This window comes from Rattus rattus, chromosome 6 (assembly GCF_011064425.1).
Source record: "Rattus rattus isolate New Zealand chromosome 6, Rrattus_CSIRO_v1, whole genome shotgun sequence".
Lineage (NCBI taxonomy): Eukaryota > Metazoa > Chordata > Mammalia > Rodentia > Muridae > Rattus > Rattus rattus.
Genome location: NC_046159.1, coordinates 18922617 through 18994705, shown reverse-complemented (window position 1 = coordinate 18994705; position 72089 = coordinate 18922617). Strand labels below are relative to the sequence as shown.

General features: G+C 43.2%; 2 protein-coding genes and 1 long non-coding RNA gene across 3 annotated transcripts; 2 read left to right on the top strand and 1 right to left on the bottom strand.

Moving 5' to 3' along the window:
• The first annotated feature begins 20121 nt into the window (after positions 1-20121).
• On the top strand, positions 20122-27976 carry LOC116903201 (C-type lectin domain family 2 member D2-like). The gene is made up of 5 exons (XM_032905578.1): positions 20122-20284; positions 24798-24926; positions 25837-26015; positions 26714-26820; positions 27847-27976. Exons 1-5 carry the CDS (start codon positions 20122-20124, stop codon positions 27974-27976), a joined length of 708 nt encoding a protein of 235 aa, XP_032761469.1.
• Positions 27977-34151: 6175 nt separating this feature from the next.
• LOC116903207 lies at positions 34152-63768 on the bottom strand. The gene is made up of 3 exons (XR_004388260.1): positions 63576-63768; positions 36166-36261; positions 34152-35794 (listed from the first exon to the last, which is right to left on the bottom strand). It is a non-coding gene; the product is annotated as an uncharacterized LOC116903207 (long non-coding RNA).
• On the top strand, positions 61138-69772 carry LOC116903202 (C-type lectin domain family 2 member D2). The gene is made up of 6 exons (XM_032905579.1): positions 61138-61235; positions 61356-61420; positions 66309-66434; positions 67325-67503; positions 68080-68186; positions 69283-69772. Exons 1-6 carry the CDS (start codon positions 61138-61140, stop codon positions 69407-69409), a joined length of 702 nt encoding a protein of 233 aa, XP_032761470.1. The 3' UTR covers positions 69410-69772.
• Positions 69773-72089: the final 2317 nt, after the last annotated feature.

The following is a 72089-nucleotide window of genomic DNA, read 5'->3' as shown; positions in this document are numbered from 1 at the left end:
GGCGGCGGGCGTGAAGCCGGAGAGTGTGTGTAAGACCAGTGGAGACGGTGGAATGGTCGGAGTGCTGCCACTACGATTCTTTTGCTAAATACCCGTTAGCTTGCGTCACTAAGAGGATGCTTCAATAGAACAATTTGCAAGCGTTTCCTTGCCGGTTCTGGTGGCGCAGGCCGGTAGGATTTGCTGAAGGAGGCAGAGGCAGGAGGATCTGGAGTTCGAGGCCAGCCTGGTCTACACTTTTTTTCTCCTAGTTTCAACAAAAACACACAAATCTGGGGCTACACTACACCTCCAAGCGCCCCAAGGCCGTTTCTTATGCTTCTTCCGCCTGGAATCTGATCGAGTACCCGCACCCCAACCCGTACGAGCTTCTCCAGCCCCACGGGCTCCGCTCCACACTGCAACTCACACTTATCCATGCACAGGCCCGACCCTCACGCCTGTAGTCCACAACCCTCTCTCCCGGACAGGCTTTCTCTCCTCTCTACAATCCGCCTGCTCGGCCCTCTCGCGCCCCTTTGGTTTATTTTCTCCAGTCCTGCACCATAATGAGTCGTTAGCCACTGTTCAGAGCAAAATGTTTGCTGCAAATAGTTCGGTTCTTTTCTCCTGGAATGTTCGGTTTTATGCCCAGGAAAAACGAATCAGAGTTGTTTGGAATTGGGAAGAAGAATGTACTCGGCGGAGGGGTGGTTGCGCAACGCCTAGTTAGTTACTTCACAGAAAGAATGCGAGGCGGCGTCGGGCTGGAGAGATGGCTCAGCCGTTAAAGGCTAGGCTCACAACCAAAAATATAAGAGTTCGGTTCCCAGCACCCACGGCTGTCTCTCCAGCCACCTTTTTTGTCCCACACCGCACGCTCTCACACATATAAAGACCATGTTAAACAAAAACAAAAACAGAATCTATTCCTCACCGGTGAGACTTTAATTCAGATTTAATTCTCAGCGCCGAGCCTTACCAATTTAGCTGCCCTGAAATTCTCTGAAACGCCCTGAATTTCAATTAACTGAATTGAAAGTCAATTTCAGTTATACACACAGATGCTCAAAGACTCAGAGATCTCAGAGAACTCTGGCTGCTTTACACCCTCGCTCTTTTGCCTGATGTTCTTGACATGAACTTCAGGGCTCGCAGTGTGGGCTCAGCGAACACCCAGACAAAGAGATCTGCCCGCCCACACCTCTGCTGCTCCACACCCTCCCTGCACAGGACCTTCGGATTTCTGCTCTGGCTTCTGCCCTAGTCCCTTAGTGTAATGACCTCTTTCACCTGGTGCATTTTCTCCCTTTCCCCATTGCTGCTGAGGCCACACCGGAATCTCTATTTCTTTGTCCCCCTTTCCCTCCTCATCATGTTCTTTCCCTTCTTTTGAAAATATTGGTTGTCATTTCCTGAACCTTCCTTGTCTTAGTTTGCTTTCTATAGGTCTGAGAAAACACCAGGACCAAATACAAGTTGGGTCCATCACTGAGGGAACTGAGGGCAGGAACTCCAGGCAGGAACCGGGAGGCCCTGACAGAACACTGCTTTCAACCTTGCTGCCCAAAACTTTCTTCTCAGTGTGCTTTCTTATTCTTTCCATGGTCGCCGGGCCTGGGATAAAACCTCACCCAGTGTGCTAGTCACAGCCCACGCCGTCATCTAACATCTTTCAAAAAAGGACCCTGGCAGGCAGGCCTACAGCACATTTTAATGGGGACATTTTCTCAATTGATGTTCCTTGCCCCCTCCAGTCCCCAGCTAACCATCTTGCGTCAAGGTGACCAAAACCAAAACCAACCAACCAAACAACCAAACAACTAAACAACCAAACAAAAAACTGACCTGCAAAATTAACCCCTTGCCAACTTGACCTACAAAGCCATAATTTTTCCTTTCTTGTTTGTCTCCAAGATGTAATGTTAATATTAATACCACAATAGAAAACATAGTATATCTTTAGAAGTCCCACAGTCTTAATTTCTTTCAGCGTTTTAATTGTCTACTGTCTCTTTAAAAGTCTAACGCCTCGGAACTGTTGGCTTCTATAAAATCCTGAACCCCTCTAAAGCACCAGGACACAGGTTTTCCCCAACACCTTTATTGTTTTCTGGGCTCTTTTGCTGAGGACTCTCACTATTCAGCTGGGAGGGCAAACCTTCCCGCCTATGGAGGTCATTGTGTTTGTGGACTGGCTGACCCAGGTCCCCTCTGTTGTTGACGATTAGCCAGGTGGTCAATGTTGCCCCCTAGTGGTCAGACCTCCCCATGACTTTGCTAAAGTTTGTCCCGTAGTGAGCAGGCAGCCAGCAGGACCCCAGCATAGCATAGCAGGGGCTTCTTCTGAGGGCTGATAGGGGCCAGAGCTGTTAGTGGTTCATGCAACCCAGCAGTTTCAAGATCTTCCTCCTTGTGGATGGCAACCTAGAGACCAAAGCTAAAGTTTCTTCCTTCCTAAGGGTAAAGAATGCCGTGCACTCTGCACACGCCCTTCCAGTGTGTAAGCCGGCCTGATGCTTCTACTACATGGCTGTAGTGGATCCTGTTGAATCAACATGAATGAATGCAGGTCCAAGACCCTACATGCATATCCAGGGGGTCTTTTATGCCTCAGGATAGTTTAGAACGCATTCCAACCTAACACTGTGAACTTGCTTAGAATATGATGAGATTGTGGTGTGCGTGTGTGCGTGTGTGTGTGTGTGTGCGTGTGTGTGTGTGTGTGTGTGTGTGTGTGTGACTTTTTTGGTAAAATTGTGTAGCCTGAAGCTTGAACTTTGAGAACTACATTGTCCTGTCGCAGTGCCAAAAATATTGCATAGACCTGGATATGCCTGATTTGCACCCTTGATTCTCACGCATTCAGACTCAGGGGTGAGAGGTGGAGGTAGTGGGACCTGGTAGGAGGTCCTTTCTTGCTCCCCTCTTGGCTCCAGTTCCCCATGTGTTCTTCCCCTCTCACATGCTTCTTTCCCTAGGATGCTGCCTGCTTGAGTCCTCACCAGAGGCCACAACACCAATCCACTTTTTATTTTTTGCTCTTTGGATTCTTCTTCAAAACCGCGAACAAAACAAACCTCTTTCAACCAAAGTAGAAGATGGGCTATTTGTGAAGAGAATAAGGGGAGAAGGGGCAGAAAAGGGCAGGTGATGAGCTGGTCAGTATCATCAGAGCTGGTCAGTGTCATCAGAGCTGGTCAGTGTCATCAGAGCTGGTCAGTGTCATCAGAGCTGGTCAGTGTCATCAGAACATGTTATGTGCATGCATAACCACATCACTAGGAAACTCACTATTTACTGTAATGAACAAATTCTTATTCAGACTTGAAAGAAGTGAGAATCAGATATGATCTATATGTATGTACATATGTATATGTATGTACACAACCTGGCCTCAATTATTTTATTAGATCACAGGAAATTGCTTCAAACAGAAGTGGTGTTAGTGGGTAAAAACTATTTTCCATTTATTTCTCACAATTTATTTTTTTTTGTTTCCATGTTTTAAACATAATTTTCATTGATTATTGGGAATTTCCCACAAGGCACCCTGATCATCCCTACTTACCAGCCCTCCCTCTCACCATTGTGGCCTGCCCTCTCCTATTTTATTTTTGTCTATGTAGTCACTGGAGTACAGTCAAACTCCTGTTGGCCAGTCCCTTAAAAAGGAGTGAGTCCTTCTCCTCCCCTGCCCTCTTCTCTCCTGTGCCATTCATTTGTGGAGAGCTACATTTCAGTGTCCTTATCACAATCTTTAAAAGTTCTCTCGATGGTTTCCTGTTTAGACTGTTACCTTTTGGGGGATGCAGGTGGAGGTTAGGTGTTGTCACTGAAACTTTCTATGTCCCTCTTTGTCAACTGTGAGTCTGCAGTCCTCAGGACCTCTAAAGAGGAAGCTTCCTTGTCCTTTACAGTCAGGGGAAGCATGGATCACGAACCTCCACATGGTATCTGCTGGAAGCACGGATGATGACATCCACCCGGCCTCTGGTGCCAGCATGTTCCACAGACTCAGCATGGTCTCCAGTGGCAGTAAGGGTCATGGGCACCAACATAGTCCTCCCAGACAGCCCAGCCCACAGACATCAACATGGCCTTCAGTGGTAACAAAGGCCACAGGGGCCGTGGACACAGCAGCAGGACCATGGACCCAGACACGGCCCCTGGTGGCAGCCCGGACCATAGACATCAACATGGCCTTAGGTGGCAGCAGTACCGGACATTGAAATGGTTCAGCCTCTCCACAGCCTAAGCACAACTCGGTTCCTCCCCCATCCCCACCCCTCTACTCAAAATTCATTCATCGAAAAGGTATGGAGCCTACAGCACTTCGTTCAGGATATATACTTATATTTAAATATATGTAAATATATACATATTCATACATCTGTAAACTCACATGTATTTATATATGTATGCACAATTACACATTAAGTGGGGAAAAACTTAATCCCAAACAAAACACTGAATTCAGCACAAATGAGAAAGAGTAGAGAGTGGCTTAGCTACCAAAGATGCTGCTGGCTTTGCAAGTCCGACTGCCCGAGTTTGATCCCTGTAATTCTTGTTGAAATCCCCATTTCCTAAACACATTCCACATCGTCCTCTGCTATATGGTCCATTTTTGATATTTGCATTTGGCTTTTTTTCCAGTTAAGGAAATTATTACAAAATTTAGTAATTGATTATAAGAACCATTGTTTTCTATGACAGCCTGCAGGTCAGAAGTGTACAAGGACATCTAAAGCTGGTGCTGGGATAGTTCTCCTGCGGTCTGGACTCCTAGAAGGAGGTGTCTCGATCTGAAGGAGGCTGATGAAAGGAGCAATGGGCAAGACGCCCTGGAGTCCACTCCTGTTTTTTCTTGCTGCTGAGTGGTTTTCCCACTCTGACTGTGTCCCTGGAGTGTTAGAGTCAGTGTGAAGCATCCCAGTGGTAGTGTCCCGAACAGATTGTGGGTGAATTTGTTTTTGTTAGATGTGAGTGAGGCGTGAGTAAAGTCCCGTGTATGTGCATGTTTGCCCCGGGCTGGTGTTGTGAATGTTTTGTTGAGAGGCGTAATTATGTAGTGTAGTGTCTGTGCGAGTGTGGTGTGAGCATGAGAGCAGCCTAGATTGTAGTTGTTGTGGGAGGAGCGTTTGGGTGTTGTCGTGTGTTTCCAGGAGAGGTCAGTAGGGGGCGTAGAGTTGTTTAGTTGAATTTCTTCCAGACCAGTAGGGACTACGTAGCCAAGTACGTCATGAGTGGTAAGCTTCAATTACAAATTTAGAGAGGAATCACTTGCCGGTCCTGGTGGCGCAGGCCGGTAGGATGTGCTGAAGAGGCAGAGGCAGGTGGATCTGAGTTCGAGGACAGCTTGGTCTACACATTTTTTCCGCCTACAAACATTTCGTACGCGACTCTAGAGTTACATTCCTTGGTAGAGACCGAGCCATACATTTTTATTTTGAATGCATAGCTGAAGTATAATTGCATCTCTCAGATATACCTTCAGTTTTCTTCTTGTAAGATGTTAGGAGGACGCTTCCCACATTCCCTGCAAAATACTTAGGCTGACCACAAGTGACCTGTATGTTCACAAGGGAAAGCCGTGGTTTCCTTTAGGTCGCGGTACACAGTATTGTAAACTCATGCAGTGGTACGGACAGTAAAGCCTTTGTGTCTGGCTTTGAGTGAAGCGTTTCAGCAAAGTCTTTGCTATGTTTAGGTCAATAAGTAGAACTTGAGAAATTGTTATAAGCCTGTATAAACCTTGAAGAACTGTTTTCTCTCTGCAAAGACTGCACTTGGAGCTCTGATAGAGCTTGCAGCTGCTCTAATCTTGGTCATAAGACTCCTGGCAAACCAGGAATTCTTACTTTTGATTATGGCTGGGTAGAGTCAAAAGGGACTGAGATATGTGTGGGTTGTCTGTTATTGTGAGCAGCAAAGGGCAAGATATCTTTATAAAAGAGGATTAAGAGAAAAAAAATTGCTGGAGTCTGCTTTTGCTTTAACCACTCTGTGTGTGTGTGTGTGTGTGTGTGTGTGTGTGTGTGTGTGTGTTTGTGTGATTTCTCCCCCTTTTCTTTTCTGTAATTGCTGCTGCCATAGGAAGAAGCCGGTGTTAGTCACTCTCTTAACGGACTCCATCAGCTGCTCTCAGGGCTGACCCCAATCGCTGAGGTCACACCTCACTGCCTGCCTTGATTTACCCTGTGGTGTCAAAGCTGGCCTTTGAGAACAAACTCAAATAAATACCCTGGCTGTTGACTGCAATGTCCAGAATGAAACAGCAGAGGGAGACAAAGGCACCGAAAGCTCCAGATTGCCTAATAAGAATTATAAATTGAGCATTATATATATCATATATAATATATATTTCATATATTTTTTCAATATATATATGTGTGTGTTTGATATTTTATATATATTTTATATTGGATACTTAAAAATGAGAGACACAATAAATCTTTTGGGCTTTATTGAATGGTATTATGAACAGTTTGACAGGGATAGATTTAGAGGAAATAGACACCTAGCTACTTACCACTACTACAATACTTATTCTCTTGATTTACTATGTTTTCCCAAAATCCAGGGCCCCAGATAAAAAAATTACATGCATTAGAAAAGGGATTAGAGAGACCACTAGAACTAAGGGTTCAGAATTTCGTAAATCAAGGTTAGCAACAGAAGGAGGAGAATAAAAGTTGGAGAAAGGAGCGGGGAGAGGTGCTGGAAAACAGGTGCAGAATTTCATAGATCAGACTGAACAGCAAAGAGAGAGAGAGAAAGTATGGGAGCAGAGTCTGGAGGACAATTTACTGAAGCAGTGCATCCCAATAAGGCAGAGGCATTAATATCAGAAGCACAGCATTAAAATGATGGAAGCAGGGTCTAGGACAGAAGTTACAGCAATTTACAGAGCAGCATGAATAACAGAAAGAAATTTAAGACTTGGCAACATGGCCTAGAGGAGACACTAGAGTTAAAGGCACAGGAAATTAAAGATCACGATCAGCAAACGAAAGACAGAAAATGGAGCTGGAAAAGATGGTAGAGCAAATGTGCAACGGCTCACACACCAGACTGAGTAGCAGAGAGAACATAATGAGGATTGGAAGCAAGACTTGGAGAATGACCTTTTAAAATTAATGAAAGAAAATAAAATAGACAGCAGAATATCAGAACTACAATGTAAAGAATTAATTTAAAATATGGATGTAGAACCTTGAACAGAGAATACAGGAGCTCAAGCCACAGGAAGGAGGACAGAAGGAGAGATCTGAAGCATGGGGACAGACCTTAAGGGAGGAATTTAAAACTTCAATTAAGGAAAATACTCAGGGAGAGGCAGAAGATAAAATTAGAGAAAGCCAACCAAAGGGTATTAGAAAACAGTCTTTGTTTTTTCAGATAGTACACAACAAAGACCTCCAGACGACGATCATCCAAAGGGTTATCAGGTATTTGAATGGCACCCCATGGATGTTAGAACTGAGATCATTTAAGGAGAGTGTCACTAATTTTGGGACACATTCATCCATTTTGCGTGGAAGGATATGGCACACGCAATATTAGACCCTGGGTGACATCTCTAATGGTTCTATGGTGAAGAGAAGAGGTGAAGAAGTCACACAGCACAATGAGGGCCAGGAGTAGAGAGAGCCAAAGAGAAGCTGCTTGGTGAAGGTCACTGTGCTGGGATAGAGGTGCAGGCTGCATATGATGAAAAGACCTTGGTGTTCTGTCCCTTGGGAGCCTGAAATGCCCAGTGGAAAGACTTGAACCATTTCCTCAAGTCAAGCAAAGTCCACAGGAAACCTTTCCTGACTTCCTGCAAAGGGTGACCTCAGCTGTGGGAAGGAGTGTGTCAGAGCCATCAACAAGAAAGGCAGTGATCAGGTCTTTAGCCTTTGAAAATGTGAATGTGGAATGCAAGGATGTGATCAGACCACGGAGGGCGAGGTCAGCATCTTAGATGAGTGGATGAGAACACAGCAGATGTGACACCTTGTTGCCTGATAGGATCTTAAGAGGAGAAGTTGACACTCGAGGCTTTGGGATCACCAAAAATGTCAAATGTCTTGATTTGATGAGCAGGGTTGTTACAGAAGAAAGTTCAGAGAAAAGGAAATTAATCCCCAAAGGGAGCCAATGCTTTGTGGAATATGTAAACTATGTGGCAAACAGTGACATTTAGCTGGGGAGTGTAGAGTAAATCCATGCACAGAAATGGGGCAACCCCTTACAAAAAAGAAAAAAACTCTCAGGGGAGCCTATTGCAGGCTCTCAGGCAGGAAGAGCTCTCCTCCTTAGGACAATTAAACATTACTGCTCTAAAAACAGATGTTGTGAGACCAGAAAATGATGCTGAGGCAAATTCTATAGACAATTAAAAAACCTAAACGGCGGTCAACCCGATTATTTTGGCAAATTTTTACAGAGAATCAAATTCCAGGGTAGGAAGACTACTAATAATATCGAGATCGAAGCAATGCTCATCACTGGAGGAGATGTGACGATTATCTCTCCAAATCTTGGCCTTCAAGGTGGTCACTTGAAGAAGTAGACATCCAATTTCAAGGAGTTGGGACTTTATCTGAAATAAAGGAGATGGTGTTGTCTCTGTCTGAAGGAGGCTGATGGGAGGAGTTGAGTCGTGTTCCTGCCCTGAGTCCCAGCCTGGGGTGTTGGGAGTCATTGTGAAGAGTCCCAGTGCTCGTGTCCTGAGCAGGTTGTGGTGAATTTGTTTTGTGAGTGAGCTGTGATTAAAGTCCCCTGGATGTGGATGTTTCCCGGGCTGCAGTGGTGTTGTGAATGTTTTGGTGAGAGGCGTAAATGTGGAGTGGAGTGTATCTGCGGTGGTGATGTGAGCATAAGGGCAGGATGGATTGTTGTCCTGGGATGTGCCTGTCAGTGTTGTTGTGTGATTCCAGGAGAGGCCAGTAGAGGGTGTTGAGTTATTTGATTGATTTTTTTTGACAGAGGTAGCAAATATGTAGGGTAGTACATCATATGGAAGAGGCTTCAATTACAAAACGAGGAAGATTGGTTCCCGCTGGTTCTGGTGGCCCAGGCCGGTAGGATGTGCTGAAGAGGCAGAGGTACTTGGATCGGAGTTGGAGGCCAGCTTGGTCTACACATATTTTTCCGCTCCAAATCATTTTTTTATGCTGCTCCAGCGTTCCGTTCTTTGGTAGAGACCAAGCTGTATGTTTTTATTTTGTATGTGCAGCTGAGCTTTTTTTTTTTTTTTTTTTCGGAGCTGGGGACCGAACCCAGCGCCTTGCCCTTGCTGGCAAGCGCTCTACCACTGAGCTAAAACCCCGACCCAAGTCAGCACTTGGTGCTCTGATAGAGCTTGCAGCTGCTCTAATCTTGGTCATAAGACTCCTGGCAAACCAGGAATTCTTACTTTTGATTATGTCTGGCCATAGTCAAAAGGGACTGAGATCTGTGTGGGTTGTCTGCTATTGTGAGCAGGAAAGGGCAGGATCACTTTCTAAAAGTCGGTTAAGAAAAAAAAAAGGTAAATTGCTGGAGCCTGCTTTTACTTTAACCACTGTGTGTGTGTGTGTGTGTGTGTGTGTGTGTGTGATTTCTCCCCCTTTTCCCCCGATTGCTGGCTGCCCTAGGCAGAAGCCCTTGTTGGTCAGTATCTGAACAGACTCCATCAGCAGCTCTCAGTGCTGACCCCAATCGCTGAGGTCACACCTCACTGCCTGCCTTGATTTACCCTGTGGTGTCAAAGCTGGCCTTGGCAACAAACTCAAGTAAATTCCCTGGCTGTGGTGGTTCTCCCAAACCACAGAGGGGGGCTGGACTTTACCAGTGCTGAAAGAGGAGGACTGAATGCTGCTCTGAGGTGAATCAACCCCGCCCAGGAAGGCCAATGCCAGATGACTGTTGGAATGAATCAAACCCTGAGAAAAGGGGAACAATACTTTCTGGAGGGACAGTGCCTGCTTGAGGACTGTGGATCAGGCCTAGGACAGCCAATCATTACAGTTGTGCTAACTCACTGTTTGGTCCCTGCTCTTCAGTGCTCTCACCAACTTCCTCCTACAGAGACTGCAGGCTTCACCACCCAGAGCACCATTTCATGTGGTCCACCCACTCTACCCCCCCTAAATGAGGACTGAGACCCACCTCACCCTCCCCAAATGAGGACTGCTTTCTGCCTTTTTCTTTTCACCCTACTGGAGTTGGGATCCTTTGGGGAAGAAGACTGGGTAGTGAAAACAACTTATTCTGCTTCCAATCCAACCACAAACACAGCTGTATTTTTCTTGTGTAGACACACACACACACACACACACACATACATACACACATACACAGACAGACACACAGAGATAGATATATACACACACAGACATACATACACACACAGACACACAATACACACATAGACAGTCAGACACACATAGACACACACATACACACACATACACAGACAGATGCACACAGACACAGACACACACACACAGACCCACACACACACATACAGACACACACACAGATACACACATGCACAGACCGACAGACAGACACATATACAGACACATACAGACCCATACACATACAGACACACAAACACACAGACACACACACATAGATACACACATACACAGACATACACAGACACACACACACAGACATACCCACATACAGACACACACACAGATACACAGAGATACACACATACACACACACACATAGATAGATACACAGACACACACACAGAGATACACATATATACACAGACACACACACACATAGATATACACACAGAAACACATATACACAGACAGGCACACACAGACACACACACATACAGACACATAGAAGACAGATATACACATACACAGACAGAGACACACAGACACACATGTCTCCACCCCATCTATAGGTGCTCAACATTCATGCCATGGACAGGTTGGGCCCCTCTCTACCAATACAGCAGTCTCAGCCTCTTGATATCTACTCTGTCTCCTCTCTCTCTTCTCTGCCTGGCTTCTCCTACAGTGGCTGTGTGCTCTTCTGTCCAGGTCCCAGAGTCACCCTTGATTGTGAGCAGAAGCACGACTCTCATTTCAAAGGGTATAAGAGTGATCATGCCCAGAAACACAGATTTAGATCACCCCAAACAGAACCTAGGAAGCCATACCTGAAGACACTTTCTGAGCACATTGGTGGAGATGTGGGAGACATGGTCACAGCAAACTGGGGAGCCTTTGGTACAGGCTCAGTTGTTCCCTGGTGATGCTCTTAGCTCTTGGATGGGTGGAAGCTATCTGTCTGTTAATATATTTCAGAGAGAGCTCGTCTTCTGAGGACAGTGACAAGATCAGGGACAGAGAAGAGCAATTACCAGTTATTCAGAGGACTAGAGATGGAGGGCTGGAGAGATGGCCCCGTTCCCGCTGGATCTGATGCTCTCTTTGGACCTTCATGAGAACTGGGCATGTGCAAGATGCACAACATGTATACAGCGAAACACTAGTGTGCATCAAATAAATGTCCTACCTTCCTCCCTCCCTCCTTCCTTCCTTCCTTCCTTCCTTCCTTCCTTCCTTCCTTCCTTCCTTCTTCCTTCCTTCCTTCCGCCCTCCCTGCCTCCCTTCCCCCCCTCTCTCCCTTTTTCTTTCTTTGGACTAAAGATGGCCACAGCTTTTCACACCATCTGTGGTCACTAAAAAGCTCATCAGTCAGCCTTGCAGAACGATGTGTGGGAGTTGCTGCTTCTTTGAGAAGCTTTCATTTTTACAGGGCTTGAAAACGGGAGGCAGTTATGTTTCACCTTTGTGTGTGTGTGTGTGTGTGTGTGTGTGTGTGTGTGTGTGTGTGTGTGTGTAGCTGTTATCCACAGGACATCAGTTTTCACTAGATTTGTCTGTAATCAATATATTCTTTTGGATAATTTAATCGTAAGACTTTCAGTGACTTTAATCCCATGAAATTCTGAGACATTATAACCTCAGTTGTTTACACAGCCTTATAGATTTTGTTCTCACTGATAAAACACCTAGAGAAGTTGGGTCCTCACCCCCGGGGACAGGGACCCTAGCAGTGCTGAGACCACTTCTTTACTACTCTTCCCTTAAAGAGTGTAGTAAAAATACCTTTGAGTTGAAAATGTCACCATTTCCCATCCACAGTCTAAGAGGTTCCAGGTGCCTTTCCCGGGTCCTGTCAAGCTGAGGTCATACCAGGGAAAGCCCTAACATTCCGGAACAGAGACCGGGTCTTTGTTCCTGGGACCGTTTGGATTTGGAGATGGCTTTCCAAGGTAAAAGTACTCTCTACTGTTAGACCCCAGGTTATGACTTGGGACACTGCATCATAGGCCTTGGTGCCTCTTCTAGACTTGGAGATGACTAACACTGAGTGTAAACCTGATCCTCAGTTACCCTTGGGATGTCTGGTACACAATATATCTAAATAGGTGCTGTTCCAGCCATATGTCCAAAGGGCCCAGTCTTTCCTTGTTCTGTGACTTGGCCATTATACCCCTTGGACAGAGGGCCACCACAATGTCTTCATAAAAACATCCTTCGTGATCTTAAAAGTTTCTGCAGGCCCTTGGACAAATGACCTGAACTCTCCAATATACAGGACTTTAGGGAACTGTACTCTCTCCTAACTCCCACTCTCCCTTCACCACACTGAGCACAGGGCTCCAGGTGTCTCCTGGCCCCTCCCTTCCTCACCTCGAAGCCCTACTCACCTTCTGTCCACTGTGGCCCCAGGATTGGGGGTGGCAGTGGCAGAGGCAGTGCCAGCAACACCAGCATTGATTGCATGGTGATGGTGAATGACTCTGCTTGCTTATTTAAGAAAGCCTGCCAAGCTGACAGGAGGAAAGTATACACACGGGGTGAACAGCACATGACTGGTTGCCATCTTGACTTTGGGATTAAAGAGGATCAAATTATAACCTCACCACCATCTTTCTTAAGAGCAACAACATGTGACACGAGCAGGGTAGCCCGTCTCAGAAAGATACTTTGAAATTTATATAGAGCCTTTTTTTTTTGTTCTAGTCTTATAAAAGCTATTATAACTAAGAGATAGAAGTTTATAGCCACTAACACTATAAATGATCATATCTTTTAATGTGTTCAGAATTATTCATAAAGTCGTGTTGAGAACTGATACAGGTAACGGTTAAAGCTTTATTTAGCCTCCTGTTTTGTGTTTGCTAGATGCTAGATGCTAGACAGTTTAGAGCAGATACGTAGAAACAGACATAGATTGTCTAACCCAGAGATTCTTAGCAGTTTCTAGCCCTCAAACTTGTCAGAGCCCTACTGAAAATGGCATTTAAAATCTTAAACTTGAGATGTTTCAAATGACAGAGACTCCCAAATCCTAGCAATGGCACCTGAAGGTCTCCAAGAAGATACATACACAACAAGAAAGGGTTCAACCCGGATTGTGGATGATATCCACTGGGAAAGACTGTGTCATTTCCTTGCCTGCTCCTGAGCCCCGGCCTGAATGAAGGGCAAACAGGGACACTGGGCATGCCTGGTATTGCCTAAGTTAAAGCAAGATCAGACTCCTAAGTTCCTCCTCCACAGGAAGGCCTCTCAGATTCGCCTGGCCTAGCAGTTAAAGATAGATCTTGTCCTGAGACCTGTGTCCCAAGGAAGCCATCGACATCACAGGGTCCTAGGGTGTTGACTGTCTGGGTAATGGGTGAGTCTGTCATTTTAAATGACACATATGCCATTTAGGTTACAATATATCCTTCTCAAGTCTCTGAGGGTTTTGATCCTGGTGATCAACAAGGGTGTCTCATGGTAAGTACTTGGATTGGAAGAGTTTGTGTTAGGTCTGAGAATATGAATGCTGTCAAAAAAGTAAGGGTCTAAGAGAGTGTCTAACGGTGTAGGAAGATGTTCTGAGCTGGGTAAATGAAAATTATGAAGGATTTATCTTTTTGTAAACTTAAGATTCTTGTAAGCTTCAGGGAATCTTCTTGAATCCACCTCACCAGTCAAAAGGACTCAAGGTCAGTACTGTCAACTCACAGCCTGTTTCCCTCCCCACCTGCCTGTTCCTCAGAGTGGGATCTATCTAGAGCAAATGCACACATAGACAAATGGGGCAACACTTTACCAAAAGGAAGAAACTGTCCCGCAGCCTATTGCAGGCCCCAAGCAGGAAGAGCTCTCTTCCTTAGGACAATTAAACACCACTGCTCTAAATTCACACGTTGTGGTACCAGATAACCGATGTTGAGGCAAATTCTATAGACAAATCAAAGAACTTAAATGGGGGCCAAAACTGAGTACTTTGGAAAACTTCTATAGAGAAGGCCCAAGCTGAGAACACTAGTGAACAATACTGAGAGTGAAGGAATGACCAACACTGGAAGAGATGTCACCATCATCTCTCCAAAATCTTTGCCTGAAAGGTGTCCACTTTAAGAAGTAGACATCTGATTGCAAGGAGCTGGGACACTATCTAAAATAAAGCAAAGCTTAAATGAACAGGCCTGAAGGTCAGCTAGGAAATTTAAGGCCATATGTGGCTGTAGCCATTAACTTCTCAGAAGGGATCTGTTATAGCAGTGGGAAACACAATTTAGTAATCCCCCAGTTTCAGAGGGTGGCCCAAAACCAGTCAGGCTCCTAATAAAAACATCACACTAGGGAATATTGGCAAAGGCTGATACAGACTGTCCAGGCTATTTATAAACAAGATACAGTTGGGGCTGACAATTTAACTTTATCTCAAGAAGCCACTGCTGAGAAGACACCAACAGCCTTACTACTAAGGTGCTTCACTAACCAACCCATTTGGAAAGATCAATGGGTTATGACAAAAACAAAAAAAAATCAATAAAAAACAAAAAAAAAACCCAAAACAAAATAAAAAACAACCCCCTCATCCCCCCCAAAAAACCCCCAAAAAACTACAGGTGCTAGAACAGGTATTCCATAAGCAGCTGGAGGTTCAGTATATAGAGGGGTCCACCAGTCTTTGCAATTATCTGGTATTTGCCATGAATATGTCTGGAAAATAGAGAATGTTGATAGATCTCAGAGCAATTAATAAGATTGTTCAGCAAATGGGTACCTTCTAGCCAGGAAATCCATTGCCTTTCTTGTTGTCTAAGGAGTGGCCTATCCTAGTGATTGACATAAAAGATTGCTCTTTCACAATTTTTGTCCATGAACCTGATAAGGCAAGGTTTGCTTGCTCAGTACCTATCTTCAATAGAAGTTGCTTAGTAAAAGATATCATTGGAAAGCCCTTTTACAAGGAATGTTAAAAAGCTCAACTTTGTGTCAACATTTTGTACAATAGCCATTGGAGATGATTTACCAACAATTTCCCCATTCTATTTTTTTATCATTATATGGGTGATAAACTATTAGCTGATTCAGATATAGATATCCTGGAAAGAATATTTGATGAAGAAAAAAAATTGCATGCTGGGGATTGCAAATATTCCCTGAAAAAACACAAAGAAGGGATTGGATTAATTTTCTAGGATATAGAGTATGTCTGCAAAAGGTCAGGCCAGAAAAATGTACAAATCAGAAGAAACCAATCAAGGACCTATAATGCTTTTCAGAAGCGACAGGGAGCTATTAACCAGCTGCAGCCTGTGACTGACTTGGCCACTCAAGAGCTAAGCAATTTATTTAAAGTCTTACAAGGGGATAAAGATTTGAATAGCCTGAGAAATTTATCAACCCAGGGTGAGAAGGAGTTTGCTCTGAGAGAAAGGAAATTGCAGGATCTACATCTATATCTTATTAATCCAAAGATGGGTTACAATTTAGTCATCTTACCTTCCACTCATTCCCCTACAAGAATTCTTATGCAGAGGGAGAAGTATATTAGAATTGATATTTTTTAGCATTCAAACAGAGTAAGAAATTAAAATTCTACAAAAGGGTCTCTGCATTGATACTAAAAGCAAAAATGAGATTTCAACAATTAGCAGAAATGGATCCAGCTGAAATTGTGGTAACTTTTACTAACTCAGAGAGTGCCTCATTATGGACACAAGATGAACATAGCTAAAAAGCATGCAATAATTTCCTGGGAGAGATTAACAACAGATAACCTGAAAGCAAGCAACTTCAGTTCATAAAAAGAATGAATTGGATTCTTCCTCATTTAATTAAAGGAATTCAAATTCTGTAGCCCATACATTTTATACTGATGCTAATAAACCAGAAAAGGCAGGATATAAATCAGAAGATGTTTGTAATTTGGCTGAGAGTCCCTCTAAGTTGATTCAAAAATCTAAATCATATGTAATACTCATGGTGTTGTCAGATTTTCAAGAGTCTCTTAATATAATAACTGGCTCTCAATATGCAGAAAGGGCTGCTTTACACATAGAGGCTGTTGAACTTGTTCAGGATGATTCTGCGTTGACTCCACTATTTAGTCTGCTACAGCAAATGATCAGACATAGGAGTGATGCACTACGTATAACAAACATAAGAACCTATTCAGGGCTTCTAGGCCCTATGGCATAAGGTAATCATGAGACTAACCAGTTATTGATAGGAAGTGTAGTAAGGCTTCAAAATTACATAAAAAACACTATGTTAATAGCAAAGATTTGAAAATGAATGCTCTATCACTTGGCAACAAGCCAAGGAAATTGTGCATCAGTGTCCTACTTGCTCATTATATAACCAAACTCCATTACCTACAGGAAGTATCCCTAACGGTTCCCAAAGAAATGATATTTGGTAAATGGATGTCTTCTATTTTCCAGAATTTGGTCAACTAATATACGTGCATCATACTATAGACATATATTCAGGATTTCAATGGACAACTGCCTTAGCTTCAGAAACAGATGATTCTGTAATGACACATTTGTTAGACGTTATGACCATCATAAGACTACCCATAAAAATTAAAATGGACAAGGTGTGGCATATGTCTATAATAAGATATTAGTGCGGCCATTTCTTAAGAATGAGAATCTTTTAAGCTGGCCCTTGCTTAGCCCCTAGATGTTACACAATAGACCAGAAAGTACAGAAAGCACATTCCCACCCACTCTCTAGGAAGCTGCCGGACCATAAGGACAGATGGTATAGAACATATTTACTGCAGGGCAATTACTAGACAGGAAACATCTCTGGGAAGCTAACTGACCACTAGAGAAGTGAGATGTCCTTGGTACTGAATGCAGCTGTGCTGACATAGCTATAGCCTTGTCCTAGGAACTCCAGAAGAGAAACACCTGCCAAGACAGATATGCTTGGTCCTTGTCCTGGGAACCCCAGGATGAGAAAACATATATCAAGTCAGACATCCTTGGTACTGAAATAGCTGCATTGATGTGGTTACGGCCTTATCCCAGGAATTCCAGGACGAGAAACATCTGCCTAGTTATCCTTGGCACCGAAATAGCTGAGCTGATGAAACTGTGTAACCTTAAATGACTATTTAAGCTGTACGTTTCTGTTGTTCGAGGCTCCTCACATCCCTCCTGCGTGAGGACCGTGTCGAGCCCCAATGCATTGGTATCCCAAAGTAAACCTCTTGTTTTTACATCAAGACTGAGTCCCGTGTGTTTGTGGGGTGGTGGATGTCCTCAGGACTGGAGCGATAGTCTCCTCTGTCTGAGGGTCTTTCAACTAAACCCCTATATTGTTGCTGATGCCAAGAAGTGTTCCAGACAGGAGCCTGGTGTGGCTGTCCTCTGAGAGTCTGCTAATACCTGTCTAAGACAGATGCAGATATTCCCACCAACCATTGGACTGAGCTAGGAACCACAATGGAAAATAGTCAGAGGAAGGTCTGAGGGAGCTGAAGGGTTTTGCTACCCCATAGGAAGAACAACAGTATTAACTAACTGGACCCCACACTCCCTGAGTTTCTAGGGAGTAAACCACAGACCAAAGAGTATACATGGATAGGTCTATGTTTCTAGCTATATATGTAGCTGAGGATGGCCTTATCCTGCATCAATGGGAGGGGAGGCACATTGTCCTGTGAAGGCTTGATGCCCAAAAAAGGGAGATGCTAGAGGTGAGAGGCAGGAGTGGGCAGGTTGCCTGGGGATGAACTCTCTTATAGGCAAAGGTGAGTGGGGTTGATTTGATGAGTTTGTGGAAGACCAGGAATGGGGACAAGATTTGAAATGTAAATATATAAAATAATTAATAATATAAAAAAGAAATTGTTGATAACAGCAAAGTTTTGGTGAGGCTAAAAGAAAGGAGACAGGCATAGGAGAGAAAAGTTGAGTGATTTTTCTGAAGTGAATAGAGATATAACTGATGTGTGCAATGTCACAGAGGAATGGTAGACTGGCCAGTTCTGAGGTATGAGGCTCTGAGTTTGATCCCTGGCACCACACACAATAAAAATGGTTTCGATTAAAAAAAAAAAAAAGCATGTACCGTTAAAATGGGAAAAATTTCTCAGTTCTGTTTATTTCCTTTACAGGATAGCATGCTTTTTGGTCATTGATCCTGCCCCCTATTTTCATTTCCGGAGCCTGTGGTCAGATCTAGGTAGGCACCCAATCACTGGCAACTTACAAATCAGGTTTAAAACTCCACCCACAAGCCCTCAGGCTCTACCAAATGTTTTTACTCATCAGAGGCTCATTGCTTCACCAAGAAGAAGGTGCAGAGCCTCCCTCCCCAGATTGCTCGGAAACAGGAGAAAATCGTATGTATTTAATGAAATATAAACAAAACTAAAGGGAGAGAAGTGAGTTTTATGAAGGGAGCTGAACCTCACTCCTCTTAGCCTGCCACAGTGGGGTCTTTATAGATGCCACAGTGGGGTCTTTATAGATGGGTGGTAGCTTGAGTGGTTGGGGTTGGGGAGCTCTGCAGGGTGTAGGAATGTATTTTTCTAGTGTGGCCTTTTTTACTCAAATGTATTTTGGGGAAGTGCAACCAACAGCAAACTTGTTATCTCCTCTTCCCAGGCATGTGGAATTTGGACTCCACTAACTTTCAGAAAGTGCTATAAACTTGCACCCCACAAGCAGTGAGGCTAGGATTTACTGTGATCACTCAGTGTAATAAAGTGCAGCCGCCTTGAGAGCAGTGACAGGTGTTGTAGAGTGGTAAGTTTGGAATTATCATCATCAACAGCCCTCTCCCCTCCTGGAACAGCACTCTTACTGATTCCCTCAGGCTTTCCTTGAGGAATTTCCCTTCCAGAATTACTGGGTTTTCCACTGACTTGCTGCCCTGGCCACACACTTGATTCTGAGTTCCCTGATTCTGCACAGGAAAAGGGTCCTTGGGTAGGTTTCCAGATTCCTGGAGGATTGACTGGACGATCTTGGAAGGGCTCAGGCACATCCTGGCACCCAGCCCACACCTAAAGTGCCCCTCCTCCAAACCACACCTTCCTTTTCTGACTCCCACAGCAGGGGATGGATTCCCCCTTCCCCAAACTTCCAAGCTGTCAGAAATTCTCCCTCTTCCTTAGGACACTGGTGTGTGGTACACTCTTTCTGGCCTCAAATCATCTTGTGGCCTCAGGCAACAATCTTGGTCCTAGTGTTGGACATTGTATCTCAGGTTTTTTTTCAGTAGGGTGGGGAGTGTGAGATTTATCCCACCTGCAATGCCATCTACAGTTTTAGTTCATAATAAATAATGAAAACAGAACATTGAAGATTTCTACTTAAAACTGCAACCTCTCCATTTTGAAAAAAATTATATTTCATTCCTTAACTCTCTTTCCCTTTAATTAAACAAAACATATTTCTTATGTGTATGGGTGCTTTTCCTGTATGTCTGTGTGCACCATGGTCATTCCCCTTTTCCACAGAGATCAGAAGAAGGTGTTGAATCCCCTGGAAGCAGACTTAGACAATTGTGAGCCACCATGTGGGTTCTGGGAATGAACCAAGTGTCTCCCTACAAGGGTAGCAAGTGCTCTCTACTGCTGAGCCATGATCCACCCCCATCTTACTATTGTTGTTTAGGAATAAAATAGCAAATTTCTTGAAGCACAGAGTTCCCGATTATTGCTAGATCAAGGGCTTAGTGTCAACCCTAGGATCTCAGGCCAAGCTCCTCCTCCTACCGGCTGTGATGATTGAAAACACTGTTCTGGGAGGTAGGAGACAAGCTGAAGAGGAGGGAGATCTAACCGTGCCTCCCTTGAATCCTAGGGCCCTACTCAATGCTGTCCAGTGCACACCTACAGGATGCTCCCCCACACCTCTCCAGGACCCTTACACAGGATGAAGAACAGACCTCCTTGAGGCAGAGTAGCAGCTGTGATCCGTCTCCTGCCTCTGACTTTGAGTTATTGTCAGCTTCCACTGAGTCAAGAATTCCTCACAGTAAGTCAGAGCTCCTGTTGTGTTGGAAAAACTTACAAAAGTGAAGATTTCCTTTGCTCCTCAGACTTTTGTATGGGCAAAAATGGCAGCATGGTCCTCACAGCAGTGGCCAAGGTTCATAAAGTAACTGAATTTAGTGAAAGTCACTGTCTCTGCTGTCTGCCAACCAGGCTCTCGAAGTACCACAGCTTCTCTAACATTTCCTCTCCTCTGACTAATACACAAAGAGAAAGCTCATGAGTAATAAATAAATATTGTTTCTTAGATAAGCCAAGTGCTTCTGAGGGCTTAGGGTCTAGATGGCCACCAGAGGGGCCTAAGAGAGCCTGTGACTAAGCAATAAGGAAATGGTGAAATTCTAAAATGGTGAAATTCTAAAATGGCGGCTTTTTCATCTCCTGCCAGTGCGGCCCCGGCTGGTGAGCAAGTCCAAACAGTTCACAGCCAGAGTCGGATGTTGGGTTTTGATTGACACATTAAAATTAACGATCATGCTCTTTGCTCATTCTGATGACTATTTTTAAAATCCCTTGGGCTGGCTTTAGACATAGTGTACATTATCTATCGTGAGCAGGATTCATCCTTCTGTGCCTTTGAACCCCAGATCTGATACCAAGTTATAGAAAATAATGCGCATTCCCTCTCTACTCCTCCAGCCCCTGGTAAGAGTTATGTTTACTTGCTTGTGTGTTGTAACACTGTTTACAGTAGTCAGCGCATGGGACACACTAATGGGTTTCTCTGCTAATGTCATACACCAACTAAAGCTGAATTAAAAGTAGAAAAGCATATTTAATTCACAACCGTTCCAGGGCAAGTTCACCAGTTTCAGGGGACAAGACGGAAGACGTCCTGCCCAGTCTATGACTGGGAAGTTTTATGTATAGATTGTATGATGCATGATGCAGAAGTAGAAATCACAATGAAACCAGTCCTTCACAATATGAAGGGATTTAGAAATCTCCCAAGATGTACTTTCTGTAGGGAGTGTGAGGAGATCAGAGGAGCGCTCACAGGGGAAACCCCATTGCTCACAGCAACTCATGGCTGAGAAATGCTGGTCAGGAAGTGAGCACATGGGAAGTTCTTATGCTGTCTTTAAATACATTTTATAACTATAAAGAATGAATTGTGAGAGTTCTGTGTGGATCCAAATTCCAAAGGCCACACACAGTTCAGTGCTTAAAGCCTTCTCATCCTAAGTGTCCTTTTTCTTGGTTGTTAATGTGATAGAAGCTTCCTGGTGTTTTAGGCCTGTGAAAATGAGCAAAATGGAAGGATTAAAGTCAGTGGAAGCTTTGTATAAAGTATAATCTGTACTTACTAAAATTAACACACTTGGTATACATTTCCATGAATTTTGAAAACATATAACCATGCATTCATCATCAACATACATAGAGTCTGGAGAGTTGGCTCAACCATTGAGAGCATTTATTTCTCTTGCAGACGACTGGGGTTTCATTCCCAGCACCCATATTGTGGCTCACACACCCACCCCTAACTCCAGTTTCAGGGATCCAACATACTTTTCTCAGCTCCACTAACACTAGGCATGCATGGAGTAAATAAACAAACATACATACATACATACATACATACATACATACATACATACATACATACATACATATATACATACATACATACAGGCCGAAAAAGCATTCTTACATGTAAAATAAATAAGACTAAAACAATAACATTAAAAGTATATGCAGACCCCCTACCCTACCCTACTCTCCCCATTGTCTGTTGGAGACTCACTCACTGCTCCCCTGCTGCAGCCTTAAGTACTCACCTTTCCAGATGCCATACAGTGGATCCATGAAGCAGAGAATCCTGCCTCAGTTCCTTCATCTTGTCAGAGCAACCTCCTCTGCTCATCACTCACAGTGCAGTGCCTGTCAGGAACAAGCACTTCGGGCTGGATGCTGAGAGACCATATCCACGGCACAGCTGACACAGAACTGTGCTCTGAATTCAGAATTTCTCAAGAATCTCACCAGCAAATGTTATACAGAGAGGTTATGAAAAGCTGGAAGGAAACTTCTAGAGAAGTGAGAGGAGGAAGCGGGTGGTGGCAGTTGGGCCTCTCTGCTCAAAGGTAACTGCAAAGGGGCCACATCCTGTAGCTCTCTGACCTCGAGTTTGCATAAGGTTGCTGGCAGGCTTAGTATACAGACATTTTGGGTTAGGGGCCTATGGGACATTTGTCCTGTTAAAGTGGCATGAGAAAGGGCACACACAGGCATGTGGTCAGAGTAGTTTCTTGTGTTGAGAGGTTTACCTTGTCATCAGCTTGGGGATATTTCAATGGTCACAAATGTGTCATTTGTACAGGGACCCTTAAGCTGCTGCAAACAGTCACATAAACATTTCTGGAAATTTAAATGCAGGCTGTCCTTTCCAGTGTGGGGACATGTGGGCAGGATGGGAGCATATCATATTTTACACTTACAAACAGCATTGTAGTAGCTGCACAATTCTGCCTCAAAAAGGTGTCAGATCTGTTTCAACATCTACATCAACATCAATGTTTAACCACCTTGCTAGCACACAGTGATTTTGCTCTTTTATCTGAGATGATTTTTTACCCAAGCAAAGTTCACAAACATTCTCCCTTACCTTTCTAAAAATGAAATGACTTTACAATATTAAGCTTTGTGCTTGGGTCTTTTAGTCCACAGATGGACTGTAGTAGTCTCGAATCCTCCCTTTTTTAGCAGTCAGTCAGCAGGTTGTTTCAGTGGCACATACTGGAGCGATGTCACCCTTTTCCTGCTTTAAAATCATTCATCTGTTAAGCTGCCTACATGTGTTCGACGTCATTCTGGAGTCCTGTTTTCTGCTGTTGTTTCAGTGCCTACTCTGTTAATAGCACCAGGCTGATTAGGCCCTATGATCTTTCTGATTTTGACCTTTTCCTTTTCAGAATCATGATTGAATATTCTGTCTTTTTAATTTTCACAGTATGTTTCACATAACTTGGTGTTATTACATTTTTTTCTGAAGGCAACCACTCCCTAGGAATCTGTTGCACATATAAACTTGTTCGGAATTGTTGACATACGAAGAATATGGAGAGTTCCCAGTTGATTATGTGTTTACAGCTGCCTTGATTTCTTTCTTCTTTCATTTTCCAAATGTAATGTGAATGAGTGTTTGGCCTGCATAGACAAGTATGGATCATGTGTATACCTAGTGTCCACCAAGGTCAAGAAAAGGTGTCAGATTTCCAGAATGTGGAATTACAGAGGTGTGGGAGTTGTTATATGGGTGCTAGAATCGAACCCAGGTCCTATGTAGTAACAAGTTAACCACAAGTTAACAAGTTAACTCTTAACCACTGAGCCAACTTTCCTATCTTTATTTCTTCATGACTGTACATATAATCTTTCTTATACTGATTATGAACATCCCATTTTTATATTTGTGATTTTATGTTTTTTTTCATTACTGTAAAGAATGCTGTCTAAGATATTAATTTCCACTTGACAGGAAAATATAACTCATTTTTATCAGTGACGCCCCATCCTACAGCTTCATACACTCATTTTTTACATCCAATAGTCTTTGGCAGATTGGTTAGAATTCTTATGTAGATGGAACCATGTCATCTGTGAGGAGAAAGAGTTTCACCTGTTTCTGAGAAGTGTAAAGCTTCTTTCATTCTTTAAGGAACTCCTTTCACGTGCATGGCTGTTTCCCTGCATGTTTGTGCATCTCGTGAATGCCCGGGGCCTACAGAAGCCAGAAGGGGCAATGGATCCCCGGAACTGGAGCCGTGCAGTGTTGTCAGCTACCTTGTGGGTCGTAGGACTTGAACCTGGGTTCTCTGGAAGAGGTGCAGCGATCTTCACAGCTGAGCCATTCTCCAGACACCTGACCCTATTTCTTTGTCCTGGTGAGGACCTCCTGGCAAAAGCCTACCTGGAGTAATGAGCAGACATCCGACTCTTGCTCCTGATCGCTGAGAAACATTCACAATAGCACCATTGGGAATGAACTGACTGAAGTTGGACTTAGTCTTGTTGTTAATGAATAACTTTTGTAGGTTGAGGAAGTTCCTTGCACTTCCGTTTTTCACATAATCTTGCTTTGTTATTGAGATATTTCTAGTTTCCTCTGTTTTGATTTTTTAATACATGTAAAGACATGAATGTTTCTTTCTAATGTATCCATAATTCCCTCTAACCAGGGCGCTTTTCACAGATCCACATCCAAGGTTCAGTTGTTTGCGTTTCACTGGGATCTCCACTCCCTCTACTATTGAACTTTCACTATTCTCCCAGTGTTCAGTCACCAGAAGAGACCCTGGCAGAAGCTCTGTTTCCATCCTCTCTAGACTTCTTTCTACCAATGACATCCTTTGTAGACCAGGGCCTTCTCTAAAAGTGTTGGTAGAAGCCTTCCAGGAATTTATAGGCAATTATTAAGCAGGTTTGTGGTGAATTTATTTTATTTTACTTAATTAATTCTTGAAATTGACATTCATAATATTCATATTTTACAGGTAAAATACTCCAAGGAAAAAAGGGTCTCAGAATCATCTCCCCCGAGTCTCCTGCTAATCTTCCCTGCTGCTATGCAGTGATCCTGGTCCTCACTGTAGCTGTAGTTGCTCTTTCTGTTGCTTTGTCAGGTGAGTGACTCACTCTCCAAATCCTGCGTCCCTCTGTCCACATCCACATTGTCAGTTATACTCACTGAGCACTGTGAGCCAGGCATTGTGGGAAAGGCTCCAGAGAAAACACAAGGAAGTTCCTGTTCTCTGGGAACTTAGGTTCCAGCAGGAAGATGCAGTGAAGGAATAGCACAGGCTGTGGTGTGCACAGGACGCCAGGCTCAGCCTCCCTGGAAGCTGACATCCAGCAGGCTCTAGACAGCGATGCAGGGGACATGGTACACCTGGGGGAACTGTGCAAGGCAGAGAATCACAAGAGTAAATATCAAAAGGTGAGGACAGAAAAGAGTAATATGGCCAGAAAGGTACAGTGCCTCCCACCATGACCCATGGGTTTAGTTATCAGACTCAGTTGCATTTCGAAAGTATTAAATGGAAAGTTTTTGAAGTAACAAATTTATAGGATTTTAGTACAACACTGCTCAGAATACTGTTATAAAATTTTGCACTGTCCTCTTAAGTATGAATGATCCTTTCGTGCAACGTATCCACACTGTATACACTACCTATGCAAAGTCCTCACTGCTCTCCCAATTAGTAGGCTGTCTGTCAATAGTTGTCCATACAGAGTGCCTGCTGCTGTAACCATCCCTACTGTAGTAAACAGTCATCCAAAGCTCAGGAGTGAGGCTGTTGTAGAAATGCATTTCCTGGGAGCCCTACTGTCAGTGAGAACCTGAGGGAGGATGGGACACAGGCTCAAGGTGGGAGGCCTTTAGATAAAGGCCCATCATGCTCAGGAGAGGATTCCTAGAGATCACTTAGGAAAGCTTCAATCATATTCACACCTCACAGTGGAGCTCAGGAGGGAATTCCATAAAGAGAGAAGACATGCTTGTTATGATTCCTTGTATTGTCTGCATTTTAGTAAAAAAGCCAGCACAGATCTCAACCATAAATACCTATGCCTCTTGCCCGGGAAACTGGATTGGAGTTGGAAATAAATGTTTTTATTTTAATGAAACGCCAAGGAACTGGACATTGAGCCAGAGCCTATGTAAGGAACAAGAGGCCGAGCTAGCACGATTTGACAACCAGCAGGAGCTGGTAAGAAGGGGGCAGGGATTGGTTTGTCTGTCTGTTCTGTTGCATATTGTCCTGTCTTAAGATAGAGAGGTTACGGGGTTGGGGATTTAGCTCAGTGGTAGAGCGCTTGCCTAGCAAGTGCAAGGCCCTGGGTTCGGTCCCCAGCTCCGAAAAAAAGAAAAAAAGAAAAAAAAAAAAAAGAAGATAGAGAGGTTACCATTGAAGCATGAGGAAGGATCCCATCCCACACACATGGCGACATGGGGCACGTGTGAGTGCGTGTCATTTGCTGATGCTTGACTCCTGACTGGAGCCCTGAGACATCCAGGAAACATTCTCTCACACAGTGCTCACAGTCAGCTGCAAGGTCAGATCTGCCATTTTACTGGGATACCGCATGGTCGTGGGTGTTTTCCTCTAAGCTGACCCATGTTGTATAGAGGAGACAACTGTTAATAACTGCAGTGGAAGGTTAACCCAGAACTCTCCTGGCCACACAGGAACATGTTGTTACATTGGGTACTTTAGTTCCAGTGAGGTTCTTTAGAATTACAGATGTCAGGTGGATCCACTGACCACTGGTGACTAGTACAGCTCCAAATCTGTGCCCCTCAGTTACTCCCTCCTGTTATCTCTAGAGGAAGCTGTGGAGTGGAGAGATTCCAGGGTCATCTGAAACAGAGACACATGCATGCTCGGCTTTTTGTGTTTCAAGACAGAATTTCCTAAGAAGATACAAAGGGAGTTTTGATTACTGGATCGGTCTGCACAGAGAGTCATCAGCGCACCCTTGGAAGTGGACAGACAACACTGAGTATAACAACTCGTATGTTTCACAATGGTTTTTATTCTACTGTGTTCATGTATTGTGATATGATGTGATGTGATGTGATGTGATGTGTGTGTGTGTGTGTGTGTGTGTGTGTGTGTGTGTTGTGGCTATGAAGGATGAAAGTCAGTATCATGTACTGGGAAGGTAGAAAAAATTGAACCCTTAGGCTGGAAGTGTGCCCTGGATATATGTTGTGTGCCTCATGCAATGGCCAATCCCTCGGATACTCGACATCTTGACAAATATCAATCAATTGGATACTTTCATATTTATGAGCTGTCACCTTGAAATATTTAGAGATTGTTATTTCACTATAAATATTTATTATTAGCATGGCATCAAAGGTAGACACTGTCTGTATCACCCCTTGAAAATCTTTAGTCGATGATAACTTCCCTTATGTGATGTCCCCAGGCCTACTGTTGGCCATCAAGGGCTCTAAAACCGTAGGAAGCTGCTTCAAAATTGCAAATCTTAGAATTATCATTGCTCTGTTAGCAAAAATTTCACAGAAGTAGTGACACCACAGACATGAGACTCTCCCTAAGTTCTTGTCCTCAAAAAGTACTGGGGACAGCTCTTGAGTGTGGGGACAGCCATTTTCCCCCCGACCCATTTCACTGGAATTTAAAACACAGAACCAGCCACCTCCATAAGACCTTTCAGCAATTTCCTAAGTGGTGCATTTTCTTCCACTTTTATGCATCTGTAAAATAGTTCGAGAGAGCACTGAAAATCACCCTTGTGAGGCCACTCACTGCTGCCGTTCACGTGAATGTGGCAGCGAACATTGTACGCACATTACAGGGTTCAACATGGATGAGTGACAGGGGTGTCCTGATCAAGTCAAACCCTGATGATGTATAAATTCCTAGATGCAAAACTAGTTTGTGGGAGTTCAGTGGACTGTGCTTCTGATTCATATTGTAAATAAGTGGAGAAGATGAGAGAGAGAGAGATGATTTCAGGAGTGAATGCCATGGCAGACTCTGCAGAAATCTTTTTCTTTATTTTCTTTAGGGTTCCCATCCGAGGAGATGGACTGTGTGGCTTCCTGAGTGACCAGCTCAACATCAGCAGTAGCAGGGACTATATAAACAGGAAGTGGATTTGTAGCAAGCCCAAAAGCTACACCTCACAGTCCCAGTAGTTTAGTGTCCTGGGTATAGAATTTGTCCTAGCAATCATGAGGAACACAGAACATGCTATCTACTGTTCCTGCCTCATTAAATATCTGTTAAAATCATGATCAAAATCAGTGAATAATGCATGGTGACATCAAAGATGACAACACTGAAGACTATTCATATGTGTGCTTGAGACAGGGGTTGGGGAGGAGATGTTTAGAAGGTCAGGAAATTGAACAGAGGTGTGTAGCAATGGGGGATGGGGAACTAGGGGTAGCCAACAGAAAGTCCCATATGCCAGGAAGCTCGAGACTCCCAGGACCCAATGGGGATGAGATTACCTGAAATACCCAACAAAGGGAAGAGAGAACCTGTGGAGACCATATCCAGAGGTTAGGCACAGCCCCCATTTGAGGACCACCTATCCTTCTCAAAATTTTAATCAAGAATTGCTCCGGTCTAAAAGAAATACAGGCACAAAAAGTAGAGCAGGGACTGAAGGTCATTCAGAGGCTGCCCCACCTAGGGATCCATCCCATCTGCTGACACCAAACCCAGACATTATTGCTGCTTCCAATAAGTCCTTGATGACAAGAACCTGATATAGCTGTCTCCTGAGAGGCTCTGCCATAGCCTGACCAATAAAGATGCAGATGCTTGCAGTCAACAATCGGACTGAGCACAGGGACCCAAATGGAGGAGTTAGGGGAAGAAATGAAGGAGCTGAAGGGTTTACAACCCATAGGAAGAACAACAATATCAACCAACCAGACCCTCCAGATCTCCCAGGGACTAAACCACCAACCAAAGAATACACATTGTAGGACCCATGGCTCCAGCTGCATATGTAGCAGAGGATGGCCTTATCTGGTACCAATGGGAAGAGAGGCCCTTGTTCCTGTGAAGGTTTTGTGGCACAGAATAGAGAAATTCTAGGGCCGTGAGGTAGGAGAAGTTGGATGGGTGGGTGGGTGAACTCCCTCATAGATGCAGGGTGGGGGATAGGATAGGGGGTTTTCAGAGGGGAAACCAGGAAAGGGGATAACATTTGAAATGTAGATAAATAAGGTAACCCATAAAAAATTTAAAATGGAATGGTTCTGAATTAAGTAGGTATTCAGGTATGACCTGGTACTCATATCTTAAACATAAACTAAATCACACCAGGTTTAGTAACCTCTACTTTTTCTCTTTTCTTTCTTTATTTACATTCCAAATGCTGCCCCCTCCTCGTCCCCCTCCCAGAGTTCTTCACCCCATACCCCTCCCTTCACTTCTGAGGGTGTCCTCCCCTCACCCCCAGCCCCTATCCCTTCCATCCCCACCCCACCCCACCCTTGTCATTCCCCTTCCCTGGGGCATCAGGTCTCTACAGGTTATTAGGATGCAGGGATGGTGGACCTGTTTAGAAATTGTTCTTTGGAGCAAACCCCTGTGTGTTATCAGGAAATCAGCAGCTCCGTTCACTTGCAAACACGTCACAGATTTACCCATAGTCCAGTTCTGTAGCTTCTGGATGGCAGCAGTCCTGGAGCGACCTAGCAGCCAGTCCTCAGCCAATTCGGCAGGAGTCAGCAGGTTGGAATAGGTTAACCTATAACCTATCCCAATTATCAATTATCTCTAGGTTTACCCTCTTCCACTTATACTGTTTGAGTTTGCTTAGGGGTGGACACCCCAAGAATATTCCTGGAGTCAGGATCTCACTGTGAAATTAACTCATCTCTCAGTTTCTGTTTATCCCAATCTCTACACATAGGGAAGACTTCCAAATAGGGCCAGATGAAGTGACTTCTTTAAAAGCAGAGGAGATCAGGAGCCTAGGATGTTCTAAAAAAAGAGTCAGACATAATTTTCTCAGGAAAAACGAAGTGAACCATAGTGCAGGAGGCCCCCATGAATGCAATATGAGGAGACTAAACCCAACAGTGAGAGACAGAAGGACAGCGATTGCAGCAACTGCTCAGCTTCTCTGGAACTGTGTCACACAGCTGTGCTGCCTCATGGCTTTCGTCCTTCCCAGTGGATATGGCTGTGCCAGTCACCGTTTTAACAGAGTTAGATTAACATTGTCAGAGTTTCACTGATTGGTATGTAAACTGACTATTGGAGGTCTTAATATTATATTTATCTTTTCAGACCCTTATGGCTTGTATAACCCTCACTTTTTTCTTAGGCAGTGCAAAGCAATTTTTTTTTTAACAAAGGAAGAGTAAAACGTTACCCTGAAATCTGTCTTATTAATATGAGCCCTGTCAGCAAAGCAAACTTGTCTATGAGTTTGCCTTTCTTACCTGGGGACCCGGGAGCTCTAAACAGCAAGGCCCAATCTTCATATGAAATGCATGGACCAGACAGCTGCCATTAAACTGGTAAGGTACAGTTAACCACCTGAGATCTAAGAAGGATAAATTTGAACAGAAAGTATAAACCAAATGGCCTCTGTATTAATTCAATGACAGACTTAACTGCTTCCTGGACACTTACCCTAGGGTCCTCCTCAGCAATCTTGGTAATCTCAATAGAAGGAATGGCTTCTGTCTTCAGGGGTCACACAGGACAGCATTAACTCTTTGACTGCCACACAGCATTGCACGGCCATCTAGCTGCCCTGCTCTGAAGATTCCCGTGGATGAGGAACATGAGAGACTGGCCTACATTACAAGGGAAAGAGTGGCAGTCAATTCTTCAGAATCCTGCTTGTCCACAGTCTCAGTGGGTTCCTCCCGTGGGGGAGGCATGGGGCAGTCTATTCAGTGATTAGCATTAATAATAACCCAAGAGGACTCATCTCTTTGATGGAGAATTTAGTGTTGCCTTTAGGAGTTGGTATTTTAAATGCCACATTTAGCAGATCTCTAAAAAGGTTTCAGGGCCATCTAATTAGTATCTTTGATTTTAAATACATTTCATCTGTTTTGTGTTGCTTGCTTTATGTTTATCCTTGTAAATAAGTATAGAAGACTGAATAAAGCTTCTCTCTGTGAATGAAGTAAATTTTCATTTAGTATCATTACATGTGTTGCTCCAAGTATTTTAAAACATTTAATCAAAAAATAAAACATCGAATCATTCGTAAGATGATGTGATGGTTTGCACATGCTTGGCCCAGGGGATGGCACCAGCAAGGCCATCCTCTGCTACATATGCAGCTAGAGCTATGGGTCTCTCCATGTGTACCCTTTGGGGGTGCTTTAGCTCCTGGGAGCTATGATTAGTTGGTATTGTTCTTATGGGGTTGTGAGCCCCTTCAGATTCTTCAGTCGCTCTCTAACTACTCCAATGGGGACCTCTGCCTCAGTTCAATGGTTTGCTGCTAGCATTCACCTCTGCATTTGTCATGCTCTGGCAGGTCTTCTCAGGAGACAGCTATATCAGGTTCCTGTCAGCATGCACTTCTTGATATCTAAAATATTGTCTGGGTTTGGTGGCTGTATATGGGATGCATCCCCAGGTAGGGCAGTCTCTGGATGGCCTTTCAGATTCTGCTCCACACTTTGTCTCCGTATTTCCTCCTGTGAGTATTTCTTTTCCCCTCTCTAAGAAGGTCTAAAGCATTCACACTTTGATCTTTCTTCCTCTTGAGCTTCATGTGGTTTGTGAATTGTATGTTGGGTATTCCGTTCTTTGGGTTAATATCCTCTTATCAGTGAGTGCATACCATCTGTATTCTTTTGTAATTGGGTTACCTCACTCAGGATGATATTTTCAAGTTCCATCCATTTGCCTAAACATTTCATGAAGTCATAGTTTTTATTAGCTGAGTAGTACTCCATTGTGTAGATGTGCCACATTTTCTGTATCCATTCCTCTGTTGAAGGGCATCTGTGTTCTTTCCAGCTTCTGGCTATTATAAATAAGGTTGCTATGAACACAGTGGAGCATGTGTCCTTGTTTTATGTTGAAGCAGCTTTTAGGTATATACTCAGGAGTGGTATAGCTGGGTCCTCAGGTAGTGGAATGTCCAGTTTTCTCCCACACCTCTGCTGCTCCACACCCTGCACATGACCTTCGGATTTGTACTCTGGCTTCTGCCCTAGTCACTTAGTGTGATGACCTCTTTCACCTGATGCATTTTCTTCCTTTGCCATTGCTGCGGAGGCCACACCGGAATCTCTATTTCTTTGTCCCTCCTTCCCTCCTCATCATGTTCTTTCCCTTCTTTTGAAAATATTGGTTGTCATTTCCTGAACCTTCCTTGTCTTAGTTTGCTTTCTACAGGTCTGAGAAAACACCAGGACCAAATACAAGTTGGGTTCCTTTGCTTATGTGTCCTAATCACACTCCATCACTGAGGGAACTGAGGGCAGGAACTCCAGGCAGGAACCGGGAGGCCCTGACAGAACACTGCTTTCAACCTTGCTGCCCAAAACTTTCTTCTCAGTGTGCTTTCTTATTCTTTCCATGGTCACCGGGCCTGGGATAAAACCTCACCCAATGTGCTAGTCATGCCCCACCCCCTCATCTAACATCTATCAAGACAGTACTCTGGAGGACAGGCCTCCAGCCCATTTTAAAGGGTACATTTTCTCAATTGATGTTCCTTTCCCTCCTCCCCTCCCCCAGGTAATTGTAGCTTGTGTCAAGGTGAAAAAGAAACTGACCAGCAAAATTAACCACTTATCCACTTGACCCACAAAGAAAACACTAGTAAGCCATAATTTTCCCTTCTTGTTTGTCTCCAAGATTTTATGTTAATATCAATTCCACAACAGAAAACACAGTAAAACTTTAGAATCCCACAGTCTTAACACTTTTTCAGCACTTTAAGAGTCTAAATAAAATCTATTGTCTCTTTAAAAGTCTATAGCCTCTCAACTGTTGGCTTCTATAAAACCCTGAACCCCTCTAAAGCACCAGGACACAGGTTCTCCCAACACCTTTCTTGTTTCTTTGGCTCTTTTCCTGAGGACTCTCACCGTTCAGCTGGGAGAGCAAGTCTTCCTGTCTATCAAGGTCATTGAGTTTGTGGACTGGCTGACCCAGGTCCTCTCTGCTGTTGATTATTAGCCAGTAGCTCAATGTTGCCCCCTAGTGGTCAGACCTCCCCATGACTTTGTTAAAGTCTGTCCTGTGAGCAGGAAGTCAGCAGGACCCCAGTATAGCAGGGGCTTCTTCTGAGGGCTGATAGGGGCCAGAACTGTTAGTGGTTCACGCAACCCTGCAGTTTCAAAATCTTCCTCCTTTTCGAAGGCATCCTAGAGACCAAGCTAAAGTTTCTTCCTTCTTAAGGGTAAAGAATGCCATGCACTCTGCACACGCCATCCAGTGTGTAAGCCTGCCTGATGTAAGCCCGCCTGATGCTTCTACTACATGGCTGTAGTGGATCCTGTTGAATCAACGTGGGTGAATGAATGCAGGTCCAAGACCCTACATGCACATCAATGGGGTCTTTTATGCTCTGGGATAGTTTAGAACGCATTCCAACCTAACACTGTGAACTTGCTTAGAATATGATGAGAGTGTATGTGTGTGTGTGTGTGTGTGTGTGTGTGTGTGTGTGTGTGTGTGTGTGTGTTTGACTTTTTTGGTAACATTGTGTATCCTGAAGTTTGAACTTTGAGAACTACATTGTCCTGTTGCAGTATCAATGAAAATTGCACATGCCTGGATATGCCTGATTTGCACCCTTGATTCTCACCCATTCACCCTCAGGGGTGTGAGGTGGAGGCAGTGGGACCTGGTAGGAGGTCCTTTCTTGCTCCCATCTTGGCTCCAGTTCCCCATGTGTTCTTCCCCTCTCACATGCTTCTGTCCCTAGGATGCTGTCTGCTTGAGTCCTCAGCAGAGGCCACACCAGTCCACTTCCTTTTTTTTTTCGGGGGGGGGGAATCTTCTTCAAAACCATGAACAAAACAAACCTCTTTTAACCAAAGTAGAATATGGGCTATTCGTTTAGAAAAATAAGGGGAGAAGGGGCAGAAATATGCAGGTGATGAGCTGGTCAGTACCATTAACGCTGGGCAGTGTGGTCAGTGTCATCAGAACACGTTATGTGCATGCATAGCCACATCACAAGGAAACTCACTATTTTGTATAATTAACAAATTCTTATTCAATGTTGAAAAAAAGTAAGAATCAGATCTGATATATATGTATGTACATATGTATATGTATAACCTGGCCTCAATTACTTTATTAGATCAAAGTAAATTGCTTCAAACAGGAGAGTTATTAGTGGGTTAAAACTATTTTGCATTTATTTCTCACACTTTATTTTTATTTTTTCCACTTTTAAACATAATTTTTCATTGATTATTGGGAATTTCACACAATGTACCCTGATCATCCTTACTTACCAGCCCTCCCACGCCCTCATGCACACACACATTACCCACCAATGTGGCCTCCTCTCTCCTATTTTTTTGTCCATGTAGTCACTGCAGTACAGTCAAACTCCTGGTAGCCAGTCCCTTAAAGAGGAGTGGGCCTTCCCCTCCCCTCTCCTCTCCTGTGCCATCCATTTGTGGAGAGCTACATTTCAGTGTCCTTATCACAATTTTTAAAAGTTCTCTCGATGGTTTCCTATTTAGACTGTTACTTTTTGGGGGATGCAGGTGGAGGTTAGGTGTTGTCACTGAACCTTTCTATGTCCCTCTTTGTCAACTGTGAGTCTGCAGTCCTCAGGACCACTAAAGAGGAAGCTTCCTTGTCCTTTACAGTCAGCGGAAGCACGGATCACGAACCTCCACATGGTATCTGCTGGAAGCACGGATGATGACATCCACCCGGCCTCCGGTGCCAGCATGTTCCACAGACTCAGCATGGTCTCCAGTGGCAGTAAGGGTCATGGGCACCAACATAGTCCTCCCAGACAACCCAGCCCACAGACATCAACATGGCCTTCAGTGGTAACAAAGGCCACAGGGGCCGTGGACACAGCAGCAGGACCAGGGACCCAGACACGGCCCCTGGTGGCAGCCCGGACCATAGACATCAACATGGCCTTAGGTGGCAGCAGTACAGGACATCGAAATGGTTCAGCCTCTCCACAGCCTAAGCACAACTCGGTTCCTCCCCCATCCCCACCCCTCCACTCAAAATTCATTCATCGAAAAGGTATGGAGCCTTCAGCACTTCGTTCAGGATATATACTTACATTTAAATATACGTAAATACATACATATTCATACATCTGTAAACTCACATGTATTTATATATGTATGCACAATTACACATTAAGTGGGGAAAAACTTAATCCCAAACAAAACACTGAATTCAGCACAAATGAGAAAGAGTAGGGAGTGGCTTAGCAACTAAAGATGCTGCTGGCTTTGCAAGTCCGACTGCCCGAGTTTGATCCCTGTAATTCTTGTTGAAATCCCCATTTCCTAACCACATTCCACATTTTCCTCTGCTAAATGGTCCATTTTTGATAGTTGCATTTGACTTTTTTTTCCAGTTAAACAAATTACAATATTTAGTAATCGATTATAAGAACCGTTGTTTTCTATGACAGCCTGCAGGTCAGAAGTGTAGGGAGCTGAACTGGCTACTCTCAGCCTAGTGTCTTTCCAGACTTCAGTCAAGGGACACGGCAAGGCTGGATTCATTTCAGACAGTGATGGGAGACATGGCCGACCTAAGACAGGATCTCAAGTTGTTTCTCAGGTGTTGGGATGTTTGCCTGAAAAGTGAGGTTCTGAGGATGACACAGAAAGCATGCATGCTTATAGACAGACAGACAGACAGACCCACAGATTGTTGGGAGAGGACTACAGACTTCCTTTCAAACATGTAGGAATTCACAGTGTGCCCACCGAGGTTGCTTGGAGTCCCTGGTTTGCCTCCATTCCATCCCATGATGCACAGGCAGATGGTAGCTTTGGCAATGTTGTCTGCTGTGATAAGGAGAAGAAAGGAAATTATATCCTGGTTCTTAAAATGCCCCGCAGGAAGATAGTCTTACTAGTTCAGCTGACTACAGTAGTCACATGGCTATGTCCGAACTCATGGGCACCTAGGTATAGTCCTATGTGGCCTCTGTTATGTTCAGATGTCAAGGGCCCTGCAGAGGCTGAGCGTGGGACGCTTGCTCTGTATTTGATTCATGGGTGCTGTGAGAGGTGACTGGATCCTGAGGGCTCAGCCTCCACCAATGTCTTGTTTCACCCATGACTTCCTGATTTACAGCCTCACAATATCGAGGTGAGGGCAAGTTTCTGAGATGAAGCCTACCTGTTGGAAGATCCTGGAGGTGTGTCTATCTTACCTTTGGTTCCTTTGTGGTCTCTTGCTTCCACATGTCACCAGGGGAGTTTTGCTCTCTCCCATGTTCCCTGCCAGTGTGTTCTTCATCTCCATGGGCCTAGAAGCAAGACACTAGGACTAAAACTCCGGAATGAAGTCCAAAGAAGCAATTTCTGCTTTGAACTTCTTCCAGATAATCAGAGATGAAGTCTGATTAACAAGTTGCAGAGGAAAAACCAGCAACAAGCTGACATAAGAATCCATTTCTGAACAGCATCAATATTTTAATACTTGCACAAAGCATTCCAGAATTCAGAACAACACGATGTTAATATTTCAGAATGTATGCTCATTGTAATTTTTGAATCTTTTAAGGAACAAAATTTTGATGATAAGTGTTTGTTGCCAACTTGACAGACTTTATAGAATCACCCATGAGACATAACTCTGAGCATACTTGGAGTTCTTTAGAATGAACCAATCTTTGGGAACATGGAAGGAGCCAACTTAATTGTAGGCTGGACCATTCCTATAGACTCTGCAATGTATAAATGGAGACAGTGAATTGGATGCACGTCACTCATCCTTCTTCCTTGTGGTGGATTCCACAGGACCAGCTGCTCCAGCTTCTACTGCTTCGACATTTCTGCATTGATGGGCTGGACCTTGAACTGAGACCCGAAATAAACTCTTCCCTCTTTAAATTGCCTTTATCCAGAAGGTATTCTATCACCACAACAGAAAACGAAATGAAGGTAACCACCTTGTATGGATGCAACAGCATGAGAATTGGATTTGTCTGCCCTCCTTATCCTTTGACTTAAAGAACAGAAAATTGTAGCATTGTTTAACATCTTGCCCCATCCTAGTCCAGGGCATGTATGGATGGGTAGAAATTCTGAAATCTTCCCTGACAAGGACGTCTAAAGCTGGTGCTGAGATAGTTCTCCTACGGCCTGGACTCCTAGAAAGAGGTGTCTAGATCTGAAGGAGGCTGATGAAAGGAGCAATGGGCAAGACGCCCTGGAGTCCACTCCTGTTTTTTCTTGCTGCTGAGTGGTTTTCCCACTCTGACTGTGTCCCTGGAGTGTTAGAGTCAGTGTGAAGCGTCCCAGTAGTAGTGTCCCGAACAGATTGTGGGTGAATTTGTTTTTGTTAGATGTGAGTGAGGCGTGAGTAAAGTCCCGTGTATGTGCATGTTTGCCCCGGGCTGGTGTTGTGAATGTTTTGTTGAGAGGCGTAATTATGTAGTGTAGTGTGTGTGTGAGTGTGGTGTGAGCATGAGAGCAGCCTAGATTGTAGTTGTTGTGGGAGGAGCGTTTGGGTGTTGTCGTGTGTTTCCAGGAGAGGTCAGTAGGGGGCGTAGAGTTGTTTAGTTGAATTTCTCCCAGACCAGTAGGAAATACGTAGCCAAGTACGTCATGAGTGGTAAGCTTCAATTACAAATTTGGAGAAGAACAGCTTGCCGGTCCTGGTGGCGCAGGCCGGTAGGACGTGCTGAAAAGGCAGGTGGATCTGAGTTCGAGGACAGCTTGGTCTACACATTTTTTTTCCGCCTACAAACATTTTGTACGCGACTCTAGAGTTAATTTCTTTGGTAGAGACCGAGCCATACATTTTTATTTTGAATGCATAGCTGAAGTATAATTGCATCTCTCAGATATACCTTCAGTTTTCTTCTTGTAAGATGTTAGGAGGACGCTTCCCACATTCCCTGCAAAATACTTAGGCTGACCACAAGTGACCTGTATGTTCACAAGGGAAAGCCGTGGTTTCCTTTAGGTCGCGGTACACAGTATTGTAAACTCATGCAGTGGTACGGACAGTAAAGCCTTTGTGTCTGGCTTTGAGTGAAGCGTTTCAGCAAAGTCTTTGCTATGTTTAGGTCAATAAGTAGAACTTGAGAAATTGTTATAAGCCTGTATAAACCTTGAAGAACTGTTTTCTCTCTGCAAAGTCTGCACCTGGAGCTCTGATAGAGCTTGCAGCTGCTCTAATCTTGGTCATAAGACTCCTGGCAAACCAGGAATTCTTACTTTTGATTATGGCTGGCCATAGTCAAAAGGGACTGAGATATGTGTGGGTTGTCTGCTGTGGTGAGCAGCAAAGGGCAAGATATCTTTATAAAAGAGGATTAAGAGAAAAAAATTGCTGGAGTCTGCTTTTTTTTGCTTTAACCACTGTGTGTGTGTGTGCGTGTGTGTGTGTGTGTGTGTGTGTGTGTGTGTGTGTGTGTGTGTGTGATTTCTCCCCATTTTCCTTATTGCTGGCTGCTGTAGGCAGAAGCCCTTGTTGGTCAGTATCTGAACAGACTCCATCAGCTGCTCTCAGTGCTGACCCCAATCGCTGAGGTCACACCTCACTGCCTGCCTTGATTTACCCTGTGGTGTCAAAGCTGGCCTTGACAACAAACTCAAGTAAATTCTCTGGCTGTGGTGGTCCTCCCAAAACAAAGAGGGGGGCTGGACTTAATCAGTGCTGAAAAAGGAGGACTGAATGCTGCTCTCAGGTGAATCAACCCTGCCCAGGAAGGCCAATGCCAGATGACTGTTGGAATGAATTGAACACTGAGAAAAGGGGAACAATACTTTCTGGAGGGACACTGACTGCTTGAGGACTGTGGATCAGGCCTTTGGACAGCCAATTATTACAGTTGTGCTAACTCACTGTTTGGTCCCTGCTCTTCAGTGCTCTCACCAACTTCCTCCTACAGAGACAGCACGCTTCACCACCCAGAGCACCATTTCATGTCCAAAACCAGCAGCTTTGATGTATCCTCGGTCCACCCACTCTTCCTTTGAGACCCACCTCAGCCTCCCCAAATGAGGACTGCTTTAGGCCTTTTTCTTTTCAACCTACTGGAATTGGGTTCCTTTACGGAAGAAGACTGGGTAGTGAAAACAACTTATTCTGCTTCCAATCCAACCACAAACACAGCTGTATTTTTCTTGTGCATACACACACATACACACACACACACACACAGATACACACACACACAGATACACACACACACAGACACACACACACACAGATACACACACACACACACACACACAGATACACACACAAAAAAACCCGACAGACATAGACACATACATAGAGACACAGACAGACAGACACATACACAGACAAACACACACATACACAGACAGACACAAACACACAGACCCATACATATAAAGCACACACACACACACATACAGACACACACACATACACACATGCACAGACAGACTGACACATACACACAGACACATATATACAGAGATAAACACATACACAGTCAGACACATATAGACACACATACATAAACACACATACATATTGAGATGCACATATACACAGACAGACGCACACATACACAGACACACACAGACCCACACACACACATACATAGACAGACACACCCAGAGACACACACAGATACACACACACAGAGACATACCCACACACAGACACACACACGCACAGATACACACAGATACACATACACAGACACACACAAAGACACACACACACATAGATATACATACAGAGCCACACACAGATACAAACACATACAGACACATACACTGACAGATACACACATACACAGACACACACACACAGAGACACACAGACATACATGTCTCCACCCCATCTATAGGTGCTCAACATTCATGCCATGGACAGGTTGGGCCCCTCTCTCTTCCAGAATACAGCAGTCTCAGCCTCTTGATATCTACTCTGTCTCCTCTCCCTCTTCTCTGCCTGGCTTCTCCTACAGTGGCTGTATGCTCTTCTGTCCAGGTCCCAGAGTCACCCTTGATTGTGAGCAGAAGCACGACTCTCATTTCAAAGGGTATAAGAGTTTATTCTGGAGAAAAAATGAGTGATCATGCCCAGAAACACAGATTTAGATTACCCCAAACAGAACCAAGGAAGCCGTACTTGAAGACACTTTCTGAGCACATTGGTGGGGATGTGGGAGACACGGTTACAGCAAAGTGGGGAGTCTTTGGGACAGGCTCAGTTGCTCCCTGGTGATGCTCTTAGCTCTTGGATGGGTGGAAGCTATCTGTCTGTTAATACATTCCAGAGAGAGCTCGTCTTCTGAGGACAGTGACAAGATCAGGGACAGAGAAGAGCAATTACCAGTTATTAAGAGGACTAGAGATGGAGGGCTGGAGAGATGGCCCCGTTCCCGTGTGATCTGATGCTCTCTTTGGACCTTCATGATTACCAGGCGTGTGCAAGATGCACAACATGTATACAGCGAAACACTAGTGTGCATCAAATAAATGTCCTCTCTCTCTCTCTCTCTCTCTCTCTCTCTCTCTCTCTCTCTCTCTCTCCCTCTCTCTCTCTCTTTCTTTCTCTCTCTCTTCCTTTTTCTTTTCCTTGGGCTAAAGATGACCACAGCTTTTCAAACCCTCTGTGGTCACTAAAACGCTCATCAGTCAGCCTTACAGAACAATATGTGGGAGTTGCTGCTTCTTTTGAGAAACTTTCATTTTTACTGGGCTTGAAAGCGGCAGGCAGTTACATTTCACCTTTGTGTGTGTGTGTGTGTGTGTGTGTGTGTGTGTGTGTGTGTGTAGTTGTTTTGCTTCTAGGTTGATTTCCACAGGACATCAGTTTTCACTAAATTTATAATCAGTATATTCATTTGGATAATTTAATCTTAAGACTTTCAGTGACTTTAATCCCATGAAATTCTGAGACATTATAACCTCAGTTGTTTACACAGCCTTATAGATTTTGTTCTCACTGATAAAACACCTAGAGAAGTTGGGTCCCCACCCCCGGGGAGAGGGACCCTAACAGTGCTGAGACCACTTCTTTACTACTCTCCCCTTAAGGAGTGTAGTAAACACACCTTTGAGCTGAAAATGTCACCATTTCTCAGCCACAGTCTAAGAGGTACCAGGTGCCCTTCCTAGGTCCTGCCAAGCTGAGGTTATACCAGGGAAAGCCCTACTATTCCAGAACAGAGACCCAGTCTTTGTTCCCGGGACCGTTTGGATTTGGAGATGGCTTTCCAAGGTAAAACTACTCTCTACTGTTAGACCCCAGGTTATCCCTCGGGGCACTGCATAATAGGCCTTGGGGCTCCTTCTAAGCTGTGAGATGACCAACACCGAGTGTAAACCTGATCCTCAGCTACCCTTAGGATGTCTGCTACACAATATATTTAAATAGGTGCTGTTCCAGCCATATGTCCAAAGGGCCCAGTCTTTCTTTGTTCTGTGGCTTGGCCATAATACCCCTTGGACAGAGGGCCACCACATTGTCTTGGCAGTAACATCCTTTGTGATCTTAAAAGTTTCTGCAGGCCTGTGGACAAACGACCTGAACTTTCTTATATACAGGACTTTTGGGAACTGTACTCTCTCCTAACTCCCACTGTCCCTTCACCATACTGAGCACAGGGCTCCAGGTGTCTCCTGTCCCCTCCCTTCCTCACCTCGAAGCCCTACTCACCTTCTGTCCAGTGTGGCCCCAGGATTAGGGGTGGCAGTGGCAGAGGCAGTGCCACCAACACCAGCATTGATTATTTAAGAAAGCCTGCCAAACTGACAGCACATGGGTGAACAGCACATGACTGGTTGCCATCTTGACTTTGGGACTAAAGAGGATCAAATTATAACCTTACCGCCATCTTTCTTAAGAGCAACAGCAGGTGACATGAGCAGGGTAGCCCATCTCAGAAAGATATTTTGAAATTTATATAAGGCCTTTTTTTTGGTTCTAGTCTTATAAAAGCTACTATCACCACGAGATACAAGTTTATAGCCACTAACATTACAAATAATCATATTTTTTAATGTGTTCAAAATCGTTCATAAAGTCATGTTGAGAACTGGTACAGGTAATGATTAAAACTTTATTTAGCTTCCTATTTTGTGTTTGCTAGATGCACAGTTTAGAGCAGATATGTAGAAACAGACATAGATTTTCTCACCCAGATATGCTTAGCAGTTTCTAGCCTTTAAACTTGTCAGAACCCTACTGAAAATGTCATTTAAAATCTTAAACTTGAGATGTTTAAAATGACAGAGACTCCCTAATCCTAGCAATGATACCTGAAGGTCCTCAAGAAGATACATACACAATAAGAAAGGGTTCAACCCGGATTGCAGGTGATATCCACTGGGAAAGTCTGAGTCATTTCCTTGCCTGCTCCTGAGTCCTGGCCTAAATGAAGGACAAACAGGGACACTGGGCATGCCTGGCATTGCCTAAGTTAAAGCAAGTCAGCCTCCTAAGTTCCTCTTTCACAGGAAGGTCTCTTAGATTCGCCTGGCATAGCAGCTAAAGATTGATCTTGTCCTGAGACCTGCGTCCCCAAGGAAGCCATCAACCTCACAGGGTCCTAGTGGGGTGACCGTCTGGGTAATGGGTGAGTCTGTCATTTTAAATGACACCTAGAGCACTTAGATTACAATATATCCTTCTCAAGTCTCTGAGGGTTTTGATCCTGGTGATCACCAACCGGTGTCTCATGGTAAGTAATTGGATTGGAAAAGTTTGTATTAGGCCTGAGAATATGAATGCTGCCAAAAAAGTAAAAGTCTAAGAAAGTATTTAACTGTAAAGGAAGATGTTCTGAGCTGGGTAAATACAAATTATGAAGGATTTATCTTTTTGTAAACGTAAGAAGGCTCTTGTGAGCTTCGGGGAATCTTCTGGAATCCACCTCTCACCAGTCAAAAGGACTCAAGGTCAGTACTGTCAACTCACAGCCTGTTTCCCTCCCCACCTGCCTGTTCCTCAGAGTGGGATCTACCTAGAGCAAATGCACACATAGACAAATGGGGCAACACTTTACCTATTGCAGGCTCCCAAGCAGGAAGAGCTCTCTTCCTTAGGACAATTAAACACCACTGCTATAAAATCAGAAGTTGTGGTACCAGAAAACCGATGCTAAGTCAAATTCTATAGACAAATCACAAAACATAAATGGGGGACAAGACTGAATATTTTGGAAAACGTCTATAGAGAAGGCCCAAGCTGAGAACACTAGTGAACAATACTGAGAGTGAAGGAATGACCAACACTGGAAGAGATGTCACCATCATCTCTCCAAAATCTTGGCCTGAAAGTTGTCCACTTCAAGAAGTAGACATCTGATTGCAAGGAGCTGGGACACTATCTAAAATAAAGCAAAGCTTAAATGAACAGGACCTGAAGGTCAGCTAGGAAAATTAAGGCCATATGTGGCTGTAGCCCTGACTTCTCAGAAGGGATCTGTTATAGCAGTGGGAAACACAAATTAATAGGCCCCCCAATTTCAGAGGCTGGCTCAAAAACCAGTCAGGCTCCTAATAAAAACATTACACTGGGGAATATTAGCAAAGGCTGATACAGACTGTCCAGGCTATTCATAAACAAGATACAGTTGGGGCTGACAATTTAGCTTTACCTCAAGGAGCCACTGCTGAGAAGACACCAACTGCCTTACTACTAAGGTGGTTGCCTGACCAACCCATTTGGAAAGATCAATGGGGTATGACAAAAACAAACAAACAAACAAACAAACAAAAAACCCAACAACAGCAACAACAACAACAACAACAACAACAACAACAACAACAATAAAAACCCTACAGGTGTTAGAACAGATATTCCAGGAGCAACTGGAGGCTCAGCATATAGAGGGGTCCACCAGTCTTTGCAATTATCTGGTATTTGCCATTAAAAAAAAGTCTGGAAAATAGAGAATGTTGACAGATCTCAGAGCAATTAATAAGATTATTCAGCGAATGGGTACCTTCTAGCCAGGAAATCCATTGCCTCTCTTGTTGTCTAGGGAGTGGTCTATCCTAGTGATGGGCATAAAAGTCTGCTTTTGCACAATTTTTGTCCATGAACCTGATAAGGCAAGGCTTGCTTGCTCAGTTCCTATCTTCAGTGGAAGTTGCTCACTAAAAGATATCATTGGAAATTCCTGCCACAAGGAATGTTAAGTAGCTCAACTTTGTGTCAATATTTTGTACAACAGCCATTGGAGATGATTTACCAACAATTTCCCGTTCTATTTTTTATCATTATATGGCTGATATCCTATTGGCTGATTCAGATATAGATATCCTGGAAAGAATGTTCGATGAAGAAAAAAAAAAAAAACCTTGCATGCTGGGGATTGCAAATAGTCCCTGAAAAAAAAAACACAAAGAAGGGATTGGATTAAATGTCTAGGATATAGAGCATGTCTGCAAAAGGTCATGCCAGAAAAGTTGCAAATCAGAAGAAACCAATCAAGGACATGTAATGATTTTCAGAAGGGGCAGGGAACTACTAACCAGCTGCAGCCTGTGACTGACTTGGCCACCCAAGAGCTAAGCAATTTATTTAAAACCTTACAAGGGGATAAAGATTTAAATAGCTTGAGAAATTTATCAACCCAGGGTGAGAAGGAGTTAGATTTGGTAGAAAGGAAATTGCAGGATCCACATCTAGATCTTATTGATCCAAAGATGGGCTGCATTTTAGTCATCTTACCTTCTACTCATTTGCCTATAAGAATTCTCATGCAGAGGGAAGAATATATCTTAGAATTGATAATTTTTTAGCATGCAAACAGAGTAAGAAATTAAAATCCTACAAAGAGGTCTGTGCATTGATACGAAAAGGAAAAATGAGGCTTCAACAATTAGCTGAAATGGATCCAGCTGAAATTGTGGTAACATTTACTAACTCAGAGCATGCCTCCTTGTGGACACAAGATGAATCTTGGCAAAAAGCATGAAATAATTTCCTGGGAGAGATTAATGACAGATAACCTGAAAGCAAGCAACTTCAGTTCATAAAAAGAACGAATTGGATTCTTCCTAATATAATTAAAGGAATTCCAATTTCTGGAGCCCCTACATTTTGCACTGATGCTAATAAATCAGGAAAGGCAGGATATAAACCAGAATATATAAGCAAGGTGGCTGAGAGTCCCTATAAGTCGGTTGAAAAATCTGAATCATATGTAATACTCATGGTGTTGCCAGATTTTCAAGAGTCTCTTATTATAATAACTGGCTCCCAATATGCAGAAAGGACTGCTTTACAAATAAAGGCTGTTGAATTTGTTCAGTATGATTCTGTATTGACTCCACTATTTAGTCTCCTATAGGAAATGTTCAGACATAAGGGTCATCCACTATATATAACAAACATAAGAGCCTATACAGGCCTTCCAGGCCCTATGGCATAAGGTAATGATGAAATTAACCAGTTATTGATAGGAAATATACTAGAGGCTTCAAAATTACATAAAAAACACCATGTTAACAGCAAAGATTTAAACAAAAGAGGAACACTATTTAAAAGAAGAAGAAATTGTGTGTCAGTGTCCCACTTGCTCATTACATAACCAAACTTTATTACCTACAGGAAGTATCCCTAAAGGTACCCAAAGAAATGATATTTGGTAAATGGATGTCTTCTGTTTTACAGAATTTGGTAAACTAATATATGTGCATCACAGTATAGACACATATGCAGGATTTCAATGGGCAACTGCCTTAGCTTCAGAAACAGATGATTCTGTAATGAGACTTTTGTTAGAAGTTATGGCTATCGTAAAACTACTCATCAAAATTAAAACGGACAAGGTCTGGCATATGTCTATAATAAAATGAAGCATTTTTCCATATTATAAAATATGTTATAGGCATATAATATAACCGTATGGGACAAGTGATTGTGGAGATTTAATTGAACTCTAAAAGAGATGCTTAAGAGATAAAGAGGGGAATAAAAAACCCCAAAAATAGATTACATAGTGCTTTATTCACCTTAAAAGTTTTAAATGCTAGTGAAGGAAAAACTATGGTTTCAAAAAGACATTGGATTGTGGGGAGAACTGCTCAATTAAACAAGCCTGTTTATTTAAAGCATATTCTGACATCAAAATGGAAAACAGGAAATTTTTTACACTGTGGGAGGGGTTATGACTATATTTCCACAGAAAAAGGAAAGCTATGGTCTCCTTCCTAATTGATAAAAATGATATATGACTGTCGTAAAAAATAAAAGGTGATCGTTGGGACCTGTTCCCGTGCATACTACTTCATGTTTTCTCTCTCAGGCTCCCTCTGACTGGGCAGTCTGTCAGCCATTCAGTCACAGATCCCTTGGTGGGTGGTTACCAGGCCAGGCATAGCAATTCCATGGTGGGCCTGATGTGTCTTGCCACCAAACACTGTCTTGAATTCAAGTAAGTCACCACATGACAGAACACCCCACACAAAAACTTCTAATCTAATTGGTAAGATATAATTTACCCATCTAGACAGCACAAAATCCTGTAAACACCGATCTCTTAAAACTCGTCATAACTTCCATGTTCTCTCAGCTCCTTTCCTCCCTCCAGCCCTTCTCTCCTGCTTCTCCCTCTCTTCTAAAACTCTGTTCCCGCCTCCCTTGCTTCTCATTCAACCACAGGCCTCTTTTATCTTGTCTGCCTTCACCTGCATAATGACATCAACTTACACTTCACCCTTTCTGTCTAATTAACAAGACTTTTCTCTCAAATGTACAGCTATTATCATTTTCTAATTTAAAAGTATAGAATATACCAACACCCAATCAAACATTTTATCAGTTAAACAGAACATTTGATTATCTATTGTAGCTTAACGAAGGCTTAAAATCCATGTTATATCCTGACTAGCTTGCATATTATCTGATACCTATCCAATTAAATACGTATCCTCAACGTCAAACAGCCTGAGTAGGCTGGGAGACTATAACTAGTTCCAATCCCATCAGAAATCTGAAATCGACCAATATTATCTGAAAATATAGGAAGCCTAACATGGCTTCCTGAACTGAGACAACTGTCTATTCGTACAGTCCCCTGTAGTAACACGTGAGAGAAAGTCTTCAGCTTTCTGGCTTAGGATCATCTCACAGAATTTTGAAACAGAATTTTGAAAGACCGATCATTTTGGCTGAGCAGAAATTATCAGTCGATTATTCTGTAATGTGTCTTCCTTTGGACAATATTTCATCTGTAGAAGAAACAGGCAATTCCTGCCCACTGGCTCCTTAGGCAATGGATTACCTCACCTGGAGTTGGAGATGTTTAATTTCTTCTTTGAATCCACCTAAGGGGAGCTGTTAGGGCACACATGTCTCAACAAATAATAACAAGGTGTCGCATTTGTGGATTTCTGATATTTTTGAAAACCATCTATATAAACTAATATATAAAACTATCTATGTAATATAATCTGTACGGTGGTCTGTTAACTACTCTCAGCTTTTTCTAATGAGACTACTTTAAAAATACCCTAACAGTGAACTATGAGTCATGAATTTGTTATTTGGTCTTTAATTTCTATGTTTAATCATCTCAGGTTACTTTTTTTAATAGTAGTAAAGAACTGAGTATAAGCCTTGTATACTCAAATAAGTCATATATGCTCAATGCCTATATATGATAATAACAATATTAATTTTAATTTTAAACTGATAAGAAATTCATATCAAAGAATATCTAAACTTGTTTCAAATAAATTCTATATGAATGTAAAGATTATAAATTTCGCTTCTTAACAAATAAAAGGATTTTTACTAAAAGAGTTTATGGCTGTGTAATGATGTAGATAATTGCTCCCTGTTAAATTATGAGCATTTCTAAATTCTCTAGAAAGACAACTTTTAGCCTCTCAAAGTTTAGGGAATCGGGGAGATGACTCTTCAATAGCTTCTTCGTGCTGTATGTGGGTGTTGAGATATTCTTATGGGTGGAGGGGTATAGGAAAAAGGAAGGAGTTGTAGTCTGATGTCTGTCTTGACTGGGCCTGACTGAAAGTGAAAGACTACCGGGGTGGGGAAGACCCCCACTCAAATCTCAAGACGACGAAACCCCCAAGAACTCACGAGAAACCGTTCTTGATGTAATAAACAAGAGGTGTATTTGAGGAACCAGAGCTCTGGGGACGACACGTATCTCACACAGGAGACAGAGAAGTCGACCCTGAGTCCAATTAGGGGAAGGGATTTATAGGGAAAATTACATAGGCAGTTAGCAACAGTCACACAAAGCAATTTCATTGGTTTGTAACTTGAGCTCAGTTCAACTCTAGGCCACCCTCCTTCTGGGGCAAGCTGACCCTAATTCTCATTTTTTTCTCAGGAGTTTTCTCAGGCCTTATCAAGGCCAGATGGTTTGTGGTGGCTATAGCCAGGCTACATCCCCAAAACATTTTATGTTATTCTTTGCTGTGAGGTGTACTTGTCCTCACAGGAGGGTCAGTGGGGGATAGTTTAAAATCTTTATTCTTTCAAAAGTCCTTGAGATTAGGAATCCAAGCAGGTCAGTTCAGCATTCTGATGATGAGCTTCACCATGATGCACATTCTGTAATACATAAATCTCAAAACAAAATTTTAGCATCAAGATATCTTTTTGTTTGTTCTCTTGAGTTTAGTTTTTCAGGAGTTCTAAGTTTATCAAATTTAATCAGCATAACTCTGGAAGGTGTCCAAAGCCTAATCACCCTTTTAAAAAAACACAAAGACAAAACCTTTCTCTCAAAATACGGTGTTCCTTAGTCTGTAACCAGATAAGCTTGTATCTTACTCTCTCTCCCAGAGAAATAGTATAACCACAAGACTCAAAATCACACCCATTATGAAAATTAAAACAATTTAAAAAATGAGATAAACTAAATAATACTATATGAGCCTGTTTGGACTTTTCTAATCTCTCTTCCCAGGAAATGAACTCAATATTCGCGTGGAGCCCACATTAAAAGAATATGAGCCTCTCATTGCAGTAAACATCAAAAACAACCACAAAGCCTTGCTAGCTGGCCTTGATGAGCCATGTGGCCTTAGTGGAGTTGTTCCTAAAACAATTTGATCACCTTTTTAGTAATACCAATACCAATAGGAGTAAGCCAGTTGCCAAACTAAAATTTTAGCAGAAAATACATCTGTGAAGCTCTCTACCTGGAATGTCAGACTTTTTTTTTTTTTTTTTTTTTTTGGTTCTTTTTTTTTTTTTCGGAGCTGGGGACCGAACCCAGGACCTTGCGCTTGCTAGGCAAGCACTCTACCACTGAGCTAAATCCTCAACCCCGGAACGTCAGACTTCTATTCATTAATAACTTCTCTACTATTTGTCTGTATTCAGTCTGCCTGGTGTACATACTTTTTTCATATAATAACAATTTTATAACAGGCAAATGCGACCACTCCCTAATTAGAGTCAGTGACTCATTTTCTCTAAGTTCAAACCGCTGGTGAAAATCCCCACGTGATTTGGATAAACTCTGTACTCTCTCCTTCTAACTATAAAAACAAATTTATTCACAGTTTCATTAAAACCTGTCATTAAGAAGCAGACAATTTGTCAAAGTAGGATTTTAACCCCAAATTCCATGGAGCTCATGTTAGAGAATCTGAGTATCCTCTAGACCAAAATAATACCATTTATATGTTAAGCTCTCTACCTGGAACATCAGGCCTTTATTTAGTAATGACTTCTACAATATGTCTGTATCACTCTGCCTGGTGTTACAGAGTTTTATCTATTTCTACCTAGTCCTGAATCATGGTTGAAAATCCCCATGTGATTCAGACAATCTCTGTACATAGTATTCTAAAAGCAAATAAAGCAGCCTTTTAAATAAAGCATATTCTAATCAACATGTGGTAAGGGAGCAGGCAGCCTCCATTATTTATCTCTCTGTGACTAGAAGTACCCAGTACTTTTCACAGCAGAGGACGTGAGCCTGTCAGCAGACTGTCTTCCTTTCTTTGTTTAAGATTCCTGCGCTAGCAACATCAAGTGACTCCGTATGGTGCTGGCCTCCTCTTACTTAGAAAACAAAACTTTCTCAGCCTGAAAAACTTTAATTTTTAGTGGATTCTTGTCCCATGTTGGGTACCACTTTTTCTGATTAAAAAATAAAAGGTGCTCATCCCAACCGGTTCTGCATGTACTGCTCTGTGCTTTCTCTCTCCGGCTCCCTCTGACTGGGGTTGTCCGAGAGTCAATCAGTCAGTTTTCTTGGCAGGTGGTTACCACGCCAGGCATACAGATCCCAATTCCATGACAGACCCAGTATGTCCCACCACCACACATTCTCTTGAACTCAATTAAGTTGCTACATGAAAGAACAAAGGGCAGAATTACCTCTGACCTAATTGGTAAGATATAATTTGCCCATCTAGACAGCAAAAAAATCCTGTACACACCCATTTAAAAATAGTCATAACAACCTGTATCAATGTGAAGAGATTAATCTTAACGACGGTTGCATTGTTGTCTCAGCTCCTCCTTCCTCGCTCTGGCCCTTCTCTCCTGCTTCTCCCTCTCTTCTAAAAAGTCTATTCTTGCCTCCTTTCTTTCTCATCCAATGACAGGCCTCATTTTATCTTGTCTGCCTTCACTTGCATAAAGTCATCAACCTATATATGACAAAGGAAGACCCCTGCAGACCTTGGCTACAGATAAGTAGGAGACTAACGTGATTAACACTGTAGGTGATGTATATGGGGTGATGTGTATGTCTATGTACATAGAGACAGCTCTGGAACTGGTTGAAACTTCAGTGTGTATATCCAGCCAACATGACTTATTGGGTACAACATTCTCATGACTTGTTATTACATACATTAAGATGGCATGAATGGAAAATTATACTGCAGTGTGATCTTATGTCATCATACTAACCTATGAAGAAAGGCAGTTGTCTTCTTTATTGATCTTCATTAACTGATCCGTGTACCCTGCACACTCCATAAGAATGTCTTTACAGAGCTATGTGGTGCTTGTGATGTTTGTGTATTGCACAATGAAAGAGGAGAAAGATAGGCCGAGAAGATTCACACTCTGCGATGCTGAGATTCTGGGACCTCCTCTTCTAGCTCCATGTTTGATTCTACCTCAACTACATCGAAACTGTTTCCTCTAAGGACTTGCTTCCAGGACATTTCCAGACCGCTAGCTCACCCATCCAGCCTTTCAGACTGTTACTGTTAGGATGCCAGCCATGAACTTTCTCAGCACATAGGAACTAGAAGGCAAATGATGCCAGCTTACCCTCCTTTGACAAAGCCAATTTTCCTATTTCTCTTTGGGCCAAAGAAGGGAATTCTTCACCCCAATTAAGCTAGCAGCAAGCAAATGAAGATTGTTGTCCCAGTCCTTCAGGTTGGGGTGAATGGTTCTGGTTATTTTATGAATTGTAGATATGTTGTCATTTAAGGGATGTTTGCTAATGTTGTAGCTTTGGACAGGGAGGAAATTATCGAGCTTAGACTCAGGGATTTCTACCCTTCCTTTCCTCTTCTCTTTCCTCCTTAGGTAAAGGAAGGGGGCATGGAAGAAAGAAGGAGGGACACAGTAATATCCTAGACATTAGAGGAATAGACAAATAGGGGATATGTTATGAAATTTAGTCTTAAACAAAACATTGTAGAGCCACATCATATATTGGTAGAAATCTTTATAATTGATGCAATATAAGTTACAATTTTACATTGGTGCAGAATTTATGGATTGACGTAGATCTAAGGTTTTTGTTTCTGTGAATTTCTTTTTTTTTTTCAGTTTTAAAAGAAGGTTTCGTTTATTTTTTAATATGTGCATTACAGGAAACAAAACACAAGAGGGCAAGAACAAAGTCACCCAGTCACAAGCAGCTCAGCTCGATGTGTCGTTCTAGATCTTGCAAGTGTACATACACTTGGGTAATGGAGATTATATAGTATGTACTATGCTTTCCCCACATTGTGAATATTCACCCCATAAAAACCCCATGCTACACGAGGATTTTGATAGCCAAGAATACACCATGCCATCTCAATCTGTCAGACAAAATTGTAATCTTGTCTTCCTTGGCAAAAGAAACTTCATAGAAGACAAAAACGGCAGCAGGCCTCTAGATAGACATACTGGCAAAGTTACAACTGAATTCTGCATTCGCTCAGTGCTCAGCTCACAGGGAAACACAAAGCAACAGACCACACCAAGTCTAGCATTCCTAAGCTCATCATCAGATCTAGACACTAACATATGCAGAAGGGGTGTTCCCCGATCAAGAAATGTATTCCTATGGAGCAGCTGGGAGATGCACCCACGGTGGGGGGCTCTCAGGATGTCAGTCTCCACACAGCTGCAGACCTCACCCTGAGAGCCTCTCTGCCCCTGCAGTCATCCTAGCAACATGAATTTCCCCACTGTCCAGACATGGCTTACCAGTTCCATGTTCAAGAGGAACCCTCTGTCAGTTCTGCCATATCACTAGCTATTCTTTTAGCTATGTGCTCTCCTTTAGGACATAACGTTCAGATGAGGCATGAACTACGCACAATGAACACAAGTATTTTACCGAGATGCACATAGGGCCCCTGGGTACAGACAGCTATCTTCTGGATGTAGTAGTACTACAGTCTCTCCCTCTCCCATCCTCTTCTCCGCACAACTCCTAAGCGCAGATGATGCTAGTGAGACAATAACAAAGACCAGCCTGACTTCTAGTGACTCTTTTGCTACTGCTAACATCCTTTAGGCACTGGGACTATTTCTAATGCCTGGCAACTGGTTAACTGAAATGCAAATCTAACCGGTGGCTAGACAGCTCGAATCAACAGCTACAGTGCCTTTTTCTCAGCACTAGTCTTTGCCTTAGCCCACCTCCACCACCTGGTAACAGCATCTGCTCAAAGGCCAACTTTGACCTTCACTTCCCCAGTGTGACCATTCCTATGAAATAAAACAATCTAAAAAGTGGTGTTACCATGGTGTGCAGTTTTCCATTTACGCATTACTGTATGCATGTGTGCACACTGTGCCACTGCACTTGTGTGGAGGCTAAAAGGCAAGTTGTGAATGACTTTTCTCCTATCACGTGGATCCTGGAAATCAAACTCAGGTCACCAGCTTGGTGACGAGCACCTTTCCATGCCGAGCCACCCTGCCATTTCATCATGCACACTTTCTTACTGATTTGAGACAAAGTCTATAGATAGCACTGGCTGACCCAGAACACAGAGATCCACCTGCCTCAGCCTAGAATTAAAGGCGTGCCCTACCACACCAAGACAATTAATGTACTTCTGAAGACTATCTGGAGACTGATGTTCCCAATACGCACTTCCGTTTCCCCAGCATGAGTACACTGCTGTGGGTACACTGCACAGCCAACAAAGGCTGCAGTCAGAAACTGCCTTCTCAACACTGAGGTTCTGGTCTAGCCCCTCTTCCTGTCCTCTCCACCCAGGGGTCACGTGTGCAACTGCCATGTCTTTGTGGGGAGATGAACACTTTCGTTTCCTAAATGGTTCTATGAGTTTTTTTCTACAAATTTTCACGTAATTTACAAACATGTCTGTTCACTCACTTTACTTTGTCACACACAATGGCACCTCTTTACTGTCTAGGAAGACTGGGTGCTGCATATTTGGACACATCTTCTATACATTGCAAAATCAGATGCACAGATGTAAGGAACAATGGCTAATCTTGCATTACCATTCATTCCTCTTCTTTCTCCCTCCTCCCAAACCCTCGCAAGCAAGAAGCAAGGCTGCATTGCTCAGAAGCGGTTTTCTCTTTCTAGTTTCAAAAGACAGCATTTCACGAGTTTAAACAGGAGAAGCTACAACATGTATTATTTACTATGTCTACTTTAATATACTTTGTGCACTTCTAAACACCTAGAAGGACTAGATGTTTCAGATGAGGACCTAAATTTGTCCCCTATATACACAGTAGTGTTGAAACCACACACGTGTAACTTGTTCGGTCTCAAAGTGTCTTGTGGTGAGAATATTCTGGTCTCCGACCTTTCTTCCCCTCCAGCCCCTCTCCTGTGTCCTGTGACATGGGCACCTGTCACTTGGATGATACACTTTCACAACTCTTCAGAAGACAACCTTGTTATGAACTAACAGTGTACAGAATGTGTGAGGTGACGAACTACTTTTGTCCTACATTGGCAACCTCTTTAATACCTAGAGACTAGATATCCTAGGACTCATTTGTCCAGTATGTACAATATAATACAGTATAGCGGTTACATGAGATGCACACAGCATACAGGGTGACGGGTAAGCTAGAGATGTCTAGCACTAATGGAATCTTTTTGCAGTTTCTTCCCTCCCACCTCCTCAATCCACTGAACAAGTACAGCCAGTACACTGTTCCCAGAGGTGGGTTAACAATTCTATTTCTACACACACTATTTCTCCAGTTTTAAAAAACTATATACACAAAATATTCTACTACTTGTACCTTTAAATGTATCAAGCACTTTCAAATACCTAGAAAGACTGGATGCTTCATGTAAGAACTTATCTGCTATTCACATGGCATTGGTAAATAAAAACTAGGCAAAGCAATGGATATTATCTGAGGTATCTTCTAAATATAACCATTTGGGCTTTGACCCACTTTCTTCTCCCTTCTCTCTGCCTTCAAACCAGAAGACAAATATAGGCATGTGCAATGTTAGAAACAGCTGAACAAATTCCTATCCCCAAGTCATTTACAGAACAGTATTTTCTATGAATTCTAACCGGGTACACTAGGTGCTAATTTTACTACCTTGTCATACATTGACAACCTCTTTAACATCTAAAGTCTAGATGTTGAAAACTTTAGACATATTTGTCCACTATATACAGAATACATACAGCAAAACAAAATGCAAGTATATAGAAATGGCATCTAAAAAGGTCCCATAAACACTCACTACTACATGACTGCTGTCACTGCCTCCCAGCACCTCCTCCAAACAGGACAATAGTACTGGTCGGAGGGGCTCAGCACTCCACTCCCAAAAGACAATGATTCATGAGTTTTTGGAAAAAGATATTTACAAAGTGGTATTTCACTACCTCTACATTTAACATACGTTGGGCACTTCTAAATATCTAGATAGACCAGATGTTTCAATAAGGACTGTTGTCCACTATGTACACAGCAGTCCAGTAAACGGCACACATGTAACAAGAGTAATTAAAAATTCTTTAGCACAAAATGTAAAAAAAAAAAGTGCATTGTTCCACCAATTCTACTTTGTCATACACTGGCAACCTCTTTCACATCTAGAGTGACTAGATGTTGTAAATTAGGACCCCTTTGTCCTTTACATACACTATGTACAGAGCAAAGCCAAACGAAATGGGACAGCGTTTCCCTTTCCACCCACGAACCACAATGGCTTAGAACTCTGGATTTCCTTCTGGGAACCAGGGCACAAACACAATGCGGTCAACTCAGGAGAGGTTGGGCTATTCCTCTCCAAACACTATTTCAAATGAATCCTAACGAAAAGGTATTTACAGAAAAGGTTTTACTACTACTTATAAAGTATGTCAGGCACTTCAGAGCAGCTAGAAAACCCAAAAAACCTGACATTCTCAAACACACTCAAATACACACACCCATAACATGGGGGGGGGTAAGAAATGAGGAATAAAATGTATACACAATACAATGGGAGGGGGGGAGAGAGAGAGGGGAGAGAGAGGGAGGGAGGGAGAGAGAGAGAGAGGAGAGATCTTCTTCACACGACCAATCGGGCTCCGGACCTCTTCTTCCATCTGCTGGGTCCTCTAAACTACTGAACAAACAGGAACCAGTGTCGCTCCTGGGTCTTTCCAGAGGCGGCCTCAACAATTCCATTTCAAAGTCCCTTGTAGAAGACGAGTCTCCGATCTTCTTTTTATGACGACTGGGTACACGTGTGATCTTCTATCTCTACCCTACGTCGGCAATCTCTACAGCTACATGTCCAGATTTAGCCAACAATCTAAAAAGGGTCGGGGGAAAGGTTGAGAGCAGCTTTTTCATATTATATACACAGGCCTTCTACGGCGGCAGGTAAGTCTTCGCCAGCATTTCCGATTGACCACAGGCGATTGTCGCGTCCCGGCTTCTCTAGGATGGAAGGAAGACCCAACAATCGATCGTTCCTCTCGCCGCTATTCGGGGCCCTCTCACCTTCGTCCAGTCCCATCGAGGCCTCTGTTCATCCAGGTCTGAGCGCTCGTTCAGGGTCGGTTCCCTCCCAGGGATGGCCGAGTGTTCTTCCGAGCCCGCCGCCTCAGGCTGCAGAAGCCCCGAAGGGCCAGCCTTGGCTGTCAGGTGGTCGCCATTCTTCCCGCCATGCCATGCTCGCCGCCACCCGGAGATGTCCTCGAAGGCCTAGCTGGGGCTTCTCCGTGGCCCGACCCTGGACAGTAGGGGGCCGGTGTAGTAGTGGAGGCCGCGCGCAGAGGCTGCCACCATCCAGGCACATCGCTGCCAAAAGAGTCCCTGCAGAATCGCGAAGTGGCCCGGCCGGTGGCTGCCGCGAGGGCTCGGGCTCCTGGGGTCCGTAGGACGGGGACCAAGGCTGCTCCCGGGTACCCCACGGCTCACCCGGCACAAGCCGAGGCCATGGAGGGCCCGGGTGGAAGAAGGCCTCATCACTGAGCTCGACGCGCCCTATGCCGGAACTCGTGAATTTCTTATATTGATGCGAAATATGAAATTAATATTGTTACTCTTTGACAGTACTTGTGCTTATGCAACTTACATAGAATATAAGGCTTAGACCCAGTCCTTCTAATAACTGATATAAACTCTTCATGATGATTGAGTAATGAAAGTTAAATGCCAGATAGAAAACACATACTTAGATTATATTCTTATTTAATTACAATAAAATGTTTTTAATTTACTCAAATAGAAATGACTAAGAATATTTAAGGTTTAACAGTTTGGATATACTTTACATAGGTATATAGTCTTCAAAGGCTTGAGAACTCCACAGAATATGATATTTAAGACCATTTCCTTATTAAAGATCATTTGACTAGGGACATATCTGTCCCTGATTAGTGCATTAGTGATAAAAAAACAAAAAACAAAAAACAAAAAAACAAAACAAACCCAAAAACCCTGCATGGCCTTAGTGCAGAGACAGAGAAGTTGATCAGTGAAACGGAAATGAAGATGCAGAAATAAACCCACACACCTAGGGTTACCTGATCTTTGACAAAGAATTCAAACCCATACAGTGGGAAAAAGCCTTTTCCACAAATAGTGCTGGTCTACTGGGGGTCTGTATGTAGAAGAATGCAAATTGATCCATTTTTATCTCCTTGTACAAAGTTTTAAGTCCTCCAGACTTAGAATGAGGTATAATGAATCTAACAGAAAAAATGTGGGAAATAGCCTTGAACACCTTGGCACAGAGGGAAATTACCTGAACAGAACACCAATGACTGAGGCTCAAAGATCAGCAAATGTGTCCTCAAGAAACTGAAATGCTTCTGTAGGGCAAAGGATACTTTCAGTAGGACAAAATGACAACCTATAGATGGGAAAAAGATCCTTACCAACCCTACATCTGATAGAAAGCTAATATCTAAAATATGCAAAGAACTCAAGAAGTTAGACTCAAAAAATAAAAATAAACCCAATGAAAAAAAGGGGGCACAGAGCTAAGAAGCACCTAAAAAAATGTTCAACATCCTTACTCATCAGGGAAATGCAAATCAAACAACCCTGAGATTCTCCCTTTCATCAATCAGAATGTCTAACTCAGGGAAGAGCAGATGCTGCTGAGGATGTGGAGATAGAGGAACACTCGTCCATTGCTGGTTGAATTCCTGAAGAACCAGCTATATAACTCCTGTGCATATATCCAAAGATGCTCCATTATGCCACAATGACACTTGCTCAACTATGTTGATAATAGCCTTTTGTATAAAAATCAAAAGCTGGAAACAACCCAGATGTCCCTTAACAGACGAATGGATACAGAAAATGTGTTACATTTGCACAAGGCAACACTGCACAGCAATTAAAAATGAAGACTTCATGAATTTGTCAGGCAAATGGATAGACCTAGATAATATCATCCTGAGTGAGGTAACCCAAACCCAAAAGAACATCCATGGTCTGAACTCACTGATAAGTGGTTATTAGCCCAAAAGCTCAGAATGCCCATGATAAAACTCACAGACCATGTGAAGATCAACAAGAAGGATGGCCAAAGTGTGGATGGTTCAATCTCACTTAGATGGGGAAACAAAACAATCATGAGAGGCAGAGGGAGGAAGGGAATGGGTGGAAGAGGGGAGGTGGAGGAAAAAGGGATGGCAGGATTAGGTATGGGAGGAGACAGGAGGAAGTCCAGAGGGTCAGGAGAATGAATAGAAATGTGTAGCACTTGGGGTGTGGTGGGGAATGGACGGAGGAGGGGAAACCACAAGAAAGTGCCAGATCCAGGGATGCAAGAGGCTCCTAGGACCCAATGGGGATGACATTAGCCACATTCCCAATAGTGGGGAGGTAGAACCTCAAGAGAGCACCGCCATTCGGTAGATATGGACCCCCAGTTGAGGCATGGGGCCACACACCTATCTCAAACAATTTAACGGAGAATTGTTTAAAGGAAATGCAGGGACACAAAACAGAGCAGAGACTGAAGGAAAGGCCATCCAGACACCACCCCACCTTGGGATCCATTCCATCTGCAGACACTAAACCCCTATACTGTTGCAGATGCCAAGACCTGTTCCAGACAGGAGCCTGGTGTGGCTGTCCTCTGAGAGTCTCTGCTAATACCTGTCTAAGACAGATGCAGATATTCACAGCCAACCACTGGACTGATCCAGGAACCACAATGGAATAGTCTGAGGAAGGTCTGAGGGAGCCAAAGAGTTTTGCCACCCCATAGGAAGAACAACAGTATCAACTAACCGGACCCCACACTCCCTGAGCTTCTAGGGACTAAACCACAGACCAAAGAGTATACATGGGTGGGTCTTTGTCTCTAGCTACATATGTAGCCGAGGATGGCCTTATCCTGCATCACTGGGAGGGGAGGCACATTGTCCTGTGAAGGCTTTGATGCCCAAAAAAGGCAGATGCTAGAGGTGTGAGGCAGGAGTGGGTAGGTTGCCTGGGGTCGAACCCTCTTATACGCAAAGGTGAGTGGAGTTGATTTGATGGGTTTGTGGAAGACCAGGAATGGGGACAAGATTTGAAATGTGAATACATAAAATAATTAATAATATAAAAAAGAAATTGTTGATAACAGCAAAGTTTTGGTGAGGTTAAAAGAAAGGAGACAGGCATAGGAGAGAAAGGTTGAGTGATTTTTCTGAAGTGAATAGAGATATAACTGACTGGTGTGCAATGGCACAGATGAATGGTAGACTGGCCAGTTCTGAGGTATGAGGCTCTGAGTTTGATCCCTGGCACCACACACAAAAATGGCTTCGATAAAAAAAAAAAAAAAAAAAAAAAAAAAAAAAAGCATGTACCGTTAAAATGGGAAAAATTTCTCAGTTCTGTTTATTTCCTTTACAGGACAGCATGCTTTTCGGTCATTGATCCCGCCCCCTATTTTTATTTCTAGGAGCCCAATCACAGGTCAGCTGGTTTAAAACTCCACTCACAGGATCTCAGGCTCTTCCAATGTTTTCACTCATCAGAGGCTCATTGCTTCAGCAAGAAGGTGCAGATCCTACCTCCCCAGATTGCTCAGAAACAGGAGAAAACCATATGTATTTAATGAAATGTAAACTAAACTAAAGGGAGAGAAGGGAGTTTCAAGAAAGGAGCTGAACCTCACTCCTGTTAGCCTGCCACCTTGGGTTTTAATAGATGGGCGGTGGCTGTGGTGGGTGGGGTGGGGAGCTCTGCAGGGGGTAGGAATGTATTTTTCTAGTATGGTTTTTGTTACTTAAATGAGTTTGGGGGGAAGCGCAACCAACAGCAAACTTGTTATCTCCTCTTCCCAGGCTACTGGAATTTGCACTCCACTAACTTTCAGAAAGTGCTATAAACTTGCACCCTAGAAGCAGTGAGGCTGGGATTTCCTGTGATCACTCAGTGTAATTAAAGTGCAGCAGCCATGGGCCAGCGGCTGGTGTTGTAAAGTGTTAAGTTTGAAATTTTCATCACCAACCTCCCACCCCCAACCCCTTCCGCACCCCTGGCCCCATGCACCCAGTCCTGGCACAGCAGTCTTACTGAATCCCTCAGATTTTCCTTGGAGAATTTCCCTTTCAGAATGACCGAGTTTTCCACTGGCTTGCTGCCCTCCACATACTTGATTCTGAGTTCCCTACTTCTGCTCAGTAAAACGGCTCTTTTAAGTAGGTTTCTGGATTCTTCCAGGATTCACTGGATGACCTTGGATGGGCTCAGGCTCATCCTGGCACCCAGCCCGCATCTCAAGTGCCCCGCCTCCAAACCCCACCTCCCATTGCAGACTCCCACAGTAGGGGTGTATTCCTCCTTCCCCAAACTTCCAAGCTGTCAGAAATTCTCCCTCTTCCTTAGGACACTGGTGTGTGGTATAGTCTTTCTGGCCTTAAATCACTCTTGTGGCCTCAGCGAACAATCTTGGTCCTAGTGTTGGATACTGTATCTCAGGTTTTTTTTCAGTAGGGTGGGGTGTGAGATTTATCAAACCTGCAAAGCCATCTACGGTTTTAATTCATAATAAATAATGAGAAAAGAACATTGAAGATTTCTGCTTAAAACTGCATCCTCTCCATTTTGAAATATTTTATTCTTTAACTCTCTTCCCCTTTAACTTAAAAACACATATATTTTATGTATATGGGTGCTTTTCCTGTATGTCTGTGTGCACTGCGGGCATGCCTGGTCATGCATGCACAGAGGTCAGAAGAAGGTGTTGAATCCACTGGAAGCCGACTCAGACAATTGTGAGCCACCCTGTGGGTGCTGGGAATGAACCAAGTCCTCTCTCTACAAGGGTAGCAAGTGCCCTCCACTGCTGAGCCATGATTCCACCCCCAACTTAATATTTTTGATTAGGAATAAAATAGCGAATTTCTTGAAGCACAGAGTTCCCAATTATTGCTAGATCAAGGGCCTAGTATCAGCTAGGATCTCAGGCCAAGCTCCTGTAGAGTGAACAGCCTACCTTCTGCGATGATTGTAAACACTGTTCTGGGAGGTAGGGGACAAGCTGAAGAGGAGGGAGATCTAACCATGCCTCCCTTGAATCCTAGGGACGTAATCAATGTCGTCCAGTACACACCTACAGGATTATCCTCCACTCCTCTCCAGGAACATTACACAGGATGAAGAGCAGACCTCCTTGAGGCAGAATCGCAGCTGTGATCCTTCTGCTTCCTCTGCCTCTGCCTCTGCCTCTGCCTCTGCCTCTGCCTCTGCCTCTGCCTCTGCCTCTGCCTCTGCCTCTGCCTCTGCCTCTGCCTCTGCCTCTGGCTCTGCCTCTGGCTCTGCCTCTGGCTCTGCCTCTGAGTCATTGTCAGGTTCCACCAAGTCACGTATTCCTCACAGTAAGTCAGAGCACCTGTTATGGTGGGAAAACTGACAAAAGTAAAGATTTCCTTTGCTCCTCAGACTCTTCTATGGGCTAAAAATGGCAACCCACATTTTGGTCCTCACAGTAGTGGCCAAGGTCCATAAAGCAACTGAATTCAGTGAAAGTCACTATATTTGCTGTCTACAGACCAGGCTTTCTCAAAGCAGCACAACTTTTCTAACATTTCACTTCCTCTGATGAATACCCAAAGAGAAAGCTCATGAATAATAAATACTATTGTTTCTCAGATAAGCCAGGTGCTTCTGAGGGCTTAGGGTCTAGATGGTCCCCAGAGGCCCTAAGAGAGCCCGTGACTAAGCAATAAACTATAAAATGGAGAAATTCTAAAATGGCGGCTTTTTCATCTCCTGCCAGTGGCGACCCCTGCAGTCCAAACAGTTCAAAGCCAGAGTAGGAATGTTGTTTTGATTGACACATTAAAATTAATGATCATGCTCTTTGCTCATTGTAATGACTATTTTCAAAATCCCTTGGGTTGGCTTTAGACATAGTGTCCATTATCCTGAGCAGGATTCATCCTTCTGTGCCTTTGAACCCCAGATCTGATACCAAGTTATAGAAAATATCGTGTCCTCCCTCTCTACTCCTCCAGCCCTGGTAAGAGTTATGTTTACTTGCTTGTTTGTTGTTTGTTGTAACACTGTTTACAATAGTCAGCTCATGGAACACAGTAATGGGTTTCTCTGCTGATAAGTCAATTCAAGCTAAATGAAAAGTAGAAAGGCATATTTATTTCACAACAGCTCCAGGGCAAGTTCACCAGTCTCAGGGGACAAGACGGAAGAAGTCCTGCCCAGGCTGTGACAGGGAAGTTTATGTATAGATTGTAGGTGAAGGAAAATGACCTGTCTGCCACAGCTGGGCTTATGCCCAAGTGAGGTCACCTAGGCAGGGGAGAAGGTTGCACAGCTGCCAGGAAAGCTGAGCTGGGCTTTAGGTGCTGTAGCTGGGGTGGTGGCAATGGGGGATATCGGCCAAGTCGGAGGCTCCGATGAAACATACACCAGAATCTATCAGTGGATGAGTGTGGAAAAATTGTGAACTCATATATGATGGAATGTTATGCATTCATAACATATGTTGGGGCGATGTCTTTTGTGACAAACTGGGTGCACCTGGGTGACATGCTGAGACAGATTAGTCAGGCACAGAAATTCCAATATTGTTCTTCCTAGAGGAGATCACTAAAATCAGACAAGAGCTTACACTGTTTTCTTGGATTCAGAAAGATTATTTTAAAGCATGATGCAGAAGTAGAAATCACAATGAAACCACTCCTTCACAATATGAAGGGGTTTAGAAATCTCCCAAGATGTGCTTTCTGTAGGGTGTGTGAGGAGATCAGAGGAGCGCTCACAGGGGAAACTCCATTGCTCACAGCAACTCATGGCTGAGAAATGCTGGTCAGGAAGTGAGCACATGAGAAGTTCTTATGCTGTCTTTAAATACGTTTTATAACTATTAAGAATTAATTGTGAGAGTTCTGTGTGGATCCAAATTCCAAAGGCCACACACAGTTCAGTGCTTAAAGCCTTCTCATCCTAAGTATCCTTTTTCTTCCTTGTTCATGAGATAGAAGCTTCCTGGTATTTTATGTGTGAGAAAATGAGCAAAATGCAATGGCTAAAGTCAGTGGAAACTTTGTAAAAACTATAATCTGCACTTAGTAAAATTAATACACTTGTATACTTTTCCCTCAATTTCGAAAACATATAACCATACATTCATCATCAAGATATATAGAGTCTGGAGAGTTGGCTCAAGCATTGAGAGCATTTATTGCTCTTGCAGAGAACTGGGGTTTCATTCCTAGCACCCATATGGTGGCGCTCACACCAACCTATAACTCCGATTCCAGGGATCCAACATACTTTCTGAGCTCCACTAACACTGGGCATGCATGGAGTATACATACATACATACATACATACATACATACATACATACATACATATGCATAAAGGCCAAAAAGCATTCTTACACTTAAAATAAATAAGACTAAAACAATAATATTAAAAGTATATGCAGACCCCCTACCCTACCCTACTCTCCCCATTGTCTGTTGGAGACTCACTCACTGCTCCCCTGCTGCAGCCTTAAGTACTCACCTTTCCAGATGCCATACAATGGATCCATGAAGCAGAGAATCCTGCCTCAGTTCCTTCATCTTGTCAGAGCAACCTCCTCTGCTCATCACTCACAGTGCAGTGCCTAGCAGTAGCCTGTCAGGAACAAGCACTTCGGGGAGATGCTGAGAGACCATATCCACAGCCCTGCTGACCCAGAACTATGCTCTGAATTCAGAATTTCTCAAGAATTTCACCAGCAAATGCTATACAGAGAGGTTATGGAAAACTCACAGAAACTTTTAGAGAAGTAAGTGGAGGAAGCAAGTAGTGGCAGTTGGGGTCTCTTCTGAAAGGAAACTGCAAGGGGACTTCATCCTGTAGCTCTCTGACCACAAGTTTGCATAAGCTTGCTGGTAGCCTTAGTATATGGACTTTTTGGGTAAGGAGCCTATGGGACATTTGTCCCGTGGAAGTGGCATGAGAAAAGGCACACATAGGCATACAGTCCGAGTTGTTTCTTGTGTTGAGAGAAGGTTTACCTTGTCATCAGCTTGGGGATATTTCAATGGTCACAAATGTTCATTTGTACTGGGACCCTTAAGCTGCTGCAAACAGTCACATAAAGATTTCTTGAAATTTAAATGCAGGCTGTCCTTTCCAGCATGGGGACATGTGAGCAGGATGAGAGCGTACCATATTTTACACTGACAAAAGCTTTGTAGTAGCTGCACAATTTTGCCTCAGAAAGGTGTCAGATCTATTTCAACATCTACATCAACATCAATGTTTAACCATCTTGCTAGCACACAGTCATTTTGCTCTTTTATCTGAGATGAGTTTTGCCCAAGCCAAGTTCCCAAACATTCTCCCTTACTTTTCTAAAAAGTCAAATGACTTTACAATATTAAGCTTTGTGCTTGGGTCTGTAAGTCCACAGAAGGTCTGTAGTAGTCTTGAATCTTCCCTTTTCTAGCAGTCAGTCAGCAGGTTGTTTCAGGGGCACATACTGGAGCGATGTCACCCTTTCCCTGCTTAAAAATCATTCATCTGTTAAGTGTCTGTTGCCTACATGTGTTCGACGTCATTCTGGAGTCCTGTTTTCTGCTGTGCTGTTTCAGTGCCTACTCTGTTGATAGCACTAGGCTGATTAGGTACTGAGATCTTTCTGATGTTGACCTTTTCCTTTTCAGAATCATGTTTGAATACTCTGTTGTCTTTAATTTTCACAGTACTTTTCATATAATTTTGTGTTATTACATTTTTTTCTGAAGGTAACCACTCCCTAGGAATATGTTGCACATATAAACTTGTTCAGGAATTGTTGACATATGAAGAATATGGTGTATTCCCAGTTCATTATGTGTTTACAGCTACCTTGATATCTTTCATCTTTTCTTTGATTTTCTTTCCAAATGTAACATGAGTGAGTGTTGGGCCTGCATAGATATCTATGGACCTTGTGTATACCTAGTGCCCACCAAGGTCTTGAAAAGGTGTCAGATTTCCAGAATGTGGAATTACAGAGTTGTGGGAGTTGTTATATGGCTGCTGGAGTTGAACCCAGGTCCTCTGCAATAACAAGTTAACAAGTTAACTCTTAACCACTGAGCCAACTTCTATCTTTATTTCTTCATGGCTTTACATGTAGTCTTTCTTATGCTGATTATGAACATCCCATTTTTATATTTGTAAATTTATGTTTTTTTGTCATTACTGTAAAGAGCGCTGTCTAAGATATTAATTTCCACTTGACAGGAAAATATAACTCATTTTACCAGTGACGCCCCAATCCTACAGCTTTGTAAATACATTTTTTATATCCAGTAGTCTTTGGCAGATGGGTTAGAATTCTTACGTAGATGGAACCATGTCACGTATGAGGAGAAAGAGTTTTACCTGTTTCTGAGAAGTGTAAAGCTTCTTTCGTTCTTTAAGAAACTCCTTTCATGTGCATGGCTGTTTCCCTGCATGTTTGTGCATCTCATGAATGCCTGGGGCCTACAGAAGTCAGAAGGGGCAATGGAGCCCGGAACTGGAGCCGTGCAGTGTTGTCAGCTACCTTGTGGGTCGTGGGACTTGAACCCAGGTTCTCTGGAAGAGGTGCAGCGATCTACACAGCTGAGCCACTCTCCAGACACCTGACCCTATTTCTTTGTCCTGGTGAGGACCTCCTGGCAAAAGTCTACCTGGAGGAATGAGCAGACATCCGACTCTTGCTCCTGATCGCTGGGAAACATTCACAATAGCACCATTGGGAATGAACTGACTGAAGTTGGACTTAGTCTTGTTGTTAATGGATAACTTTTGTAGGTTGAGGAAGTTCCTTGCACTGCTATTTTTCACATAATGTTACTGTATTTATTGAGATATTTATAGTTTCCCCTCTTTTCTGATTTTGTTAATATGTCTAATAACATCAATGTTTATTTCTAATGTTTCCATTATTCCTTTTAACCAGGGTTCATTTCATGGATCCACATCCAGAGTTCAGTTGTTTGCATTTCACTAGAATCTCTACTCCCTCTACTATTGAACTTTCACTATTCACCCAGTGTTCAGTCACCAGAAGAGTCCCTGGCAGAAACTCTGTTTCCATCCTCTCTAGACTTCTTTCTACCAATGATATACTTTGTAGACCAGGGCCTTCTCTAAAAGGGTTGGAAGAAGCCTTCCAGGAATTTATAGGCAATTGTTAAGCAGGTATGTGATGAATTTATTTTATTTTACTCAACAAATTATTGAAATTGGCATTATTATATTCATATTTTACAGGTAAAATGCTCCAAGGAAATCTTCCCAGAATCATCTCCCCTGAGTCTCCTGCTAAGCTTCTCTGTTGCTATGCAGTGATCCTGGTCCTCACTGTAGCTGTAGTTGCTCTTTCTATTGCTTTGTCAGGTGAGTGACTCACTCTCCAAATCCTGCGTCCCTCTGTCCACATCCACACTGTCAGTTATACTCACTGAGCACTGTGAGCCAGGCATTGTGGGAAGGGCTCCAGAGAAAACACCTGGAAGTTCCTGTTCTCTGGGAACTTAGGTTCCAGCAGGAAGATGCAGTGAAGGAACAGCACAGGCTGTGGTGTGCACAGGAGGCCAGGCTCAGCCTCCCTGGGAAGATGACATCCAGCAGGCTCTAGACAGTGATGCAGGGGACATGGTACACCTGGGGGAACTGTCCAAGGCAGAGAATCACGAGAGGAAATCTCAAAAGGTGAGGACAGAGAAGAGTAATATGGCCAGAAAGGTACAGTGCCTCTCATCATGACTCAATGTTATCAGGCTCAATTGCATTTTGAAAGTATTAAAAGGAAAGTTTCTGTACTAATAAATTTATAGGATTTTAGTACCACACTGTTCATCATACTGTAATTAAAATCTTGCACTGTCCTCTTAAGTGTGTGAGTTACCCACACTGTATACACTACCTATGCAAAGTCCTCACTGCTATCTCAATTAGTAGGCTGTCTGTCAATAGTTGTCAGTCCAGAGTGCCTGCTGCTGTAGCCATCCCTACTGTAGTAAACAGTCATCCAAAGCTCAGGAGTGAGGCTGTTGTAGAAATGCCCGCTGGGGAGCCTTACTGTCAGTTAGCACCTGAGAGAGAATGGGACACAGGCTCAAGGTGTGAGGCCTTTAGATAAAGGCCCATCATGCTTAGGAGAGGACTCCTAGTGATCAGTTAGGAAAGCTATAATCCAATTCACACCTCACAGTGGAGCTCAGGAGGGAATTCCATAAAGAGAGAAGACATGCTTGTTATTATTCCTTGTATTGTCTGTGTTTTAGTAAAAAAGACAGCACAGATCTCAACCGTAAAAACCTGTGCTGCTTGCCCGAGAAACTGGATAGGAGTTGGAAATAAATGTTATTATTTTAATGAAACGCCAAGTAACTGGACATTCAGCCAGACCCTCTGCAAGGAACAAGACGCCGAGCTAGCACGATTTGACAACGAGGAGGAGCTGGTAAGAAGTGGGCAGTGATTGGTTTGTCTGTTTGTTCTGTTGCATATTGTCCTGCCTTGAGATAGAGAAGTTATAGATGAAGCATGAAGAAGGATCCTATCCCACACACATGGAGACACGGGGCACGTGTGAGTGCGTGTCATTTGCTGATGCTTGACTCCTGACTGGAGCCCTGAGACATCCAGGAAACATTCTCTCACACAGTGCTCATAATCAGCTGGAAGGTCAGATCTGCCATTTTACTGGGATACCACATGGTCATGGGTGTTTTCCTCTAAGCTGACCCATGTTGTATACAGGAGACAACTGTTAATAACTGCAGTGGAAGGTTAACCCAGAACTCTCCTGGCCACAGAGGAACATGTTGTTACATTGGGTACTTTAGTTCACATGAGGTTCCTTAGAATTACAGATGTCAGGTGGATCCACTGACCACTGGTGACTAGTACAGCTCCAAATCTGTGCCCCTCAGTTACTCCCTCCTGTTATCTCTAGAGGAAGCTGTGGAGTGGAGAGATTCCAGGATCATCTGAAACAGAGACACATGCGTTCTCGGCTTTTTGTGTTTTATGACAGAATTTCCTAAGGAGATACAAAGGGAGTTCGGGTTACTGGATCGGTCTGCACAGAGAGTCATCAGCACACAATTGGACATGGACAGACAACACTGCATATAACGACTTGTATGTTTCACAATGTTTTTCTTCTACTGTGTTCATGTGTTGTGGTGTGTGTGTGTGTGTGTGTGTGTGTGTGTGTGTGTGTTGTGGCTATAAGATGATCATGTACTGGGAAGGAAGAAAAAAATGGAGACTTCGGCTGGGAGTGTGCCCTGGATATAGGTTGTGTGCCTCATGCAATGGCCAATCTCTAGGAAACTCCACCTCCTGAAAATTTTAAATCAATTGGATCCTCTCCCTTTTGTTAGCCATCTCCTTGACATATTTAGAGATTGTTATTTCACTCCAAATATTTATCACTACCATGGCATCAAGGGTAGATACTGCATCACCTCTTGAAAATCTTTAGTTGATGATAACTTCCATGGTGTGATGTAACCAGGCCTGCTGTTGGCCATCAAAGGCTCTAAAACCCTAGGAAGCTGCTTCAGAACTGCAAATCTGAGAATTATCAGTCCTCTGTTTGCATGGTTTTACCTGGTCACGGAAGTAGAGACTCCAGGAACCTTGAGAATCTCCCTAAGTTCTTGTCATCAAAGAGCGCTGGAGACAGTTTTGGATGTGAGCACAGCCATTTTGAACCGACCCATTGTACTGGAATGGTAAAATACAGAACCAGCCACCTCCATAAGACCTTTTCAACAATTTACTAATGATGCATTTTCTTTCACTTTTTTTTTTTTTTTTTTTTTTTTCCGGAGCTGGGGAGAACTCAGGGCCTTGCACTTGCTAGGCAAGTGCTCTACCACTGAGCTAAATCCCCAACCCCTTTCTTTCACTTTTTTGCATCTGTAAAAAAGTTCAAGAGAGCACTGAAAATCACCCTTGTGAGGCCACCCACTGCTGCCATTCACATGAACGTGGCAGCGAACATTGTACACACATTACAGGGTTCAACATGAATGAGTGACAGAGGTGTCCTGATCAAGTCAACCCCTGATGATGTAAAAATTCCTACATGAAAACTAGTGTATGGGAGTGCGGTGGACTGTGCTTCTGATCCATATTGTAAGTAAGTGGAGAAGATGAGAGAGACGATTGCAGGAGTGAATGCAATGGCAGACTCTGCAGAAATCTTTTTTCTTTCTATTTGCTTTAGGGTTCCCATCAAAGGAGAAGAAAAACATGGTTTCCTGAGTGACAATGGGTTAAGCAGTGGCAGGGGCTACATAGTGAGGCCGTCGATTTGTAGCAAGCCCAACAGCTACACCTCACATTGCCAGTAGTTTTGTGTCCTGGGTAAAGAGTTTGTCCTAGCAATCATGAGGAACACAGAACATGGTATCTACAGTGCCTGTATCATTAACAATCTGCTAAAATCATCTTCAATTCATAATGTGTGGTGACATCTAAGATAACAACTGAGGCATATTTTGCCTGGGAGATCATGAATTGTTCTATATTAAATAGGTATTCAGGTATGAGCTGGTTCTCATATCTTAAACATAAACTGAATCACGTCAGTATTAGTTACCTCTACTTTCTTTTTTCTCTTTTTTAAATTATATTATTTATTTATATTCCAAATGCTGTCCCTCCTTGTTCCCCCTTCTAGAGTTCTTCACTCCATACCCCCTCTTCTTTACTTCTGAAGAGAGGTTCCTCCAACCCCCATCCTCAAAACCACCCCACTATGGGTATTCCCCTTCTCTTAGACTTTAGGCCTGTACAGGATTAGGTGCATCCTCTCCTACTGAGGCCAACAAGGCCTCTGCTACATACGACCTGGGTGCTATGGACCAGCTAATGTATCTTTCTTGGAGGTTTAGTCTCTGGGAGCTCCTAGGGGGTCCAGGTTAGTTGACATTGTTACTCTTCCTATGGAGTTGTCATCCCTTTCAGCTCCTTTAATGCTGCTTCTAACCCTTCCACAGGTGTCCCCGACTTAAGTCCAGTGGTTGGCTTTAAGTATCTCTATCAGTCTCAGTCAGCTCCTGGTAGAGCCTCTCAGAGGGTGCATTGGTCTAGCTGGTATGAAGTTGAGCAATCCTCTGAGGGGGTAGTGAGGATGATTACAGGAAAGATAGAAAACAGATAAAAGATACAGATAATCAGAGGGCTATAGGTCAATAGCACGCCATCCCTGAGTATTATTTCTCACAGCTTTTTATAATATGAAACCATGGGAAAGAAAATTTTTGTTGAAATGTATATGAGACATTAGTTTTCACCAAAAATCTTAAAATCTTATTATTGTTAGTTTTTACCAAGGTCAATAGAATCTTTAGCTCTTAGTGTTGAACCTCACAAGTTTGGCCAAGGACTGGATGGCTTTTCCTTCAGTCTCTGCTCTCTTTTTGTCCCTGCATTTCTTTTAGACAGGAACAGTTTTGAAGGTGCTGACCTATGCTTTTATGACCAGATATGAAGTATTTTTTTCCATTAGTATTTTTGAATGACTGGGGCCTTAAAAAAATGAAGGGCAAATAACACTGTGAAATAATTCCGTCATGACAAAAAGATGATTATTGTTCTTGGTCTTCTAATATTTTTAGAATCATCAATATTCTTTTACAATACTCAACGATCAACATGAAGGGACACAGGGCTAAAACCAATATTAGCATTATCAATTTAATTAATAAGTAATGTTTATCAAAGTACTTTTAGATTTACTTCTCAGTTTTCCCTTTTTAATTGAAGTGTACTAAGAGTATGTTATAAACAAGTCATTTTACTTTCGTATTTAATTCTTTGAGAATTTCTGCACCTTGGCATCCCAGTTGGGTGTAGGCAATGAACTTTTAGCTTCTCATCAAGAACCTGGTAACACGGCTCCCACTGAGAAGTCACTGGGATGTCTGCCAGTCTCTCACATCTGTGGTCAGGCCTGTGCTTCTTGAGGCATGCAAATCCCTGGTGGCAAAATCCTTTAGGAACAGTCACTAGCACCACTGCCTCCTTTTTCCTAACATGGGGAATTCAACATCATATCAGAGGGATTTCCAAATCCAGAGGAGTCCCCAAAAGAGGGCCTAGATTTCTGGAGTGAGGTGTGCAGAGAAATGTCACGAGGAGACTGGATTGACTGTTTATGAATGTTGCTCCCATAAACACACTTCTCGAATGTGTACCTTATGGCAAAAATCCTTTAGAAGGAGAATTACAGAATAAAAAGGGAAAGAGAAAAGGCAGGAGGCGACTGCTCCCAGCTTGCTAGCTGCTGGCCATGAAGGATTTGTGTTCATCTCAGCACACTAAGATAAAGGGCAGGCAGACTGTCTCAAGCAGAGGATCCTGGTGCTGTGCCAAGAAAGCTGCAAACCTGAGGAAGTGGCCTTCCCGTTCCTTTTCTCATGAGAAATAACCTTGTTTATGGTTTAGTTAGACATCAGAGCAAAGAGTTGGACTGTAGACAGATTTTTCAGTCTGCAAAGAGGTTTGGGTCACCTTGAAACAAGACAAGCTATGGCTAAGTAAACAGCACCTGGTGGGGATGAGAAACCATGGCAAATCTTTATTGTATTTTCTGTATAAAAGATGCTGAAATGTCCAATAAAATATGTATTGTTATTCTGTGTATCCCTTGTGGTCTGTTCATGTGATTCTACCCTTGGGACAGCAACACACTAGACTTTGATAAGTGGCCTCCAATTACAGGACACTGAGTAAGGAATACAATTTTTGCAAGTCGGCTGGAACTTTGGTGAGTAAACCTTCTTGCAATGGTGTAACTCTGCTTAGAAACTCATTGCATAGGCACTTACGAAAAATACTCTCCATTACAGGGAAAAATGACAAGCTATCTATGCTTAATATTTCTTTTCCGCAGCATGTGTATAAGTGTATGCGTATGTATGTAAACATGTATGAATATATGTGGAGTTGATAGTGACTGAAGGTGTGGCCTGGCCAGAGAGAATGTGTGTGTATGAATATTTGAAAGTGTAAGTGACTGTGCATATT

What these genes read in the sequence shown, in the direction of transcription:
- LOC116903202 (XM_032905579.1), top strand. Translation starts at nt 61,138, where the DNA reads ATGTCGTCCAGTACACACCTACAGGATTATCCTCCACTCCTCTCCAGG. An exon ending in TTGAGGCAGAATCGCAGCTG is followed by an intron (nt 61,236 to 61,355) that starts TGATCCTTCTGC and finishes TGGCTCTGCCTC; the next exon opens with TGGCTCTGCCTCTGGCTCTG. An exon ending in AACACTGCATATAACGACTT is followed by an intron (nt 68,187 to 69,282) that starts GTATGTTTCACA and finishes TATTTGCTTTAG; the next exon opens with GGTTCCCATCAAAGGAGAAG.
- LOC116903201 (XM_032905578.1), top strand. Translation starts at nt 20,122, where the DNA reads ATGCTGTCCAGTGCACACCTACAGGATGCTCCCCCACACCTCTCCAGG. An exon ending in TGAGTCAAGAATTCCTCACA is followed by an intron (nt 20,285 to 24,797) that starts GTAAGTCAGAGC and finishes CATATTTTACAG; the next exon opens with GTAAAATACTCCAAGGAAAA. An exon ending in AACACTGAGTATAACAACTC is followed by an intron (nt 26,821 to 27,846) that starts GTATGTTTCACA and finishes TATTTTCTTTAG; the next exon opens with GGTTCCCATCCGAGGAGATG.